Genomic DNA, 71,161 nt, shown 5'->3' with positions numbered 1-71,161 from the left:
CTGTCCCATCACCTGTGTGTCTGTCCCTCTGCCAATATTACACTGTCCTGAATACTGTACCCATATAATAAGGCTTGAAATCAGGCAGATTGATTCATCCTGTTTCATTCTTCTTTCGTGTCAGCTATTCGAGTGCCTTTGCCTTTTCACATAAATTTTAGAGTAATCCTGTCTGTATTTGTAAAATCTTTTGCTAGGACTTTGGTAGGAATTGCATTAACCCTGTATATCAATTTGAGAAGAATAGGAATCATTATTATGTTGAGTCTCCCAATCCATGGACATGGTATGTCTCTATGTTTATTTAGATCTTCTTTCATTTATTTTATCCACATTGTGTAGTTCTCATCATACACATCCTTCAAATGTGGTGTTAGATTTACGTCTCATTATTTCAGTTTTTGGAAATTATAAAATATTTTGTAGTTTTAGTTTTGGTGTCTACAGATTCATTGTTGGCATATAGAAAACAGTTCGATTTTAAATGTTTGTCTTATATCCCATGTCCTTGTGAACCCACTTATTAGTTTTAAGAGGTGTGTTTTTTTTTGTAGATTCCTTGGGAATTCCTATGTAGACAATCATGTCATCTGTAAATAGGGATAGTTTGTGTAGTTATTTTGCTCATCAATCTGTATGCCTTTTATTTCCTTTTCTTGTCTTGTGACACTGGCTAAAATTCCAACACTGTTGATTAAGAGCGTTAATACACCGTTAGTTATAAGGGTAACTGTAGGCTTTTTGTAAGTACTGTTTATCAAGTTCAGGAAACTCCCCTCTGTCCCTATTTATCTGAGAGACTTTAAAAATCATAAATGAGTATTGCATTTTGTGAATTCTTGTCCTGTACTGATTGATTGGTATGGTCATGGGAATTTCCTTCTTTAGCCTGTTAATGTGATGGATACACTGATGGATTTTCAAGTATTGAACCAGCCTTGCATCCCTGGGGTAAACCCCACTTAGTCATGGTAAATAATTATTTTTATATACAGCTGAATTCTATTTGATAATATTTTATTAAGGATTTTTGCATCTATATTCATGAGGAATATTAGTCTATAGGTTTCTTTGTAAAATATTTTCCTATCTGGTTTTGGTGTCAGAGGTAATGCCAGCTTCATAAAATGAAGTTTGGAAATTTCCTGTTTCTTGTTGTCATGAATGGTTTTCTCTTGAAATATGGACATTTTTTTGTTTTATGTTACGAGTCTTTGTATCTTGTTAAACTGTCTGTTTTAACTGTCTTAAAACAAAGCCCACTCTAATGGGGTAAGGGAGGGGGGCCGCCTTGTTACTGGATGTAGAGATGGCTTCCCACACGGCCCCCAATGGCATTTGAGGGGTGACGGCACCTTGTTGCTGTGCAGAGATGGCCTTGTTACTGCTGCGTGGCGGTGGAAGTCATGAGTCTCCGCTGAACCTCCTGTGACGTCCCCTCGGTGGGAGGCACACCTCATCACTGCTCAGTGGGAGCAGAGGTGCAGCCCCCACATGGTCTCCACTGGTCCTTTCCTGCAAGGAGCTCACAGAGAAGAGCATCTGTGGAGTGCGTGGGGTGACAGCTCTGTAGAGTGGGGGTCTGGCAGCTTCTTATTCAGGAGGCACCTCTGGGGCTGAGAGGGGGTAGGAGTTGGCCAAGGGCAGAGTGTGGGGGCCTGGTCCTGTAGGCTGGGCTCTGTGACTTCCAGGCCAGGTGTGTTGGGGGAACTTGATGGCTGCAGATAAGGACACATGGGTGGGGGTGGGAAGGAGGCTGGTGGAGCCATCAGGGGCAGAGCCCAAGGAGGGTCGTTTGCTGCATGGGGCCTTCCTCTGGTGTGGGGACAGGGGTGTGCAAAAGCAGTGCCATCATGTCTCATTGAGAGGGACCACTGTGTGTGGGGGGCAAAGGGGGTTCACTGCTGCTGGCTGGGGCAGGTGTCACATAGCAGCTGTGGGGCATAGAGGGACTAAGGCACACAGCGCAGGCAGGACCTCAGCCTCTGGTCTCCAGGCTGTGAGACGATGCATCTCTGCTGAGGCCCTTTCTGTGGTGTCGGGACAGCAGCCCCGCTGCCCATCATGATACGTGAAGGCTGCGTCTGTGGTCCGAGCACCCAGGTGGAGGGTGGGGGCCTTCACAGAGGTGGGGCGCAGGGAGGAAGAATGAGCTTGGGGGTGATGCTGAGCTCCACTTGGGGCAGCCTCAGTTTGAGAGGGTCACCAAGCAGCGCATTCAAGTTGGCCACACAGGTATGGAGACAGCACTGGACACAGTGGGCCGGCCTTGCTGAGGGATGCCAGGGAGGGTGTGGGCACCAGGCCTGGACGAACTGGGCAGCATTTGCAGGGGAGGGGCAGGCAGCGCCATGATTGGAGAGGCTGAGATTGGAGATGGAAGGGAGAAAATGGAACTTGTTAGAAAGAGTGAGTGGTCAGAGCGGCCACAGGTCTGTGTGAACTGCCTGAAAGCATCCGCTGACCCACATGCAGAGGGACTTATGAGCAGCTAGTGAAGAGTGAGATCCAGGGCAGCCTGCAGGTGGGGACGTGGGACCAGTGTGTGGCACATGGGGCTTTCTCTGAAACACAGGGTGTCAGATGGTTTCCTTAAACACTGGAGGGCAGTCTTGATGGGGGGGCTGTGATCAGAGAGCTTCCGTGCTTGGCATTGCTCCATCAAAGAGGCTCCTCTGCCCTCTGTGCTGCGTTATTTTGAATGATGGGGCCTCTGGTTCACCACGTCTGGTCCCTCAACCGGGACTGTTGGACCTGAGGCCCAGGCCCCTCGGAGCCCAGGCGCCTGGCCCGTCTGGTCCCCTTGAGGTGTGGTCTGGGTCTGCTCGGGGCCTGGGCACTTAGCTTCTCCACGTGAGCTTGTATGTGTAGGCTGAGCTTGTCTCACCAGCTCAATGGACGCTGGGCCTGCTGTAGAAATCTGTGTGTGTGTGGCATGTGCCAGCGAGCGTCCTGGGTGGGGTATCCCTCGTGGAGATGCCCTCGCTATGCCTCTGTAAACCCATAAGCCGTTGGCCTTCTCCCAGCAGCGAAAGGCCATGCCCAGACCCCGCCCCGTCTCAGGGCTGTTTGGTGCCTCTCTGGGCCGGAGGCTGCGTTGTGATGCCCACAGGCCCTTTGGCCCTGGTACAGCCTGGGCACAGCAGAGGCACCGGCGTGAGTCTCACTGCTCTGCCTGTGGCTGTCTTTCCTGCCAGCCCCACCTGGGCCTCATCAGAGGCAGAGACAATGAGCTGGTGCTGCCCTGGGAGTGAACCCCATCGCAGAGATAGTGGTGCCTCAAAGACCGGAGCCTGGCAAGGCCATCTGAGGGGGGACAGTCTTCAGCTGACAGTTCTAATGGGGAGGCAAACGCTGAGTTGGGTGGGAGGGCTGGGCAAAGCGCTCCTGCAGGGAACCCCTTGCCCCGCTCCCCTCCCCTCCCCTCCCCCCAGCCTGGCTGCACACATGCTGCTGGTGGTGGCCCTTCTGGGCTGGAGCAGTGCAGTCGCTTGACCCCTCCCCGCTCTGTGCAGCTTCTGCGCCTGGTCGCGCCTGGGTCCCTTTGGGTTTTCTGTTCTGGGTTTCACCATTTGGGGCTGCCTCTCTCCTCCCAGCTCCCAGTGTTCTGCTTTGGACAGTGGCGCTTGAAAACTCATGTATTTACTTTAATATGATGGCAAAGTTAAAACCAAATATATTTAGGATTAATATTTTTATCTGAAAAATGAAAACATTTTCCTGGAAAATGAATTTCATTATGGCAGCAGAAAAACCTATTTTAAAAGTATTTTGAAAACCCTGTGTCTTGTCTTTTTTTCAACTGAAGATTAGTTCATAATTAAAACATTTTTGGAAAAGATACAGCCTGGGTGGTTTTAATTTATTCAGAAGTGAAGACAGAGTTTAGGTGCAGGTAATTATTGGTTTGGAGCTCTCTGGTCACATTATTCTTTTGATTAAATGACTAATGCCATGAACTTTCAAAACTGATCTGTTGATATTGTACTTTCTTTTGGATTCCACAAATATTTTTACAATCAATAGGTTTACAGAAACCCTGGACACTTAGATTTCATGTTCCGGTGGAAATGGTAGTGAGTGGCCATCGTTTTGTTTCCCAGTGACTCCAGGACTTGAGAGAAACCGTTTTTATGAAGAGTGTGGGTTCCAGTTGATTGAAGGCCCCTGGGCCTATATTTGTTGTAATTAATATTAATGAAAGTTGGTGCTTAATATGTGACGTGGCATACAGTAGAATGTGCATTATTTAGACTAATTGAGTATTTAACAGTCTGTGAAATCAATGACATGGGTAACGAGTGACAATGGGGAACAGAAAACGTGAACAACGAGGGACAGCGTTGGCTCCCTCCAAGCTTCCCCGTGACCTCTCCCCGCCCCCGCACTGCTGAGTCTGCGCACCTCATCCAGGCATGTCGATGGACAGCCAGGAGCTAACAGGTGTCCAGGTGTCCCTCCCTCGGAGGACCTGGGGTGGCTGAGTGGCCGGCCCGAGTGGGGGGCAGGGCTGCAGTGACAGTGAGGTGTGTGCGCCCCTGCGAGGTCCCCTCACTCACCTTCCCTGGCAGTGACTTGTCAGTGTGTGTGGACTGCTCCCCTGGGAAGTCTGACGCCCCTGTGACTGCAGGGGAGGCTCCATCCTGAAAACAGTGTGCTTTCCAGCCCTTAGGCCAGCGCTGAGGATTGTCAGGCATGGCGTGCTCTGGGGTGGGTGACAGAACTAATTAGGTTTAATTAACAGATTTCAGGAATAACTGCTGGAAAACCTCGTGGGCTTGGGAGGAAAGCGTGGATATTTCCCACACGTTGCCCCTCCCCCGGCCGATAGCTCACAGATATATTATGAATGTCTTTTATCACTTTGACAATAGACTCATGTCCCCTTTGCTTTAGTGTCCTTTGATTATTGAAACGAAGCTTTGATCCTGTGTTTCACTGTCACCAGGATGAGTCCTTGGGCCTTCAATGCCAGAAGGCGAATGCCGTCAGAGAATCCTGCTTTTATGGCAGGTTCCAGAAAGAAAGATAGAAGGATGAGACTTGGGCCCTGGAACATGCAGCAGCGTCTGCAAAGGGAGCAGTCGAGAGGTCGGAGCGGAGCGGGGATGGATGCGGTGAATCTGCCCACCGGACGTACCTTTCTGTGTGCGGTTATGCTTCTGTATTGAAGGAGGAAAGTCTCTGTGACGCCCCAAATGATGTAGGGGACTTGGGAGTGAGTGAGTGAGTGCCGGGATCGCGTCTCATGAGACCGAAGAATGGAAACACAGACCCAGGAGAGGCAAAGAGTTTTAAAAAGAGGACAGTTTATTGAAAGCAAAGGGTCAGAGCTCCCGAGCTGGAGGGGTCCTGAATGGGGGTGGCCCTGTGTCTGAGGCAAAAGCTCTTACTTTATACCTTCCCTTGCCTGCTTGGGGAAGGGGAGCTGTTTGAAGAAGGGAATTGGCACCTTCTAATGAAATTTGTCTACCAGGTTGGTTCTGCTTGCCCATCCTGAAGGAATTAGCAAAATAACCCATTCTTATCTAGCAGATCTGCTCCATCTGTCAGGCCAAAAGGAATTTTATGATTAACCTCAAGGCCTTCTTACATTATGTCCTGGAGCAAAGGAGTGATTTCAAAACCTGGTTTTTAGGATATAGCTGTCTTTGTTTATTCCACCAGGGACCTCCCTGTCTACCTAAGGACATGCTAACTCTCCTGTCTCAACGTGACTGGGACACCATTGGGGGTCTTACAGTTCAGGGCTATCCTGACTCCCTGGGGTTAGTGTAGACCCACAAGTTAAAGGTCAGGCTCCCAAAGGATTGCCCTCGCCTCAACACCAGCCCTAGAGGGCCTCCCCAGGCCACCCACACTTTTGTCCAGCTTGGCTACAAATTCTGGGGTTCCCACCCCCCTTTTCCCCCGCCCCCCGGTTCAGTAATTCACTGGCATGACAGAACTCAGGAAAGTGCCATACTTTGATGACTATTTTCTTACGAAGGGACAGTTATCAGCCAGATGAGGGGCACAGAGAGTGAGGTCTGGAACTGTCCCCTGTGCAGGGATGCTGTCATCGGGGAGTTGGGGTGTCCCATTCTCCTGGTAGTGCCCAAGCTGGGGAAGGAGTCAGTGCCTCTCAGCTCAGAGGTGAGCCAGGTGGGGCGTGAGCACCTGGGCTGTTTATGCTGAGGCCCCTGGGACATGACACTGGCAGGCTCGTGCCAGCGCACCCTCAAGCTCCCAGCTCCCTCTCGACCCTTAACTCATGTGCTCCCCACGTGATCTCACTCTGTCTGGCCAAGCGCCTCCCTCCCCTCGCCCCACCTGCTCTCACGGTCACACGACATGCTTTCCCGCATCGTTTCTGTCTCCAAGCCCCTGCCTACCCACTGCCCGACCGGCTCAATGAGGCATGCCCCTTCACACGACCAAGTCATGTGGCCATTTCTGCCTAAACACCAGGACAGACACCCAGCGGGTGTCTATACAGATGCTCCTATAACACGTGTCGCCGTCCGTGTAACATCACCTAATAACACGTCTATTTCAAAAATAATAAATTTGCCTCTGCTCAAAACTAGCCGCTCTTAGAGTTGAAAATCAAACTCACCTTAACCAAACCCAAGACCTCGATTGAACATAGCGCAGTGAGACCGGTGGCCTGGCCGGGCGGTGTCTGCAGTCACGAAGCTCTGGAGTCCTGTGCCCCAGGATTCTGGCTTCGTTTTGGCTTCAGCTGACGATGGGACTAAAAGGTCAGCGAGGTCCCTGAGCAGAGGGAGACTGGTGCCTGCTGGATGCCATGGACGGAGCGAGTGCTGTTTCCCTGGAGCTTCTTTATGAGACGGGGAGGCCCAGGAGAAGCAGGGCCTTATCTGTCCTCACTCTTCGTCTCCGGAGTGTAGACCGCTGAGTGGAAAGAGAAGGGACCTGGGGGAGGCTCGTTGCAGCCCCGACGCCAGGTCTGGGCCATGTTCCAGGCTGCTTTCCTGACAGGTTTGCAGTGACACTGTTGTCCTGCCTGGAGTCAGGTGTCCCTCATTCTCATTGCTCTGGGGCTGCCAGGGGCCCTGTTTCTGGGGAGCAGAGGAGCCTCTGACTATATGGGGTCTGACAAGGAAGGTCATGAACTTGTTGCAACGCTGTTGCTAAACTTTTCTGATATCAGAGGGATTATTCATCATGAATCTGTACTAACTGGACAAACAGTGAACCAAGTTTTCTCTTTGGAGATGCTGAAAAGGCTGCATGAAAAAGTTAGATGACCTGAACTTTTCGCCAACAATTCATGGCTCTTGCATCACGACAATGCACCAGCTCACACAGCACTGTCTGTGAGGGAGTTTTTGGCCAGTAAACAAATGACTGTATTGGAACACCCTCCCTACTCACCTGATCTGGCCCCCAGTGACTTATTTCTTTACCCGAAAATAAAGGAAATATTGAAAGGAAGACATTTTGATGACATTCAGGACATCAAGGGTAATACGACGACAGCTCTGATGGCCATTCCAGAAAAAGAGTTCCAAAATTGCTTTGAAGGGTGGACTAGGCACTGGCATCGGTGCACAGCTTCCCAAGGGGAGGACTTGGAAGGTGACCGTAGTGATATTCAGCAATGAGGGATGAGTTCGTGAACTTAATTGTCTGACCTCGTGTATTACAGGCGAGGCTGTGGGAGGAGGCTGTTTTCTCTCCCTCTCTTTCTTCTCTCTCTTCAAAGGCTTTCCCACAACTTCAGAGGTGCTCCTCACCAGTGAGACATCCTGCTCTGTGAAGGTGGGGAACAGAATTGCACAATCCCGAGGGGAAATGGTCCTCCTGTAACTCATGTGGTGGCCCAGCAGGAGACGTCCGGGGAACTTGTGAGCTGGTCCTCCGATGGCTGCCAGGGGGCTGCCTCAGCTGCGTTGTGGGTGCAGTATCCAGGAAAACCTGTCCCCGCCAGTGTCCCCTGGTGCTCCCAACCTGCGGGGACCACTCCTGGAGGGCAGGACCCCTCATTTGCCTCCCCGCCGCGTGGGTGGTGGGTGTCAGCTTCGTTGTTCTCAGCCGGAGAGCCCAGGGTGCTGGCTCCTCCCGCTTCTGTGGGCAGCCCTGCCAGGCTGCGCTGTCTGCCAGGAGCAGCTGGACGTGTGCTCATGGGGACACGCACCTACAGTGCTGCTCCCTCCTGGGGTACCGCTCACAGTGGGCAAGTGTCCTGCACGGAACAGTGACTCTGCTGACTGTTTGTAATGAGGAGACGAAGCTGTGATGGTCGGGCAGTGCGTCCTGAAGGCCCAGGCAGGTCTAGAGGCCGGTGCAGGTCCTGGAGGACTCTGTGAGGACAGTTTCTTGGGCAGGCCTGGCCTTGGGGACCTGCAGGGCTCCCCCAAGGCAGAGGGTGCCCCAGCAGCTGTGGGGTGTGGGGCGGAGTCCTCCTGAGCCGCCCGCTGTCCCAGGCCCCCGAGCTCTGCAGACAGTCCTGCCACCTGTGGTCCAGCTGCCTGTCTTCCCGTCCCCTTTGAGCTTCCAGCGCTGGGAGTCTTTACCTTCTTCCTTTGGTTTCAGGTCACACACTCATGTCCCAAAGGTGCACTCAGTGAGCCCAGTGGCCAGTGGGGAACCATTTGAGTCTGTTCCAACTTCCCTGGTCCCCAATGTCCCCCCACCAACCAGGAGATCCCTGGAGGGTTCCTTGGTCCTCCCCTCCCTGCTATGTCAGCTGTGGTCGCTCGCTCCATCTGAGATGTCCTGAAACCTACGTGGGTGAGATGGCCCTTGATTTGTGGCAGGTGTTCTTCCTGGACAGGTGTCCCTGTACACTCAGTGTCACAGGATGACACCCTGGGAGGGGAGTGAGGAGAGGTTAGAGGTCAGGAGGCTTATTAATGGGCGCCATTGGTGTGAGCTGCTGTGGGCTACTGTGTGCTGCCGTGAGTGGCCGGCAGCCGGCGAGAGCTGCCGTGAGCTGCTGTGAGCGACCGACGACCGGCAACTGACTGCCTCAGCTGGGGGAGCGCAAGGCTCATAACACCAGCACGGGCCAGGGAGCTGTGTCCTATACAACCAGACTGAGAAACAACGGCTTGAACGGGACTGGCGGGGGGAGGAAGAAGCAGGGAGAGAAAAAGGGGGCGCCCTTGGGATTGGTGCTAAGGAAAGGGGGGAAGGGGCAGGAGGAGGTGGGAAAGGTGGGCCGTCTCTGTGAAGGCCTCGGTGTATCCCACAGGGAGCTGTGATGCTGGAAGGGCCTTCAGTCACCCCGAATGGGGGCACAGGCCTGGGCCGCGCGTCACTGGTGCGGGCTGTCCTGCGGAGGGCGGGGGCCCTGGCCGCGCAGCTCTGGTCGCTAAGAGCTGAGGGTGTTGGGAGGAGCTGTGCCAGCGTTCCACCTGGCATGTGGCCCCCAGGATGGCAGCCGGCAGCCGGCCTTTCCTCGCTCACACTGTTGTTCGCTGGGATGAAAGCTGCCTTCTCAGCCCAGTTGGTGATGTCGCCCACCGGTTTATTGTACAACTGTGCTTGTAATTCCTGCTGCCTTCCGGGCACTCGGCCTGGGATACAGGTGTGCGTGAGTGAGGCTGCTGTCCGCCCTGATGGGCCGCATGTTTGTAGAGAAGCAGAGAAGAAGAACAACAAAGTGGAGGCAGCAGGAAGGAAGGAAGGAGAGAGAGAGAAATCCACACATTGTCTAAACCGGGGGCCTTGGCAACGTGCCAGAAAAGATGGACTTCCATCCAGCCCAGCCATCGCCTGCTGCGGGAAGCGGGTTTTCAGGCGATGCTCTGTGTGCCTCCTGTGCCTCTGATCTGCCCCCAGCTTTCAGTCATGCGCCACGTCTATGAAGACAGGAGCTATGCCACGTGTAGCCACAAGCTTAATAATGCCGCCTTGTTGCTGTCATGGGAAATTCACTCCAAGTGTATGTAGCTCATTGTTTTTAATGCCATCTGGCTGGTCGCCGGCTTCTCAGGCCCCTGCTCTGTCTGGCGGCTCTGCTCACCGAGGCCGGGACTTGGCTGCAGCCACTGCAGGGGACAGGGTGGCCTCTGAATCATTGATCGTGACGAGAGTAAATGAGAACAGACGCGCGTCCTGCTGTGTGTCAAGCAAAGAGACCACACGTGCACCTGCTCAGCATCTGCGGGCTCCCCAGTCTGTGTCACTGCCACTGCAAAGGGGCTTCTTACTTCAAAGGAATGCAGAGCCACCTGGAGTTAGTCTCCGAGGCTGAGCACATAAATCCGCTTTGCAGGTGTTCCTGGGGTGTCCCTGAGGGCGGGTCCTGGCAGGGGGTGGCACTGTCCCCCAGGTCCTGGGAATGCACCGTGGGGATGACAGCATCCCGTGAGGAGTCGGGTGTTCTAGGACTCCGGGAAAAGCTTGTGCCCCAGATGCAAAGGCAGGGGTGGCAGGAGCAGGTCCCAGCAGCCTGGGCTGCCTCCTGCTCCGAGTCTGTTATTGGTCCAGGTGCCTGCGACACGTCACATCTACATGTGAAATCAGGGCTGCACGGAGGTCCTGTGACAGTGCTCAGAAGCAGGGCTCAGGGACACAGGCGTGGGCTTGAACCCTCAGCTGCTGCTGACTTTGAGCAGGTCCCTTTAATCACCGTGTGCCTCAGTTTCCCCATCTGTTAGATAGGGGTGGTAATAGTACCTGCCTTGCAGAGTTGTTGCAAGCGTCCCCTAAGTGTTTGCCATTATCTTGTAGATTAAGAAAAGATAATGACAGATACAACACATGGATATAGTATTGTTCTGAAAACCCACACCATACGGAGAGATGTGCAGAGAAGAGCCAGTCCTGCCTCACCCTCTTGCCCCCGGCATCTGCCCGCCTCCCACCTGCGCTCCAATCCCCCAGCGTAATCACTGTGAACACTTGGGTGTTTTTTTCCGGAACCTTTCCTAGGGTTTCCTTTTACACACGTGGAATCATATGCTGTATGGATGGTTGGGTGGTTTGCTGCTTTCACTTCACGTGCATTAGTTTCTACAGATGCATTGACAGATTACCACAAACCGAGCAGTTTAATGCAACGCTCACTTCTTGTTCCACAATGTCTGTGGGTCAGAAGCTGGCACAGCTTCTGTCTGTGTCTCGCTGGTTTTCTGCTTAGAGTTTCACAGGATGAAGCTTATGTGTGCAGGGTTGGGTCCTTGCTGGAGCCTTTGGGACGAATCCACTTCCAGGTTCATTCGGTGTCAGCAGAATTCAGTCCCATGTGGTTGTAGGATGGAGTGCCCGTTTCCACGCTGGCTGGCAGCTGGGGTGGGCCTCAGGGTCTAGACGCCCCCACCCCTTGGCTCCCGGCCCCCTGCCTCCCTCTTCAGTGAGGTGGGGCCCCTCTCAGCCTTCGACCCTCTCTGCCCCCCCTCCTGCCACATCTCACTCTTCTGATCCTTTTCTCTGACTGCGTTGGACCCGGGATAAGCCAGGACCATCTCCCTGTTTGAAAGTCAGTTATTAGTGACCTTAATTCCATCTGTAAAGTCCCTTCCCAGTTATAGTGGGGCGCCTCCCCAAAATTCATGTCCACCCAGAACTTCAGAATGTGACCGTATTTGGAAACGGGGTCACTGTAGCTATGGTTAGTTAAGGCTCGAGATAAGACTGAATTAGGATGTCTTTATAAGAAGAGGAGGCAGACACAGAGACATGGGGAAGATGGCACTGTGAGGATGGCACTGTGAGGGATGGGAGTCGTGTGTCTACAATCCAAGGGGTGCCAGGAGCCACCAGAAGATGCAAGAGGCAGGGAGGATGGTTCCTCAGAGCCTTCAGAGGGGGTGTGGCCCCAAGGACATCCCAATTTTGACTTCAATCCTCTGGAGCTGTGAGAGAATAAATTTCTTTTGTATTAAGACATTTCTGTTGTATTAAGCATCTGCCCAGTTTGTTATGCACCCTGGGAGGTGAGTCCAGACAGCAGGGCTGGCAATCAGAAGGGGCACCTTTTGAATTCTGCTTCCCACAATACGTTGTGAAGTCCTTTGTAAATGTGGTGGCTTGCGATCCGAATGCGTGCATGCGTGCACGTGCAAGGTGCCAGCATCGTGACAAAGCGATGTGGTGGTGGAGACAGCTCTTCACACTTTCATTCTATAGTTAGCAGTCTGGTGTTAAAGAGCAGAGTTAATTAATAAAGCACATTTGCAGCCTTAGAGTAATGCAACAATGACACACGATTTATTCCTCATCAATCTGGACAGGCAGGGAGAGGCTGAGGCAGGTAAGGAATTAGGAAATCTGCTCATAACTGACACGTGTGAAGCCATAGCACTGCATGCAGAGAAGAAGGAAGGAGATGCCTGGTGGGGAACGGCCCCAGACCGCTGACCCAGAGGGTCTGCTGATTTCCCCGTCTCATTCCATGCAAGGCTTTCTCTGGATTGACCCCTGCCGTGTGGGACAAATCAGTATGGATATCCTGTAGCGAGACTCTGAAGGAGATTTGAACATTTTCCCCAAGTAGGATGTTTGTGGCGAGGGTTTCTGAGTCCGATTGCTTCACGGCATAAAGCTTCACCTGTGTCCCCTTAATTGTATGTGTGGGTGTACAAATATGTGTCTGTTTGTGTTTGGGTCCCAAACACCTGGATGTTGGAAAAATAGGCCTGTTACTTCTTCCAGGGACAACGGAAAGCTAGCCAAGGGCGTCACAGCTCAGGTGCTATCTTGCGGGCATGAGTGAGGGCACGTATCAGCGGGGCAGTGACAGCCCCCAAATTTCAGTGGCTTATAGCCATCCCCCACTCACGGCTTCTCCATCAGACACTGGAGGGCCTCTCCTCCATGTTGTCCTCACTCAGGAACCCACGCTCCACCGTCAGCAGGGGCTACAGCCACAGCAGGTGGGGAACAGCCACAGCACCAACGCTGCTGACTAAATGCTGTGCTGAGAAGTGGCACAGACCATGTCGGCTCGCTTTGCCCTGGCCAAGCTGGGTGCAGGACTGCCCTCGCATCCATCTGAGGACTGGGGCAGCCACTCCTCCCCAGGCCCCTGGGAGAGAAGGGCTGGAGGGGGCGGACATCAGAAAGGCCTGCTCTGGAGGCAAGGGAAGGGCTAGCGCTCACTCTCCGCAGGGGTCCCAGAGCAGGCAGAGGGCCACCGTGGACTTATCAGCAGGTCACTACGTCATTAACCAGCATCTACAACAATTGTGGAGTTTTGAGGGCAGACTGTAATTGATTGAACTGGGCCCCCAGAAGGCATGTCTGCCTGGAACCTCAGAAGCTGACCTGTGGAATGAGCGTCTGCAGATGTAATTGTGTCTCCCTAGCTGTCCTTTCCCTTCCCTGATTTGGGCTGGTAGCCAGGGTCCATGCTCCTCGACCCCTGCGTTCCCTACTTTCATTTCTGCTCAGGAGCTGAAGTCCAACTGCAGAGTCAAAGGTACTTGCCAGCGATTGGGGAGGGGAGAGAGGTCATGGGGTCTGGGAGCAGCGGGGTCACAGACGGACCCCCGACTTGGTGCCTGAGGCTGGCGCACTTGGCTGAGACAGGGATCCAGGAGAAGGCGGTGTTGATGGGGACAGGGGAGCTGCCGCCAGGTTGTTGGTGGGCGGGGCCCCTGGTCTCTGCAGGTTGCGCTGCAGCAGCCAGAGGCTGTGTCTGCAGCGGGGGCCAACCTGCAGGGCCCAGTCGTCAGCACCCACAGCTTGAGGAAGTGCGTCAAGCCTGCCTTTTCAGGTGGGCATTGTGCTTAAAAACCTGCTGAAAGCCAATCTATTTGAACTAGAAATTGACATTGAATGGACTTGTGTTGACTGTGTGTCTAAGGGGCAAATAGTGAGTGAACTCCATTGCCTCTGGTGAGTCCACCTGTGTATTTACGCTAAATGCTGCCTCTGGATTCAGCTTCGCTTGGGAAACTCAGACACCCAAGAGTCAGAGCTTAGATTTCTCCTGTCGTGGCTCAGCAGTCAGCAGGGAGTGATGGAGGGCTGTGGTGGCGGATGGGGACCCTCGGTGAAGGAAGACTGCCTGGCCCCAGGGCGCTCCCAAGCCAGCAGGAGACAGATGTGCATGTAGGAGGGGGAACAGTGCACTTCCCAGAAGGGAAAGAAGGAGCAAAGCCGGCGGGCACATGGGCAGGAGCGTGCTGTGGTCAGCAGGCACACTGAGGAAACGGCATTTGAGCAATGACTGGGCAGGCGATGGAAGCAGCCGCACCTGGGAGGAAAGTGTCTTTGTAGGACCAACCACGCTGCAGAGCCTTGGTTTCTGGCACGTTCTAGGGGCAGTGAGAGGTCAGGGTGGCTGGGGTAATGGGTGCTGGTCTTGTCTGTAGCAAGGATTTTGGATTCCGTTTTGTTGGGGGAGACATGGAGGCTACTGCAGAGGGGGGCTGTCATGACCCAGCAGCTTTCCAAGACCATCCTGGCAGCTGGGTGGACATCGGGCTGTATGGGGTGTGGGTGCAGCGGGGAACCATCTGGGAGGCTGATGCAGTAATGCAGGGGAGGGTGAGCGTGTCCTGGACACGGCTGGGCAGGGATGGAGAGCGTGGGGAGACTGGGCGCAGGGTGGGGGAGAAGGGAGAAGCAAGGCTGGCTCCAAGACGCGCCAGCAACACGCCGGAGCCTGAGTCGGCAGAGAGGACAGTCCCTGAGGGATGGCACTTGCACACATGAGGGCTGAACCCTGGGCCCACGTAAGATTCTGTGCTTCTCCCGTTTTCTGGACAAGCGCTGGGGTTCTGGCTTTGAGCGGCAGCTCCTGGGAAGCCTGGGCCTCTGCAGCTCTCATCCCTCCCTGCCCCTCAGGAAGGTCTGGAGTGTCCACTTGTGTGGCTTCCATGGTGTGGAGGGCAGGACAGGAAGGGCGGCTACTTTTCATCGCTCAGCGCCCCCACCCTTGGGGTAAGATCAGTGGGTTACAGGGGGTGATCTGGCCTTGGAGCCCCAAGTATGGGGCCGTAATGGAGGGGCCGGGCTGTCGGGGAGCAAGGAGGGGTTGGGGGGGCCTGCCAGCCGCACGAGAGGCCTGATGCTGAGATTTCCCAGGCTGTGCTGTGGTCCCGTTGGACAGCAGACAGCTCTGGGAGGGGCGGCAGGCTCTTGCCCGTGGTTGCAGCCTTGGGTGCCCTGTGTTCCATTTGGGAAATCACTTCTCCAAGTCTCTGTTTCCTCACCTGTGAAATGGGGGAGCCCCTCTCCTTGAGGTCAAGTGCCTGGCTGGGAGCCTCCATAGAGGTCTCCAGAGATGGAGAAAGGGGAGGAGAGCCCTCTGGGTGGGTGGGTGTCCCCAGAGAAGCAGAGAGACTGCAAGGCCCAGCCCTAGGCTTGTGGGGGGCGGGCAGGGGGGCCCTCCTGAGGCCAGCTGTGCTGTGTCCAGAGCTGGAGAAGACCACACTTAGGCACAGAGCCACCAACACAGCTGGGAGCGAATCGCCCTGAGCTGCCCTGATAACTTTTACAGACCGTACTGGCCTGTGGCTACCTGAACACGCTACGCTAATTTATGTATTTATGCAAATCACACCAAGCCTGGGTTTCTGCAGCAGAGACCTGCTCTCCCTGCAGCCAGAGAGAGGCTGACAGACGCTCAGGCCTCACGTGGCTGATCCCGGCCTGGCTTACAGACACCCAGAGCAAACCTGCTCACCGGGTCAAATCCCCTTTATTTCAAGGCTCTGCCAGTCTCGTGACAATTAGTTCATTGATCTCAGTTTGTGACACAGAGTCCAGCGAGCTAGCCATTGATTGTACTTCAGTAAACAAAGAGGCTTCCCAAGAGGGGTCTCTGTTTGACTAATCAGGACAGTTCAGGGTCCTTGTGTGGTGCCTTTTGGCAATGGCACCAGCAAGCTGCTCATCAATTGTCAGGATACCCCTGTGACAGGCAGGTGGCAGTCCTGGCTTCTGGTCTGCAGATGGGGACATGAGCACTGAGAAGCTGGTCTGGTCCTGCTAGAGGGGTGGGCGGTGCTGGAGAACCCCTGGCCTCAGCGCTGGGTGTGACCTGAGGGAGGCCCCAGCAGCCTGGCCCTCGGGTGGGGGTGGGGGTGGGGGGACAGGGACACGTAGTGGCCAGATGCTTCCTCTCAGCAGCTCCTGCACTCCCCCCGCCCCTCCTGAAAGTGGGGAGCCAGGTCTGAGAGAGAGAGCAGACTGCCGAGTCACCATTTGTCACTGTCACACACTTGGCTGTCTTCTTGCTACTTGGACACCTGCTGGTCTGCATTTGAATCCGGGTTGGGCTGCTCCTGGGATGCGCTATAATTAGACGTGCCCTGATGATGGAGACACACGGTTCTGTGTCCCTCTCCACACAGCCCAGGTGGTCGCCCTCTCTGTGTGTTCACACTGAGCCCCGGGCCTTGTGCTAGTTGTTAAAGTGTTAATAGGGACGGGAAATAGAAATTGCAAGGGTTTGATGAAATTAAGACTTTCCTGTTAGCTGGCAAAACTCAGAAGGAGGTGAAAATACATCAGCCTACATGTTTGAAGACTGGGAGGCAGAAAAGCATGTGGTCTAGGCTAAGGGGACTCCGAGGCCTCGTGTAATTTAAAATCAGCCGGTTTACTGTGATGTCTCTGCTGCAGTACGCTTCTCCCGGGCTAATGAAATCAGGGCCCCACTCTGAGACGTCTCTCTGCTCTGATTAGAATATTCAACACTCTCCCCAGAAGCAGGTCAGCCATGGCTGCGACAGGGAACCCAAGCTGGGTCCCAGAAAGCAGGTGCTTGGTCTACCCAGATAATTGATACCCGCCGTGCTCAGAGCGCTTGGAATGAAGGTCCTGTTGAGACATGGACTGGGTGGGGCATCCTTCTGTGGGGGGCAGGGACCCTGGCATGGCCGCAGGAGACAGAATGCTCCTGTGTCCCCAGGCTGCAGAGTGACGTGTGCAGGCGGCAGAGTGACGTGTGCAGGCTGCAGAGTGACGTGTGCAGGCGACAGAGTGACGTGTGCAGGCTGCAGCCGGGCCCGAGGCCAGCTCATTACCTGTGCAGTTTATCCCTGGCACAGCGGAAATACGCAAGCCGCCCTGCACACCGCTTCTCACCGACTGCTCCTGGAGGCTTGAGTGATGGGACAGAGTCCATCGCAGGGACTCCAATCCAGGGATGAAGCAATTAGGCAAGAGGCGAGAGAGCTCAAGTTAGGGAATTGTCCTGTCCGTCAGCCAGCTTCACTGGGTGTCACTGTGTGTCACAGGGCGCTCTGCGTGCTGCAGGAAGCCATCAGAGAGCGGGACCTGTCCATGAAGCAGGCACTTTTTGTGGGAGCAGGGCTGGCAGGGGCTCACTGAGCACACACTCAGCTGTTGTGATTCCGTAAACAGGAACCAGGGTGCCCAGGCTGAAGTGCTTGGCTAGGTGCTGGTGACAGAGGGGATATTCTCAGGCCCCCATCAATTGGCCGAGAGGCTGTGTCTCCCTCCATGGCGACTGTGAGGCCATGGTGAGCCATGGGCTGTGTCCACCAAACCCCGACTGAGGGTCACCTGCAGAGCTCAGAGGGGTGGGTCGTGCAGCGCACGGGTCAGCAGCATGGGCTTCCGGACTCTTTTGAGCTGGCTCGGTTGTTCCCTTCCTGTCTGTTCATCAACAAGGACAGCTATACATCCGTGGGTCACACGTGTGAGTACTGGGTGAGGTAACGTGCACCGGTGTGTCACTTAGGCCTGGTCCTGGAGCTCACACTCAGTGACCCAAGTCGTTGGCTTGCCGCTGTCTGTGTGAGTTTTCTGTGGCTTTAGTGACAGATTTAGCCCCGAACGCAACACCGAGTTATTATCCCACAGTGTCTGCTACGTGTCTCACCTGCTGAAATCAAGGCATCAGTCAGCAGGGCTGTGCCCCCTCCCAGCAGCTGCGGGGAGAAGCCACTTCCAGGTCACTCAGGCTGGTGGCTGAATGGGTCGTAGGTCTGAGGTCCCCTTTCCTTGCTGGCGATCAGCTGGGAGTTGCCTTTAACTTCTGGAGGCGTCTCTCGGTCCTTGCACGTGGGTCCCTACATCTCGGAGCCGGAAATGACACAATGGAAGTCACACTTCAGAGCTCGCTCTGTACCTTCTGCCGAATCTCTCCCGCTTTGACCAAAGAAAGTTCTCTGGTGCTAACAGCTTGTGTGATCCAAAAATCCAGGATAGTTAGACACAGTGTTTTATACACATGAAACTAACTAACTAACTAACTAACTAACTAAAAGACAAATGGTAAAACAAAACAAAACAAAAAACCGAAATACTCCTAATTCTTCTCCCTCATTCATTCTATCACTGGTGAGATTCATTGCACTTATATATAAACAATACATAAGCACACACAAAAGCATACATAATCAAATGCATTGTGGCTGTTATTTTAAACAAACTTACGTTAGATCAAATAAAAAAAGAAAAAAGCTTTTATTTTACCTTTAAAAAAAAAAATCCAGGCTAATCTCCCCACTTCCAATCGACAGCATTCATTGCATCTGCACACTCCTGTAACAGAGTCACAGATTCCTGGGCGTGGGGCCCAGGCCTCCCGGGGGCCCTTCTGGGGAACCTGCAGACACTTCTCCGCAGGTGGAGTAGGAAGGATCCAGAAGCCCTGCACAGCCGCCTGAGTGCAGAGCCAGTCTTGGAGGGGATTTCCCAGGTGTTGGGCCTGAGCCCAGAGCAATTCCTGGATCGTCTCATTTGGGTGAAAAGTCTGACATGTCGTCCTGTTGTTACCCAGATTTTAAAAATGTTGAAAGGGACGTTGGGACAGGCCCAGTCACCGCCGAGTGCTCAGCTGGTAGGTCCCAGAGCTGGGATTCAAGCCCACATGCTCGGTCTCCCAAGTCAGAATCACAGGTGGTGTTGGGTTTGAGAAACACATCAGTATGAGGTTGTAATTCTGTCTAAGTAGTGCACCCGAGGTACAGTGCTGGCAGGAACAGCTGGGTGCTGCCAGCGAGGGGACATGGGAGGCAGGGCTGAGCACTGTTCAGCAACCATGTCCCCTCTCCCTCACCGCCATGTTTCCTCGTCACCCTCCGGCCCCACCTTTGGCGTGGGGCTCAGCCGTGGGACTCGCTTTGGCCAGTGAAAAGTGGGAGGAGGCGACAGTGGGCCAGTTCTCAGCCCAGCCCTGAGTGGCAAAGTGCTGCTTCTTCCTCACGGGGAACTTGTTTGCTGGGGGTCACTTCCCACGTGCTGTCCTCCCCCCAGAAGGCGACGTCGGAGTGGCCCCAGCCCCAGGCAGAGCTCCCCGTCGGGCCTCAGGCTTGTCAGTGAGAAGTCAGTGCTGATTGCGGGCTCCTCTGAGATTCGGTGGTTGTTGGTTCCCCAGCAAAACCGGGCTGACGCTCCCGGAAAGAAAAGGCTTGGCAGAGGGCTGGGTGGTGTGGGGCCGTGGGTTAGGGCTCGTCAGGGTTGCTGGAATCATTGGTGGTATCCTGCCTAAGTCCTGGTCTGTCAATGGACCTGGTCATGCTTCTTCCTGGTCCTCTCGAAAGCTCTGAGCTCCGTCCTGCTGTGACCCCACTGCCTGGTGCCTCTGTAGAAACACCAGGCAGTAGGGCCCGTGCTCCCATCCCAGCCCCCTTCTCTGCATCATCATTGCCACCTGGTCTTCATGTGACCGTCCCTGAGGAAGGAGACTGTACAAAGTGTCTGCTCGGGACTCATTCCTCCAACAAAATTTACTGAGCACCTACTATGCTCGGGAGCTTGATGAGGGATCCACAAAGGCACCGCTGGTCTTGTCCTCGCAGTTCTGACAATCTCACAGGGGTTTGCCCAGGCCTGATACCAGGCAGAAAGTGCTGTGTGTGACAGAGAGGCGCCAAAGACGTCCCACAGGCCCCTGCAGGAGACCGGACGCCTTCGGCTGGCAATGCCGGGTAGGCTTCATGCACGTGGTACCCTTTGAACTGGAGGAATTGAACGTCAGTCATGTCCTCATTTATCCAAAAACTGTTTATTTAGCATCTACTACGTACCAGGCACAGGCTACAGCCCAGGAACACAATGGTGGCCAAAGCTGATTCTCTGTCTTCGTGGACAGAGGAGAGGAGGAAGGATGCTTCAGGAAACGGGAACAGCTCAAGAAAAGACGTATTTTAAAGTAGGATTCGGGAAACACTGGGAAACAAAACATGGTTTCTTCTGAATGGCACGTCTTTCCAAAGTAAGAAAGTCTTAGAGCGGTTTATCCTGATCACCTGCCCAGTGCTTGCTAAGAATCCAATAGTAACGCACAGCAGAAAACCCATCACTTTCAGAGAACAGCGTTAGTCAAACTTCACTCCACCCGAGACCCCTGACTGGGAGGGAAAACTATGCTCCTGTGTGTTGCACTGAGATGCCAATGACGCATGTGCCAGCTGGCGGTCTTGCTAACACAACACACCAGTCAGTAGGCACCAGGGTCAAGCACCGCTGTGCGGCCTTGGCCGAGAGGGGTTCTGAGCACACCCTTTTGGGGACATGCACCAGGGTTGGGAAATTCAAGCTTGTGTGCGAGGTCTGGCTGTGAAGTCCACCCAAAGCCCCGAGTGACGCTGGCCTTTGTTGTGTCACTGCTCTGGGGTCAGAGCCTGCCTCACCCCCGGAAGGCACAGGTCCCCCGTCATGGCCAAGATGCAGGCAACCAGTAGCTCAGGACCTGCGGCCTTGGCTACTCGGAGGTACTCTCTCCCTTCGTCCTTTGGGTCCAAACCCCAGGAAGACAGAGATACGTCCTTCTGTAGGATCACTGTAACGCTGACACGTTTCAGACACATATTCTGACATCCTGGAAATCCGTGCTGTTAATACTTAGACTGCGCCTGAGCGAATGCACTAGTAACTGGAATAATCGTTTCATTTATGAATGTTTTGCGGCCGTTTCTGTGCTTGGAAGCTTCAAAGTCATGTCATATATTTGTACGTGTGGTTTAAAGTACTTCATGGACGTGACCAGATTACATTTGTAAACATTGCTCAAGAATAATTACAAAGCTTTGTTTCTTAGGTGCTGAGTTCAATACATTGAGAATTCTGTTTTAAGGAGTGTGGGTGTCCCCGCTAGCCCCCAAAGACCCTAGGGCAGATGGCTTTTCTGCTGTATTATTATGACGACTTTTGTTAAATTTCCTCCTGATGAAATCATTTAGTTATTCATTCAACCAATGACAAGGAGTGTGACTTTCTAGATACAATCCCTGCTTCCATGGGGCTTAGCATTTAGACCGTTCGTTCTCAAAGTGTGGTCCCGGGCCAGTGGCACCATCATCATCTGAGAATTTGTTAGAAATTCAAAATTTTGGAAGCCCACCCCGCCCCCGTGCAACCACAGACCTCTTGAATCAGGAAGCCTGGGGTGGGGCTCAGCGTCCGTGCTCAACTGGCCTTGTCTGGTCAGCGACACACTCACGTTTGAGAACCACTGGTTTCGGTCTTCTGTTTCTTCCTAGGTCAGTTTTACAATTTGTATTTGCCTAGAAAATTGTGCATTAAATCCAGGTTCTCAAGTGTATTGTCATGGAGTTGTGAACATATTTACTAAGAACTAAAACTGTCTGTTTCCGCAGTTGTGTTTTGTTAGACGGTGCAGTAAGTTGTCTGCCCACACGTCTGCTTTCTTCCGAGCGAATTTATCAGAATTTTGGAGGAGATGATTCACGTGACTTCTGCTTGGGGGAATTCCCATACAGGTGTGGATTCCTTTTCGTCAGGTCTATCAGTTTCATGCGTGTAGAAGTTAAAAGTGGCAGCAACATCCTGCTAACAGGTCTTCGTCAGATAAGCTGGAGAGGGCCTCGTTGTGGGCTCTTACTGTGGCCGTGATCTTCTGGCAGAAAGCCCCCTGCAATCCTGGTGAGGGTGTGTGGCCTTCCCACTCCCTCCCCCGCCATCCTTCATTCCAGAGTACCTGGGGACGGTGTGAGCTGGCCAGAGCCACCGCTCGCTGGGACAAGTGATGGGATTGAGTCTGCTCAGCCGTAACTTGCCCACGTGACTTGTCCCAGGAATGATGCTGAGGTCAGAGCTTCTGTAGTGGTTCCTCCAGGAGCCTGTTGTGTGGTTTCCTCCCGGGGCCCCCTCGCCCCGCCCCCCCACCCTGGAGCCACATCTTCCCTGTGTCTCTGTGCTCACACTTAGGAAAATCTCCTCTTGGAGCCTCGATTCATATCAAAGTGGAAAGCTGGTGATTCCGACGGGCTTATGTTAACCAGGGGACACGAGCCCAGGTCACAGCTCTGTGTGTGGCTCTCAGCGAGTGCCGGGTCATCAAAACGTGCCAGCCAAGTCCTTCACTGAGAGCCAAGGCCCCACCAAAGGCACAGATGTCTCAGGGTCAGAGTTCACCGTGGCCCACCTTGTCTTTCCGGCATATTTTTCACAAGTGCGGGTTGTAGTGGGTTGAAAGGTATCCCCGCAAAGGGCATGTCCAAGTCCTAACCCCAGTACCTGTGACTGTCCCTTGGAAACAGTCTTAGATGTCATTAAGCTGACTGAGGATCTCCACATGGGATCACCCTGGATTCAGTGCGAGCCCCAACTCCAGTGGCTGGTGCCATGCTTGTAAGAAGAGAAGAGGACACACACAGGAGAGACGCACGTGAAGGTGGAGGTGGAGATTGGAGTGATGTGGCCACAAGCCCAGGAACACCAAGGACCGCTGGCAGCCCCCAGAGCCGGAAGAAAGGCAGGAAACAGATTCTCCCTCAGAGCTTCCAGAAGGAACCAACCCTGCTGACACCTTGATTTCAGATTTCTGGCTTCCAGGCTGTGACAGGAGTTTCTGTTGTTTTAGGTCCCCCAGTTGATAGTCATTTGTTACGGCAGCCACAGGAAACTACCACGGGGCTGAACACACAACACTGAGTACTTTGCCAAACTTTCTCAGGCCTTTCCCAGGGTCCCGGGAAGGCCGTGCGGGGGATGGCTGGTTGACACCATTCACCAGAATGTCACTGGCCTCCCATGTCATTTGCGCAGCGTGGGCACATTGTGGCACATGGAGGCGGAGCGCCCAGAGTGAGCCCTTGGAATGACGTGTTGGTTTGTACTTGACGCTGCATGACCTCTTTATGTTTGTGTGATCCAAAGTTAAGTTTCACAATTAGAAGCCATCTCGAAACGAGCATTTCTTGGCATTGTCCTCACTCAAGATGCAAGAAAAGTCAACTCTGGGGTATCCTGCGTCCAGGGGCCCCTGGACATTGTTCTACCTGCAGCAGCTCACCTGCCGTTTTCTGATGAGCGTCACCAACCAGACTCACCAGAAACAGCTGCTTGCCCTCCGCCATGCAGGACATCAGGTGTGTGCTAGACCTTTATGAGTCAGGCATTACCGCGTGCTGCTGGCTTCACCTGTGCCTCTCGTGAAGAGTGAGTCAGAGTCGCCGTTTTTACATCCTTCCTGCTGTCGGCAGAGCTCAGGGTCGAGGGCGTGCTGAGGCCCCAGGACGCACGATTTCCTGCGGTTCCCACGGAGAAAACCAGGCTGCTCTTTGCCAGGAGCCCAGGCCTCCAGGCTTGTCGGGCGGCTGAGCTGCTGTGCTTCTGGTCCTCACTCTGTCTAGTTGCTGATTGCTGTGGATTTACAAAAATTGTCACCCCAAGTATTACGTTTTTCTTTCTTTTCTCTGCTGTTAAGACAACGTGTCTTGTCCCTTTCCATTCAACCCTTCAGTAGATGTTTATAAGCAGTTCTCCATATCAGGCGCTGTGCGACATACTCGGTCAATCGTAGGGGTCAAATCAGGTATGGTCTATGAGGGGGAGGGTCCTGGAGGACCCTCTCTGATGTCCCCCAATGTCCACGTGATTGCGTGTGACTTGTGGGGGTAGGTGCTCCCAATTTCCGCCTGCCTCTGGACTCTGCATGAAGGTAAAGCTGCTCAGACACCTCCAGGGGTCCCCACGCACGCCTGGCTGCAGGGGCAGCAGGCCATGGCTCCGCCCCTCCCCATCCCCCAAAGCCTCGGTCCTTCCCAGCGCCTGGGAAGCAAAGACAGCCTCTCATGGGCGACCCCACCAGCTTACTGGTGAGACTGGGGTCTGCTGTACGTTATACTTATTTAAAACCATGCCTTCCTCCCGCTCTGCCCAAGATAGACGTGGTGTCTGGGTTCCAGCCTCTTGATGGTCTTTCTGGAAACTTCAAGAATTTCTAGAATCTGTTTTTCTTTTTCTTTCTTTTTTTTGTTTTCAAACAAAATAGAAGAGGATACATTCACGCGGAGACATGTCCTCATTCGTCACCAGCTCTCTCTGACTAGTTCAGGTCTTGAATCCGCCTCCTCCTGCTGCCTCACTCAGCTTCCGCTGCCTCTGCCTTTAAACAACAGACGTGTGCTCGCTCACAGTTCTGAGGGCGAAGTCCAAAGTCAACGTGCGGGCAGGGCCACGCGCCCTCTGGGGGCTCCCGGGGAGGCTCCCTTTCTCCCCCTGCAGCTCCTGGTGGCCCCAGGAGTTCTTTGGCTGTGGCCACATCACCCCAATCTCTGCCTCTGTGGTCACACGGCCTCCTCGTGTGCACGGTGGAACCTCCCCCACTGCCCGCTCCTAAGGACACTTGTGGTGGCATTTAGGGTCCACCCGCAGAATCCAGGATGACCTCCCAGTCAGCTCAACTCGAAAACCGTATGACAACGGGCACGCAGCTCAGATGTCCCAGGCAAAGCATGGCTACCTTGTGGGGACAGGAGGAGGAGATGGCCCATTCTTACCAGCCTCTTTCAGCTCTGGAGACACACACAGATGAATGTGCCGTGGCTTATCTGCCACCCGGAGAGCCTGGGACAAACCAACGAACCCCAGAGCCCAGCAACTCCCTGGAGTTTGCAACCTGTCCTTGTTTTACGAGGAGGCTGCAGGGAAGTGTTTCCTGGCCACAGACATACAATTCAGGAGCAACCCTGTTTCCCCGAAAATAAGACCTAGCCGGACCATCAGCTCTGATGTGTATTTTGCAGCAAAAATTAATATAAGACCCAATCTTATATAAGACCTGGTATTTTATATTTATATTATATTTTATATTATATTATATTATATTATATTATATTTTATATTATATTATATTATATTATATTATATTATATTATATTATATGAAATACTTATATAATACTATACTATGTTATACCTGGTCTTATATTATAGTAAAATAAGACCGGGTCTTATATTAATTTTTGCTCCAAAAGATGCCTTCGAGCTGATGGTCCGGCTGGGTCTTGCTTTCGGGACAGCATGGACACTCCTGGAAACGCGGACCTGCACGTCTCCATGCTTCCTAGAGAGGACCCTTTATGCAGATGCTTAGATGACTCAGACCTCCGAGTCCTGGCCTCCTGAGCTTAACCGAGACCCCATCTCTCTCTGTTGTGGGAACTCTTCTCTGATATCCATGATGAATAACACAGTTCATAGAAGTCTATTTAAGTGGAAAATGGGGTTTTGTCTTAAGAGGCATGTTTTTATGTGACTCCGTTCCCTCGCAATTAAATACGATTTTCTCTTGAACTGCATCCTGTTTCCACATCTCCATGCTGTTGTTCCTTCTGCTTCAGCAGTGAGGCTCTTTGCAAACGCAGGGTGACCCTCCTGTTCCCATCATCCCAATGTCCTTTAATTTCTGACTGCCCCGGGCGGCAGCTCAGCAAGGCGGGAATCTCCCTGCCAGCTCCCGCCTTCCATGGGATACGTGCGGAAGCTCGCTGTTCCTCGCGCCGGCCTCTGGAGCTCAGTTTTCCATCTTATAGGACTTCTCGCTGGCAAGTTTTAAACCCCGACGAATCTCATAAGTCACTGAAACTCAAAACTCCTTTTCCTCCATTCACTATAGCTTCTACAGAGATCTCAGAAGAAATTGAAAATGGGCAGATGCGTTGTTCTACGGATGCCTTAAGCTTTTCCCTCTAATGAAATGTGTTAGTTATGTTCCGGTTTTTGTTTCATGGCATTCGGTTTCTTGTCAAATGTGATAAACAACGGAATGAATAGGGTTTATATTAGCCTTTCATCACTCAATGGACTATTTCACTCTCTCATAGCCTCTCTGATGGTCTCCTGGTGTTTCATTTAGCTGAAATGTGATAACCTACGGGTCTCTGTGCAGCTGGTCTGTACAACACAGAAATGCAGTAGAGATGTGCTTGCTTCTAAATTATTCACTGGGCTCTGTCAGGTAGTCTGCTCGCTTCCTGGGTGCTGTAGCTAATTGCTACTTTCACTTCATTTGTCTGGTTCCCAAGCTGGTCCCAAGTTCAGCATTACTGTCCCCAGTCTGGCCCTCACTCTCTGCTGGCGGCTAGCTGCTGCTGCGGGCGTTGTCATCGCTTTTCAGTTCCCCAGTCTTGAGCTGCATCTTATTCTGTTTCAGATTTCTGTGGCATCTCTACCTTAGATATTTTTAGTTGTATTTTAAAGCCAAACTATTTGCCTTATGTATACTATTTACGTATTAAATTATTCACTTTGACTTAAAGAGTCTATGAACTATTTTCATATCTAAAAATAACCTTCGCAAGAGTTTTCAGGTTGGCTTTATGAGTTTGTGTTTTGATTTCTCCTGATGTTGATGAGGTGTCTGTGATTCATTCTCCAGAGAGCTGAGGAGTGATGAATGAGCGTGGGGTACATGCACGGTGGGTGCAGCGAGAGCCTTGTGTCCATTCTGATCTAACAAAGACAAGTCCAGATAATACTCACGTCATTGGATCATTTTCTCTATACCACGTCCCTTTTTATTGCGGACTCCTAGATATAATTTATTTTGACACCTGCATATCTCCATCCTCTCCTGGAGATTGGTGTTGACATTTTTCTATAAAGACATTGAACTTTGATGCTCTTTATACGAAACTCAACTGAACTCCTTAGAAAGCTCGTTTATATTCCTTTGGCTTCATAGCCTGCGAACACAGAGGTGAACTTACTGATTTCTCCTTGGAAAGTAGAAATTTGAGAGATTTCAGAAAAGTCAGGATTGAAAGATCCTTAATATATCCCTTTGCTGGACCTCAGTAAGAAGTGACTTATTACTTCCTGGTTTTCTGCATTTGAAATGGCTTCTTAAATACAATTGTGCAGGGGCTAATGAGGGCGGTTTGCAGATGGTGTAACAGCATGATACATTCTGATTATCTGCCTCAGAGAGAGGCTTTTGACAAGGATATTTTTACCAGGGGCATTCTGGAGGAATTCGTATTAATACAAAGGCCATTTTAAAATAAAAATTGCCACAGTGTGTGAAAGGTAATTAAATGCTTTGTCTGAAACTTTAATATGGATTCCTAAGGCTTATAGGCAAACCTTTCTCTCTAAAACCATATCTTAATAGAACATGTCAGAAATAGTGTTCTTTGAAATTGGACTCTTTGGGGGGGGGGGAAGCATCCACTGACTGCAGACTGTCCCTTGAGTGCGGTTGGAGTGTCCTCACAGGAAGGGGTCCAGACAAAAGGACCCCCAGGCATTGGCTCTCCCAATTCCCATTCTTCACATCAGGTGTAGGAGAGTTGCCTGTTACCCTGTGGCCCTCTGGAGTGGGCTAAATCGTGCCCCCACAGGGTACGTTGGAGCCCTAAACCCCAGTGCTTGCAAGTGGGATCTTTGCATAGGAGTATGTAGTTAGCGTGTGTAGTAATGCGAGGCCATGCTGGAGCAGGGGGGGGCTGTAGTCTAATGTCTGGTGTCCTTATAAGAAGAGACGCACACAGAGAGGAGAGTGCCATGAGGAAACACAGAGGGAAGACAGAGGAAGGTGAAGACGGAGGAAGAAGTTGGAGGGACGCAGCCATGGGCCGAGGAATGCTGGCGGCCACAGCAGCTTAGAGGCAGGAATGATCCTCCTTGGGGGCTTCGGAGAGGGCATGGGCTACTGACACCTCAATTTCAGACGTTTAATTTGGTAAAGACATCTGAGGCCACACAACCTAGGAATTGATTCCTTGGGACCACTGAAGCTGATATGGGGTGCAGCGAGCCCAATGAGATCCAAAGCCAGTAGGACAAAACCCCGCAGGTGCCATGAGCCTCCATCACCACGGAGCAGAGGACATTTTCTGTGGGAAGGGCGTGGCAGGGCTCGTCGGGTGGGAGACTGGTGGCTTGGACCAACGTGGGAGCAGTGAGAGTAATGAGAAGGGGATCATTCTTGGTTCATTTTGAAGGTGGAACCTACAGATTTTGCTGTGGGATTGATGTGGGTGTGAGTGAATGAGAGGGGTCAGCAGTGACACTAAGGCTTGGCCTGAACCAACAGAAGAATGGAGCTACCATGAATGGAAAGAAGGTGACTAGAGGAAGGGTATGTGGGGACACATATCAGAGCTCAGGTTTGGACACGTTAGGACATGATAGACACATCTGAGGTGCTGGGGCAAAAGCAATGCCCCCTTAGCCCCATCCATGCCCCACTGCAGTGGGATTTTCCTGCTCCTTCCATCACGGGGTGGAGTCAGTCTCCCCAACATGAGTCTGGCTGGTCTTGAGACTTACTTTGGCCAACAAAATGCAGACGTGACATTGGGTGGCTTCTGAGGCTCAGCCTCAAGCAGCTCTGCAGCTTCTGTTTTCGCTGTTGGGAACCTGCTCTGAGACAGCCACGAGGAGCCAGTGGATCCCGCAGGAGGCTCAGACGCGACGTGGAGCAGAGGAGAGCTGGTCTGGCTGAGGCCCCCAGACCTGTGCCTGAATGTGATTGAGGCCACGTGGGCTGCTGGATGACGACCTCTGCATGAGTGACCCCAGCAGAAGAACCACCCAGCTGAGCCCAGCTCAGATTGCTCATTTTCGAGACCACAGCAAATGGACTTTTTCACTCAGTAAGATCTGGGGTGGGTTGTCACATGGCAGTAGGTAACTGATGGAGGTGCCAACTCAATATTCAGAGCAGGTCATTTTCAAATGTAGGTTTTGTTATTACTCAGGCACAGTGAAGCCAACAATTGGGATGATTGCTGTTGGAAAGCTAGTTGGTGACTCACCATTCCTAAGAGGAGGGGGGCGCCAGGCCATGGGGGCCACGTGGAGAAGTACCAGGGCCGGTCAGGAGGCAGAGGGGGCAGGGGAAAATGTGGCAAGAACATTTACTGTGGTTTCCACAGGAAGAGACGGCTGAAGCAAAGTAAGTAGGCTTAGAATCGGCTCGCCTGAATAATTTCAGTGGGCTCTGGGTCTGGCACCTGGGGTGATGAAGGCAGGGGAAGAGTGGCCCCGAGGAAGCACGGGATAGAGGAGGTGGTTGGTGTGTGTACACGTGGAAAATGCAGTAGAGTCATCTACTCTCTCTAGGAACTGGGTAGCACGGGGAGGGCAGCCCCTCCAGGGTCAGGGAGGCCCCCAAGATGTCAAAGCATAGGATTAAAAAGAAATGCTTAGGGGCAGACAGGTGGCTCAGTTGGTTAGAGTGTGAGCTCTGGACTACGGGGTTGCCAGTTCAATTCCCACATGGGCCAGCAAGCTGCGCCCTCCGCAACTAGAATGAAGTCAATGAGCTGCTGGTGAGCTCCTCGGTGGCCACAGGGCTCAGTTGGTTGGAGCACGTCCTCTCAACCACAAGGTTGCCGGTTTGACTCCCACAAGGGATGGTGGGCTGTGCTCCCTGCAACTATCAATAGCAACTAGACCTGGAGCTGAACTGTGCCCTCCACAACTAAGATTGAAAGGACAACAACTTGACTTGGAAAAGTCCTGGAAGTATACACTGTTCCCCAATAAAGTCCTATTCCCCTTCCCTAATAAAATATTAAAAAAAAAAAAAAAAGAAAGAAAAAAAAAGAAAAGAAAGACAAGTGAATTCTAAAAAAAAAAAAAAAAAGAAAGAAATGCTTAACACAGATAACCCAGAACCCGTCGGCTCTGTGGGTCAGGGGAGGGTCCTGGAGATGTAAATGTGGGAGTGGTCAGAGCCTAGATAAGACCACTCGTGGGTGATTGAAGCTGGAAGGAAACGTGGTCTGTGGCAGAGCCTGAAGGGTCTCCAGCAGGCAGGGGTCACGGTGACAAGGAGGAACCTGCAAAAGAGATTGCAAGGGACCAGCCAGAGGGAGGGAGGGGCCTAGGAGTGCAGCGTCCAGGAAGCCAAGGGGAGGCCTTAACAGGAGGACTGACTGATGGACTGAGGGCTACGATTGGTCAAGGAGAGGAGGGCTGGGAAATGGCCGCTGGATGCGGTGACAGGGAGCAGGGATGGGGCTCCAGAGGGACTTCCCATCTCTCTATGCATCCAGTGCCTCCCTGCCCAGCCCTTTCCTGTCTTCTAGTCAGCTGCCTCCTGCATGCACCTGCCCTAACATGCCACCTGTGTCACGCCCATCTCTGGTGTGTTGTCATTTCCTCATGATTCCTCATGATGTCATTTCCTCAGTGTCCCACAAACCCTGGGAGGAATGAATGAATGAATGTATGAGTAACTGAATGAATGCAAGCTTCTTGGGTGCAGGTGAAATGTGGGCTCAGGGCAAAGGGGCAGATGACCAGAAGTCCTGCGTCCTCCGGCTCCTGCTCTCGTTGTCATCACTTTAAACTCAGGTTCAGATCACATTTTCTCGGTGCCTGGCACATACTATTGTGTTTCCCTGAAAATAAGACCTAGCCGGACAGTCAGCTCTAATGCATCTTTTGGAGCAAAAATTAATATAAGACCTGGTATTATTATATTATATTATATTATATTATATTATATTATATTATATTATATTATATTATATTATATTATATTATACTCAGTCTTATAGTAAAATAAGACTGGGTCTTTTTTTCTCCCCCCACCCTTCTTCTGCCTCCTCCCCTCTCCCCGCCATTCAAGCCGTTGTTTCTCAGTCTAGTTGTGTAGGACACAGCTCCCTGGCCCCTGCTGGTGTTATGAGCCTTGTGCTCCCCCCCGGCTGAGGCAGTTAGTCGCCAGTTGTTGGCTGGCCACTCACAGCAGCTCATTGCAGCTCTCGCCAGCCGCTCATGGAGACACATGGTAGCCCGTGGCAGCACTTAGCAGCCCGCAGCAGCACAGGGCATCTCATGCTGACCTCCGGCTGCTCACGGCAGCCCAGCTCCAGGGAGAGCCGTTATTCACAATCTGAGCTGTAGAGGGCACAGCTCACTGGCCCATGTGGGAATCGAACCAGCGACCTTGGTGTTAGGAGCCCAGCGCTCCAATCATCTGAGCCTCTGGGCCGGCCCAAGACTGGGTCTTATATTAATTTTTGCTCCAAAAGACACATTAGAGCTGATGGTCTGACGAGGTCTTATTTTTGGGGAAACATGGTAGGCAGTCATTGAATGAACAGATAGATGAAAATCCAACCTGGAAACTCAGTGTGTGAAAGAGCTTGTATGCTGTGTTAACTGTTAATTCAAACCTGACGTTTCTCACATCCAGAAACAAAACAAAACAAAACCCAAATGCCCAGTAATGAAAGCACTTAGCACAGTTTTTATCCCCCAGAAAAGTGAGGGGCTTAAAGGAAAGCTTTCAGCAAACACGTCTCAAGGTGGTAAAAATGAAAGTTTCATATTTTGTTGTTTGCAGTTGAATCATGTTGCATCCCTTTGGCAAGAAATGCTTTCGTCCAGGGCAACTGCATGTTTATAAATGTGTTCTCTAGTGATTTTGGAAGGCGACTTGAGGCAGACGGCATACTGATGAGAGACCCATCGTCAGCAAGGAGGAGCCAGGCCCCCAGCACTGCAGGCTGTGTTCATGTCCAGAGGCGGGCAGAGGATGAGTGGGAGGGTCTGTGGACAGCCAGCAGCCACCGGCCCCTGTCGGCCCCTGACGGCCCATGTTGGCCCATGTTGGCCCCTGAAGGCCCCTGTCGGCCCCTGACGGCCCCTGTCGGCCCCTGACGGCCCCTGACGGCCCCTGTTGGCCCCTGTCGGCCCCTGACGGCCCCTGTCGGCCCCTGACGGCCCCTGTCGGCCCCTGTCGGCCCCTGACGGCCCCTGTTGGCCCCTGACGGCCCATGTTGGCCCATGTCGGCCTCTGACGGCCCATGTCGGCCCCTGACGGCCCCTGTCGGCCCCTGACGGCCCATGTTGGCCCATGTTGGCCCATGTCGGCCCCTGACGGCCCCTGTCGGCCCCTGTCGGCCCCTGACGGCCCATGTCGGCCCATGTTGGCCCCTGTCGGCCCCTGACGGCCCCTGACGGCCCCTGTCGGCCCCTGTCGGCCCCTGACGGCCCATGTTGGCCCATGTCGGCCCCTGACGGCCCCTGACGGCCCCTGTCGGCCCATGTTGGCCCATGTCGGCCCCTGATGGCCCCTGACGGCCCCTGACGGCCCCTGTCGGCACTGTCGTCCTGGACCATGATCTTTGCCTGCAGTCAATATGTTTGAAATCAAGCATAATGATGACCCTCGTCAGGCAGGCCTCGCAGAAACGCTGAGGCCATGGGTCCGAGGGGTGCGTGCAAGCCTGTCTGTGCAGCCAGGCCCAGTGCAGCCGGTCAGCACTGGTCAGACTAGGCAGGACAGGTGAGGTAATGCTCAGGAAACAAGCGGCCTCCAGGTCTCTGTGGTCCAGACACCAGCGTGCCTTTAGCTGTTGTCCCTGCTCATGTGTCACGCAGCCTGGGGGGCTCGTTCCTCTGTAGTCATGCAGGGATCCGGATGAGCAGGCCTCGCGCAGTGTAGCCCCACACAGACTTCAGGCTTTGTCACGATGTGGGAGGAGAGCGTGGAGACGCCCACAGCAGCTCACACATTTTCTGTCCAGAATTGGTTCCATCCCCTGTCGTGGTCTCGTCTGAGCTCAGGGGCTGGGGAGGAGGGAACTGGAAATACTGTGACACGAGGCTGGACACCAGGCCTGTGCCTGGCATCGGGGGTGTGGCCCGGGCCGCTGTGGCCATGAGATGCCCAGCTGGCACCGGGTCCCAGAGTCCCTGTGGGTCAGGCAGAGGGGGCTGAGGATGCGCTTAGACAGCTGGCGGTGCCCAGGGGGCCGGGTCCACAGCCACAGGGCGGGACGCTTCCCACGGACAGTGTGGCTTGTACTTCAGTGCATGTCACCTGAGTGGGGAGCCAGTGCAGTGAGAGCCGGCAGAGTCCTTCTCTCGCCTCCCCTCCTTTCGAGCATGGGCGTCTGGTCCTATGCTACTTCCTCAGGGGAGGCAGGGGAGTGGGTGAGACATTCAGGGAGTGTTGTGGGTCAGAGAGGGCTTCGTCCTCCCCGGCCAGGCCAGAGACACAGCTTGCAGAGAACATGGCTGCTCTTGGTCAAGGGCCCCTGAAGAGCCCCAGGACCCCTGCACTGGCCACCCCTGGGAGCCGAGGGCCCTGCCAGCTCTTTTTGCCATCAGCACATGGAAGGGACTCCCTTCGGCAAGGTCGGCATCCCACCCAGTCCCCAAGACACTTTCTGTTCCCCTAATTTAGTCCGCCTGGAACCCCTACGTTGGGACCTGTAGGATGGGTGTGGGCCCAGGAGAAGGGGGGTCCTGGGCACCTGCTGGGATGGGGAGGTGCTTGCACAAAAGGAAGCCCCCGGTGAGGCAGTAGAAAAGGGAAGGGGCGGTTGCCTGGATTCTCCTTGAACTTAACCCGCGGGGGCAGCCAGCCTGGTTAGAGAAGCATTTCCAACGTGACGATGCTGGCAGAGCAGCTCGCACGCCAGGCCCTGATCCCAGAGGAGCTCGCAACAGCAACGCAAGCATGGCTCAGAGCCGGGCTCCCTGCCTCCCCAGCGCCTGGATGCTCTCCCCTGCTAAGGAGAACCATGTTGTCCAGTGTGTTCCTTTCCAACGTGGCTGGTAGGAAGCTCAGGGCCAGATAAGAAGTGTAACTATGGTTACTAACTGCCTTCATGGTTTTGTCTTCTGTCCTCATCTGTGACTCTTTGCTCTGGTTTTTAAAGTTAGTTTTGCATTTCATTGCATGTGTTATTATTAAGAGGTCTCTGACACAGAGCATAATGACATATAACGTGCAGCAGAGAAGACGTGATCCGTGAAGAAGGCTGGCACCAGGGTTTCAGGTGGAAATCTGGCTGAATTAACAAGACTGGGTGTGTTCACCTCCCTGCAGGTGTGAAGCTTCGGCAGCCTCGCGTCCTCATGTGGCTGTGCTCCCGCGGGGTGGCACGGGTCTTCCATGAATGTTGCAGCCTGGTGTAGCTTTCTAAGGGCGGGAATGGAGCTGCAGGGAGCCCTCTCTGGTTGCTGGTGAGGCCCATGCACAAGATGCCTCACCTGCCCAGGTGAGTTGGGCTGGTCAGGCTTGTCCTGCCATGGGCTTCTGTGCAGGGGCTATGCACTGGAATCACAGCAGAGCTTCTAAAATGCCCCGTGTCTGGGCCCGCTCCATCTCCAGTAAATCTGGGGCTGGGACCCGGCACAGGGTCTGAGTCTAAGAACAGCACTGGGCCAGCTGAAGGTGGGGTGGGACAGTGGTGGGTCTGTGTTTCCTGCCACTCCCAGTGGGGTGTCAGAGCATGTCGATGCTGGGTGGACACCAGGTATCTCGTCACTGTGACAACCTTAGGTCTCTGAGGACAAGGACGTTGCATCACCCCTTGTCCCATGGTGGGGGGAGGGGGGATGCGGGGAGGGCAGCACTTCATTCAGACAGACTCAGAGGGTGTCACCATGGTGGTCTGGACTGGGCATGGACCCCACTGCCCTAGGCCTTCCGTCTGCTTCACTGTGTGGCCGGTGGTGCCACCCTGACCCTTCCCAAGAATGGCAGGCCATCTGCCTGTGTGCAGGTGCCCTCTAGTCCTCTTAAAAATTGTGCTAGAGGTCAGCCAAGACTTACACCCTGCAGTCTGGATTTGATGTTGAGAGGCCCGTGTCATCACCAGTGACGAGCAATGGGTGCCCAGCCCCCGGCTTCAGTGACTGTCAGGACCAGTCTGATGGCTGCAGTGCACGCTTTAGCAGATGGCGTTTCAGGGGGGCTCTAGGCCGATGCAAGCGTCTTGCTAAGACAGGGCTTTTTTCTTTCTTTTTAATAAGTGGAGCGTGGCTGAAAGTGTGGGCTCCTTTTGGAGGGGCGGTGTGGTGCAGGGTGCTTATGTGAGGGTCCCCTCTAAGCGGAGGCTCTTGGGTCTGCCGTTGTACTGGGACTCCTGTTCAGGTCATCCCGGGCCCCCAGGGCCAGAGCAGAATGTAAAGCCGGGCCCAGATGCCTGCCAGTACCTGGGGCCACCACAGAGGGACGGCTCCTTTGGCTGGCTTGGGCCTTGAAGAACTTTTGCTCTAAAGAACAAAAAGAACTAAAAAAAGCAAAAACAAAACCCCTAGGAAAGCAAATAAGAAGGTCTCAGGCAATCTCCCTGAAATGCAAACAGCAGAGGTCGATTCCCCCAGGAGCTAATTAAAGCTGCTGTCTAAGTGCCAGGTATGGGTTCTGCAGACCTTCCCCAGCGCTGGGCTGGCCGCTGGCCCAGGGCCTGCCCCTGGCCCTTCCTCTTGGCTTTGTCTCTCTTTCCTGACTAATTGCTCTTTAAGCCAAGTGTTGTCGGATAAATGCTTTCTTATTCAAATAGCCAGCCATCTCCTGGTGCTCTGAGGCCCTCACCTTGGGCTGGGAGCTGCTCATGCTTAGTTTTCCCATCTCTGCTCGGGCAATTTAGCAACTGCTAGTGGAGAGACGCTAAATTAATTAAAGAGGTAATGGTGATTCAGAACAGAGCTGATCATGGAAAATCAGCTTTTAAGTGGAAAATGAAATGCATCTCCCCAACATCGGAGGGTGGATTTGAAATGCTAATGCCTCATTAGCATGGTGTTTGGCTGTTAAGATTGATAGGGAATGTGATGGCGTGGACGCACAGTGGAGGTGGGGTGACCTGCAGCCGGTTTCCACCCGTACAAAGGGGTGAGGGGGTCCTGCTCCTCCTGAGAAGCCTGTGCTGAGCAGCCCTGGGCACCAGCTCTGTGCTAGGGGCCGAAGGTAGCAGAGTGCGCCACCGAAATAGGCCACTTTGGCGTAAAGGTTATTGTGAGCTGAAGGCCTGTGAAAAGAAGCAGACACAAGAACAGTTCTCTGCCCTCCCTCTATTTCCCTAAACGCGGGGCAGCAACTTGTAAGGTGGCCCCTCCTCTGTACCAGGAAGTGAATCACCAGAGACAGCTCTAGACCCTCAAGGGCCGGGAGACTCTCGTACCAAGCTGTCGCGCCAGCCCTGATCTGCCCGTCCTCCGCCCACAGACTTACTGATCCAACCCTGAAAAGCCTGAAGCCTTTTGCCTTCGTGCTGTCTCTTCTCTACAGACTTATCCTCCCGTGACGAGGCTGAAGGAGCTCCGCCACCCACCCACCTGAGTTCTGGTCACCGAGTGCTCCCGTGTGCGTGTGCGCTTACTGCACGTGCTAATACGCTCCTGCGTGTTTGTCTCTGTGGATCTGTCTTGTGCTGCTTTGGCCTGCAGGGCCCTGGGCAGTGAACCGTGGTGGGCAGAGGACACAGTTTTTCCTCCCCTGTGGGACAGGAAGTAGGGTCAGTCCCTGCAGCAAACACACCACATGGGGGTAACTGCAGGCACATCAGTCTTAGGCAGGAGGGGTTCACTTCTCCTGGGGCAGGTGCCCTGGGGTCTCAGGAGAGAACACACAGCATGGCTTCTGAGTCTGTTAAATCTGGAAGGGGCTTTGGAGGCCTCTCGTTCACCTCCCCTCTGTTCAGATGAGCAAACGGGCTCAGGCAGGAAAAGGGCCTGGCCCGGGGTCAGGGCCAGCAGCCAGGGTGGGACCCAGGCTTCCCAATCGTCGCTTTCCCCATGTGCTCTACAGTCTCCCCATGGGATCTGCTCCCAGTGGCCTTCAGGTGACGTTATTCACACGTGACTCTGGGCTCTGCAGCCAAGGGGTCCTTGTTCAGGTGGAAGGAGGGAGGATGTGTGGCTGGCTCTTGTGTGAGACAGCGGGGTCATGAGGTCCCTGCTAAATGCAGGGCCTCGCGTCCTCACCTTCAGGGACCCTCCTTTCAGCAAGCCGCTGAGCGACCCCCAGTGTGTGCAAGGATGGAGTGAGGGGACGCTGGGACACCAGGACTGGCCTCTGCAGAGAGTCAGGGAGCAGGGGCCACGGGTGTGGGGCGTTCAGTGGCCCGAGAGCTAGTGGGTCTGTGGTGCTGAGTGTCTGCGAAGGCAGGGAGGTTACGTGGGATGTGGGCTGGTGAGGGCTCACCCTGCCAACTGCATGCTGAGCGGCATCCAGGGCCCAGATGCCCACGATCTCCTCCGTCCCGTAAGGCTCGTGGGAGGGAGTCTTCCGTGAAACTGGTGTGGGAGGTTCTGGGCTAAGCCACTTTGCTGGCCGCTGACTCCGGGAACAGTGATGCCCACAGCCGGTGTCCTGAGTAGCTCTTCTCCGTATTGGGGCCCCCCTGCTGCTCCCTCTCAGGGGCTGTGGGTGGGGGAGCAGCCCTCAGACGTCCTGTAATCACCCCGTCCTGTGTTCTCAGGCTGCTGGCTGCTAACAGCACAGACACGAAGTAGAATTGCATTAGGGCTGACTTTCTGCCATTGGCTTTTAGTTAATGGGGTAAGTTATAATTTCACACTCTAAAATATCAGCATCCGTCCAAAATGAGTACGTTCAAAGCAATTAGTGCAGATTATGGATTTGAAATGAAGAAGGAAATATGTTAATACATCTAATCACTATGTTCGCATCGGAGCCATAATGTCTCATACCTAAATGCTGAGAGTGTTGATGGAGCTGTAAGTATTGTTGCTTTTTGGGAACGAATCCCTGCTTTTCTGCTCTAAGTGAGTCACTGAGCCCAGCCCTGCCCTCGGGGGTCCCGGTGCTCAGCTGCCCACCACCCGCCTTCCGGGTGCCAAGTGGGACGGATAGCACACGAGCAGGCTGCTGCGTCCTGTCAGGTGCCGCCTGCAAGAGTTGTTGAAATGATTTAAAGGCAGGTGGGAATTTAGGAACGTCAGGGAATTTGCTGGACTCGCGCCTTTAAATGCCATGTGCTTTAAATGTCTTCCATTGTGTTCTGACTAATGTCTGTGGCTTTCAGGGCCACGTCTGCTCCAAAGCGTTGACAATGGGCTGGCAGGAGTGCCCTGGGCCCGTGGGTCACAGAGAGGAAGCTGTGCTCCTGCTGGTGTCAGAGGCCCGGGTCTCTGCTGTTGCCTCAGGTTAGAGAGACCAGGTGGGGCCCTGGGTTTGCCCCAAACTCTCCCAGGTTTCAAACGGACAGTCCTGTGTGCTGGGAACACTTTCAGTCCCAGGAAAATCATGTCCCAGCCCTCCTTGTGGGTTCCAGGCACAACACCTAGAGTGAGTCCCCGCCATGGGCTGCAGGGCTGACCACACTGCCAGCCACTGTGAAGGGACATGCTGCCAGCTGCCAGCTCACGCTTCTTGCACTCAGAGTGGCTGTGGGTTCCACACCAAGAACAGAAGCCCAGTGAAGAGCTGCCTTCCACGGCACTTCCGCACTGTACATGTGTGATCACTTATGTCATTGGTTTAAACATGCCCTGGGCCTCAGGAAGCAGCCTCCGGGGTGAGCTGGACCTTCAGACAGCAGAGGCCAGGACTGAACTTGGGCTGATGCTCTAGATGGTTCCTGCTGAGAGCCGCTGACTCAGGCCCAGGCTTCCAGGTGGGGTAGGGGCACTTTGTGCAGGACTGCTGGGTGTTGACCCGTTGCCTGATGTCCAGTCGCTCTCGTTTGGGAATGTCATCTGATTATTTCCCTCATGGGAAAGCCTGCGGGGACCTGGTAAAGATGCCCGAGCTTCCTCAGCGGGGAGAGGTTGTGCCACCTCCGTGCAGCCAGCAGACTCTCTGCGGACTCGGAACCCTGAGCAAAGTGACAAGAAGGTAAAAGTGGCAGGAGTGGCTTCCCTGGTGTGGCCCCGGGCGTGTCAGCTGTGCACTCCCCAGGATTCCCTGGGGCTTCCAGAGTTTCTGTCTGTGAGGTCAGCTGCGGGCACGGGCAAAGCGGCCAGGAGCCAAAATAGCCCTCTGCCAAGTCAGACCCCTCCTCGCATGACAGAAACTGGGGCCCCTGGCGTTTCCCAGAAAAGGCAGCAGACCCTGGTGCGATAAACAGCTCCGGATGCAGCGGCTCGCGCCCGATCTGCGCTGGGGGTGCCTGCTCATCTGCCACCTCACTCAGCCAACCCCCACCCCAAAAATCGCATATATGCTTCCCTCCCTCTGCCCTGGGCACGACTTCACTGGCCCCCTCGGCAGACCGGTGAACCTCGCCCAGAGGCGCAGAATAAAGCACTCACTTTGCTCAACCCGCCTCACTCTCTGTCTCATTATCTGGCCGCAAGCCTTACACTGTCCTTTGTGAGCTTGGTTCTTTGGCCTTTTCTTGGACCCAACGAACTTCTTTCATAGCCTTCCCATGAATTCCCTAGTGGCTTGGATTTTCCAGGTTGGTTTATGTTGCTAGCAATCAAAGAAGCTGCATGTATACAGAAGCTGGTACCCAGGTTGGCAGCGTGTCCGGGTGGCTGGGGGCTCCCACCCCCTCGGAACCTCACCGCTTGTCCTGACTCACTCTGCCTTTGACCTAAGGAGAAGCTGCTGGAATTCTACATCACACACTCTAAGTCTAGTTTCAGGCTGACCGCAGCCCCTCGCAGGGGATGACAGCTTCTCTAATGTGGGGTCTCCCTCCCATGGTTTCACACCGTGGTGAGAACTGAGGGATTCAAGCTGGCCGGTGCCCTCAGAAGCAGCCAGCTCCCTGTCACCGTCATGGTTTCCCTTCGCAGCAGGGATGTCTGTCCCCAGTGGGCACTGGCCAGGGGGCACACAGCACAGCTTGATGAGTGGTTCGGAGCTCGGGCACCACGCGCTCCAACGTCCTCGTCCCAGAGAGGAATGAGCTTTCCTGCTCTCTGCCCGCTCAGTTAGATCCCCAGGAGACAACGTCCCTCATTTCTGAAGGTCTGCTCCCTGCCACCTACTGTCAGGTAGCAGCTGCTGCTTTATAAGAAACAGGAACTGACCAGCAGAACATACGCAGAAGTAGAATTTGTTGGCAGAACAACGCAGCTGACAGACAGGAATCCAAACTGAAAAATCAGGTTTGGAGAGGACAGGAGTTGGGCAGCAGGGAGAACCCAGTGGCAGGATCTGGGACCCTGGGCTTTGCCACTGGATTCAGAGTTACCCTGCGAGAGCGCCTGTCTGTGCCCAGCGCCTGGTCATGTGGAGCGATCCCTGCACCTGTCACCAGTGAGGGCTCTCTCACTTTAATGTGGGCGCTCAGAGCTTCCGCTGGTTCACGGCTTCTGAGGAGCAGGGAGGGTCCGGAGACCCACTTGGAAGCAGGTCTGGGCGTGCCCTGGAGGGTTGGGATCAGGGACTGCTAATGGCGTGTTGCTGGGCCGTCAGTCTTGGGCTTGGGGTTTTATCGGGATGCTGGCACAAGGAGACTGTGCAGTGACGAAGGGCAGCGTCTGAGACGTCGGTGACAGACTCTGTGTCAGGGGGTTATGGGGGCTCCACACCCTACATTTACGTCTCTGTGATTGCTCACTGGTCCTGGAAACAAGGCAGAGAGAACCTGACTGCGTTGCTGACTAGTTAGAAGCTGGTGGATTATCCTTTTCCTGGTCTGTGAGAATTTCATCCACCTTTTGAAGACTCAGCTCTCAGACCGTTGTGAGTGTCCTTGTGCAGGTGCGAGCTCAGCTAAATGACATGTGGGAATAGACAGAACTGTCCTGCTTCCTCCTGACAGAGCCGGTGTGCCATGAAGCAGAACCTACGGCTCTTCCTGGGCGAGCGGTGAGGGGTGCCCAGCTGCCTGCGGGTGCAGTGCACCGGTTAGGTGCTTCCGGCATGGTCACAGGTGGACACATCGAGCAGTAGCAGAGCGAAAGGGTGGGAAGGAGACCTGGCTTGGCCTGGTTCTTGCTTCTGGGTCCAGTCCAGCCTGCGGCGTGGAGCGCCCAGGAGGGGCTGGTGAGCAGGGCCAGGCTGTGGCCGCCCTGGAAGCCTGGCTCTGTCGCTGCCCCATTTGTTGGTACTGACATGCACCTGTCATTGTGGAAGCCTGGTTGACAACTTTATGTGCAAATTGAACCCTGCCAAACGTACTGGTGGAGATGATAAGAGCTTGGCACCTCTAGTGGATCCCTTCTCCAGGGCAGAGGATTGTGTTGCAATTAAACAGCGACTTTCCACATTCTCTTTCAGCAAACCTGGATTCCTACTCACAGAATCTTTTTAAAGCCAAGCAACCCTCAGAGCAATTTAGAAAGGGAGGCAACTAATAAGCCAACAGGGCAGGCAAAATGAAATATAAAGAATACTCAAATAATCCAGAAACAGAAAAAGGGAACACAGAACAAAGAATCATTAGGACAAAAAGAAAGTAACAAAATGAGAGATTTAATCCAATCATACCAAATGCTTGTATTTTACAGCAAACGTGTGTCACTCTGACACGGGGGCATTTCGGGGCCTTGGTGTCTGCTCTGTCCCTCGCCCCCGCCTCTCAAACCCTGGGGACGGTGTCCTGATGGTGACGCTAACGGCTGGAGGAGGACACCCAGCCCTCGCCCAGTGTGACCGAGAAATGAGCCTTGTTTATTGAAGCGTCAAGATTCAGATTTGCTGTTGTGACAACACTTATTACCACAACACTCATTTGTGATGTTACCGTCCTAGAGGCTGGAAGTCTGACCTGGCTCTCACCAGGTGGGAATCCAGGTGTGGGCAGGGCTGGCTCCTTCTGAAAGCTCCAGGGGACAATCTGTCACTTGCCGTTCCAGCTTCTAGAAGTGCCCGCACTCCTTGGCTCGTGACCCTGCCACGTCATGCAGTAGCGCTGGACTGAGTCTCGCTCTGCCATCTCTTCAGTTCACGCTCTTCTGTCTCCCTTTTCCACTGTGTCCTCCACCCTGTCCCCTTTGCCACGTAAAGGTAACCCATTCACAGATTCTGGGATTGGGTTGTGGGCCTTTTCTGGAGGAGCGTCAGCTGCTGACCACAGTGAGCTCCTGTGCCAGCACTGTCAGATCTACAGACCCAGTGACAAGTACCCAGGGCCCCTGAATTCAAGATGCTTCCATGCAGAGACATGAGGGGCAGTTGCAGTGTCCCAGGCGCGGGGCTGAGTGCTCCGAGCACCTCACCGGCCCAGGATGCCAGTGTGTGTGCAGTGTGCAGCCAGGAGGTGCAGGGGACAGGGCCTTCTTGTAGGACTGCGAATGCCAGGCTCAGGAGGGTGGACGTATTGTGGAAGCACGTGATGGCCACTGAATGTGGCTTTTTGTCTGAATGCCGGGCAGCACCCTACTTTCAATTTTAGGAAGCAACATGGAAAGTCAGCCGAAGAGGAGTGAAAGGTGACGGGCTTATCCAAAGATGGTAAAGTGTGGATGGAGAACCGGGCCTCTCATCAGAAGCACTGCCCCCTGGGGCACCAGCAGCAGTGTCGGGACCGCGCGTGCCCACTCGCAGGGCCCTGCATCACAGGCCGCTTCCTACAGGCGTGAAGGGTGAGCCGTGTGCACCCGGCATCTCCTGCCCTCCCGACAGTCATGGACTAAACAGACCTGCTCATCCCTCTTACAAACGAGCAAGCAGGCAGCGGGATGGGTCAGTGTGCTGTGTTCACGCTGTGACCCCCCTGGACAGCGTGTCTCGGAGGACCCTGGGGTGGAGACGGCGCCGGCCTGGATGCCAGTGGGCAGAGCGAGCCTGCCGTCTGGGTGAGCGTCCTTCTGTGCGGGTTTGCCTTTCCAAGGTGGAGCAGAGCGATTTTTTCACCTGGGGTGAATTTACTCCACTACTGAGCTGAACGTCTTGTGCCTGTCACCTAAGTTTGCGAGTCGGCTGGGCGGGAACAGGTGTCATTCCTGGGTGTGAGTTCTGTTGCTGGTGCCCTCTCATCCTGGTGGGGTCTGGGTCCTGGCCTCAGGGGCTCATGCACACCCCACGCTGACTATTGGGGGAGCGCTCGCAGCCTCTGGGAGTCTCCCTGGGTGCTCCCCTCTCCTGGGCACCTTGTGACCTCAGCTGGCTCTCATGGACGCAGCTCCGTCTGCTCATCCCAAGGGGACCACGGGGCCCTGCCAGGGGTGCCATTCAGTGACACGCTGATTCTCAGGCACATGCAGGGACACCACGGGCTACGTCTTCTCTCGCTGGCTGCCCATCGCCGTCGGAATGAGAGCTACAAGTCGGTGACTTGTTAGAATGACTCACTCCTGTCTGAGCAGCCGCGAGTGTGACAGCGGCTCCTGGCTTGTCGTTTAACTGTTCAGTCCTAGTTCCACTGCGGGGACATGCGTGCAGACCCTGTGGCCAGCCTTCCACCAGGGCCTGACTTCAGTCCTCGCCGTCCAGGACCTTCTTTCTTGGCTCTTTCTTTCCGAGACAGGGGCTCAGGTTTAAATATGACGCTCAGGCCAGGCCCCGTCCCGGGCTCCGGCCGTTCTGTTCTGCTTCCTAGACACGTGGCCCTGCTAATGCAGCTCAAGGTTGCCTCGGCCTGTTTGAGGTCTGTGTTATCTGTTGCCTGACAGTGAACTTACAGTTGACCAGACCCCCCAAATCTTATTTACACGTGTGATTAGTGAGCTACCACAAGCGTGGCATTTCTTTGCTTCAATATTGGCTTTCGAGGGACAAGTTTGGGCAAATATGTGTTAAACCTTTATGAGGACAGTGCAGGGGCGGGTTTGCACTTGGCCGAGTCCTACCATACGTACTCTACCTTGTGTTTCCAGTGAAACCACGTGACGTGGGCTCCTTAGCGGAGGGTGCTGTTCAAAACACAGCTGAACATTTGGTTACCCGAAGAGTGTGATGTTTTCTAGAAGTCTTAAGTTTGGCAGGTTTTGGTATTTCAAGCCAGACTGTCTTTTAAATTGGTTCTGATTCATTAAACCACGCTTTAGAGAACATATATTTAACCGATAACACTTAGCGTATTGAAGTTTATGAAGTAGCAGCTGCCTGTGCTATTGACTTAATGCCGAAATAAAGACGGGCTATTGATACTTGATTAAGATAACAGCTGTTACGTGAGTGCTCTGCCCTAACGTGGAGAACGCTGGTGTTATTCAGTGGGAAAAGGGAGTTACTGCAAAGCACCATCATTTAGACACTGAAAGGTACCTGAGAGCATGAGAGAACTAAGTTCATTCTGCACTCTCCTCTTGGAGCTGATTAGCGTAAAGGGCCACGAACGGTAAGTTTGCTAAACAGCTGAGCCAGGAGGGTAGCCCGGAAGCCTGCAGTTAACACTGATTGGGACCCAGCCTTTTGTGTGGCAGACAGCTGCCCGCCTTACCAAGCACGTGGTCGACTACGTGTAGCCCCTGTCTGGCCAGCCTGTTTCTGGGGAGTGGGCTCACATCAGGCTATGTTCTTTCTGTGACTGTCTTTGGGGGCCATGGGGACACAACAGTCAGTCACTTCCCATTTCGCTGGGGTGGCAAGAGGGTGGCAAGGGAGGTCTTGCAGAAGTCCTCGTGTGTCTGTGTAGGGGACGGGCTGTTTCTGGTCCCCTGGAGTGAGTGCAGGAATAGTGTGTCACTCGGCTGCTGTCCCCTGCCCCCTCTCGGGCTGACGATACAGTCATAACGATGACCTTTGGCAAACAACCTCACCATTTGAGCATGAAAGATGTTGTCCCTCCCCTGAGTCTCAGAAGGGAGCTATGCCCTTATGTCCAGGTGCGGCGCGTGGCTTCTGACCCAGCTGCCTGGCACCTTAGGCTGCCCCAGGAAAATGTGTGTGTGTGTGTGTGTGTGTGTGTGTAAATGAAGAGAGCTGTCCCTAAAGGGCTGGGCATTGGCCTAAGCCTCTAGTGGGGTAAGTGATAAGAGCTGAGCCTGACATTGGAGGGAGATGTGTGCATCCTCCAACACAGAGAAACCAGTGCTGGGACAGTGGTGACAGCTGGCCTGCTGGCACTGTGTGGCACAGAGTCTCCACTGGAGAACACAGCCGATGGCTACATCATGTGGCTGTGTCACCAATGAGCCACGAGCAGAGCGAGCTTACTGCCTGGGCGTCTTACCTGCTTTGCAGTGGGGTGGGCGAGCCCCGTGGGGGGACCAGAGTTTCGTGAAAGAGCGGCCCCACGCTGCAGGATGAGAAGCGTTCTCACTAGAGTAGCGGACACACATTGGGTTATTAATTTGAAGATTAAAAGCATGTGCGCTCAGTATGTCTGAGCTGGTGGAGGGGCCATATCAGTCACACACGTGTGAAGTCAAGTGTGGGTTGGCCGCCTGTGTCCTTGAAGATGTGAAGGCAGCCTGCACGGGCCTTCCCTTTCTCTCTCATTTCTCATATCCTGTGAAGTCAGTGAAATGGGAGGCAGTAGGAGAAAATCAGAATAGCGACCAGTGGGGAGTGACAGTCAGCTGGTGTGCAGACAACACGTGCTGCAGGATAAACAGGTGTAACATAGCTCCCACTGTTTCTCAGCTGAGCACAGGGGGTGAGTTAGGTCCAGTGGTCGCTGGGCACCGTTTTCCTTATCCAGATCCCGGGTGCTCTTCCTGGCAGCAGGTCTTGTTCTCCTCAGCACGTCCTCCATCCGGGCTGGTGAGGGAGCCTGTGTCCCTGACGAACCTGCTGTGACTGGGAGCCGCCACGTGGCACCACACGGCTTCCTGTTCTGGAAGGGACGGCTGTTCTGTGGCGTCTCAGATGTACGTGCGTGTGGTACAGGGAGGAAGGGCCATTCGCTTTTGTCTGAATTTAGCCCCATTAAGCCCAATAGAGTTAGTCTCATTGCTCAGCTCCCAGTGAAGGCTTTCTGGGTACCTGGCACAAAAGTGGAGTCTCTTGGGGTGCAGGTGGCAGACACCTCTCCTTCAGTGGCAAAGAGAAAATTCAGCTGCACCTAGAATTGAAAAGTGCGGGAGAGTCAGGGCCTGTGCTGAGCTCGTCTTGCTCAGTCTTGGCTTCTGTTTGTGCTGCCTCGGCTCTTGGGGAGACCCCACGTGCAGCCCCAGCAGCTCCCGCGCAGGCCGTGTTTTCACATGAAACTCCAGTCGGGAGAGAGTCTCCTCCTGATGGTTCCAAAATTGGGGTATCGGGATTGTTTGAAACTGGGTGACTTTGGGTCACATGCCCAGGCCTAAACCAATCCCTGTGGCCACAGGATGGGGGGTTTGGATTTGCCAGGCCTGGGTCACGTGCTTTCCCCTAATCGTGGGGTGTAAGGGAGGTGAGGTCTGTCCCAGACTGAGAGTGAGGAGTAGGTGTCCCCCAGACAAAATCGGTTGCCGTTTTGCAAGAACGCATAATCAATTCAAACTGTAAAAACAACAGTCTTCATGGTGCCCAAAAATAAGTGTTAAGCCACTGAGGAAGAGTGGTGTGGAGACGGTGTATTGGTCCGGGTTCTCCAGAGAAACAGGACCTACAGGAGGCAGATATACATACAGACTCGGTTCAGGTGACAGTGGAGGCCGACAAGTCCCAGATGGCTACCTGGGAGCTGGAGACCCAGGAGAGCTGATGGTGTAAATTCTAGTCCACAGACAGCAGGCTCAGACCCAGCAGAGCTGATGGTCAGTGTGAGCCCCAAGACAAGACGGCACCAGGGTCCCAGCCCCAGGCAGGGAGGCAGCAGAAAGTTCTCTCGCTTGTGGGTGGATCAGGCTTTTCCTCTAGTCAGGCCTCAACTGATTGGGCGAGGCCCACCACGTCGGGCAGGGCCACCTGCCTGACTCAGCCGACTGCTTCACGTGTGACTGTCACCCGGAAAGACCCTCACACACCCAGAGTCACGTCTGACGCGATGTCCGGCACCCTGGGGCCCAGTCAGGGTGTCACAAAACTACCATCACAGACAGTATGGCGTTTTCTGTTAGGTGACCTGGCCAAACCTCTGTTTGACTTCTAATCCACCCCATCTTACTGGGAAATGGTTTAGTCTGACCAGGGTCTTTGTTGTTTTCTGCTGACCAATGGTAACAGCCAACTTATAACTTGCCTCCAAGAGATGAGAAATTGGTGACAGTAAGGTACCGTAGTCCCATCTGGGGGTGTGACTGGGAGAATGTTAAGATGAATGAGACGTAAACATCTCCTCTCACCCAAAGATATCTGTCTGGTGAGCTTGTTTCTCCCCCAACGCCCAAGCTAATTGCATTTTTAGTGTTGTATTCTATACCCGTCAAGAGTTAAGTAAAGCCAATAAGCTCAGGTTAGTTTCTAATGACATTTACGCCATTTCTAAAGATGAAAATCGTTTGTTAGCTGTGCATTTCTTTAACTAAGGGAAGCACAGGTGTGACCCGGACACGTGTACATCGGAGCAGAGCCTGACTCCGGCCATGTGGGGAGATGGGGTCTGGCAGTGTTTTTACACATTAACGTTAATGGCACCTGCGGACTGTTCTCTGCTTCCCCTTCTCCCGATGTTTGCTCCGATGGCTCCCAAAGCAGGTGGCAATAAGCAGTACCTGGGGGCTGCTCGTGGCCAAATACTGTTATTTGTACTTGAAGTGCTTGGAACCACTGCAGCTCTGGGCAGGGCTGCGTCAGGAGACGTAGTGTGGGGGGTGGTGTCCAGGTGCAAGGGCTTCAACTAGCTGGGGGTGGGGGTCGTAGACCCGCCGGGTGGGCAGTAGCTCCCCTAAGACATCACTGGCCCCACCTGCCAGCCTGTCTAACAAGTGGGGCCTGAACTGGAGAAGCAAAAGTGAAGTGCGTGCCTGTCACTGTCATCTCCTTCCCACGCCCCACCCAGGAGGTGGCCTCGTAGTTCATCTGCCTGAAGCTGCCCATTCTCTGACTTTTCTCACATCTTCTTTGCCTTCACGCCCTGTTGTGGGCTGAACCGTGTCCCCCCAAATTCGTGCATTGAAATCCTAACTACCTGTACTTCAGAATGTGACTTTATGGGGAGATAGGCTCTTTACAGAGGGAAGCAAGTTAAAATGAGGTCACGAGGGTGGACCCTGATGTGACATGGCTGGCACTCTTATAAAAAGGGGGACCTTCGACACAGAGACAGACACACAGGGAGGGGTGCCCCGTCTCCAGGTGTGTGGCTTTCCTTGTCATAGGGGCTGGTCAGGTCCTTCCGGTCACATCAGCGACCACTGCAGGCTGCGCCCGATGAAGGCAGGGCCACAGGACATGGCTCACCGTGCCGCCCACCAGCGTGTTCGGGGGTGACAGCCATTGTCAGGGATGACACTCACCACCAGGAAGCCGGTCATGCAGGAGGACCCAGTAGCTGTCAGCGATCTTGGGGGTGGGGACACTCAGACACACGACCTCAGCTCTTCTGAGAAGGGAGTCCAGGGACGCCGTGAAGATCCATAGCCTGAGCGGGAGGGTCCCAATGCCCGCTGTCCTGGGCTGCCCTGGAGCCTGCGGGCGCCCGGCCAGACAGCTCGCTGGGCACACGGCTGTCGCATGGGGCTCATCTCCTCACAGTCCTTCGAGCGGAGATCACTATGGCTCTGACCCCTTTGCCTGGACCTGCAGGCTCTTGCTGCCTCACTGGGTTGAATAGCGTCCCCTCCCCATTCATGTCCCCCAGAACCTCAGAATGTGACCTTAGTTGGAAATAGCATCCTTGCAGGTGGAACTAGTTAAATACAGATGAAGTCATGCTAGATGACGGTGTCCCCTAGGGTGTGCCCTAAATCCCAGGACTGGTATCCTTGTGAGAAGATGCGAGGACACAGAACAGCACGTGACGACCGAGGCAGGGAGTGCGGTGATGCTGCCACAAGCCAAGGGGTGAAGGAGAGCCTGGAGTCACCGCAAGTTCGGGAGAGGCACAGGGCGGGTTCTCCCTCGGAGCCCCCAGAGGAGCCAGCCCTGGCATCCCCTTGAGTTTGGACGTTCAGACCTGCACGAGGACAAATGTCTCTGGTTTTAAGCCACCAAGTTCCTGGTTATCATGGCAGCTGCAGGAAGCCCGTGCACGGCGGAGCTCACCTGCCGCCGCATGAGGGTTTGCTCCCGGCCCGTCTCTGCAACACCCCATGCTCACTGCAGCGAATCGAACAGGACGAACTTGTGCAGAATCTTTGTGTCAGCCTGGCTGGATTGAGTACAACCTGCAATTTGAAGTTATTTAAGTGGCAGTGTTTCAGGTTGCATGCTTTTTAAATTTTTAATTAACTGTTTGGCACATAGCATGCTTTCTAATGTTTTCAATTACCACATACAATTATTTAGATATAAATTTTAGACATGTCAAGTGACGAGTCTCTTGGCAGAAGTAGCTTGAAAATTACAAGCCTGCCCCATTTGCTGGTCTGTTCTACAATCCCGAGCCTCTCAGACCACAGTGGGCTGCTGGACAGGCGATGGGGCCACAGGACCAACACCCAGGACCGACTTTACTGAGGAGCAGTAATGGAAATTGTGCCCACGTTAAGCCCCACCCCTGAGCACAGTATGGGGGGTGCAGAATCCCCACGGATGTGAACACAATTCAGCGCTTGCACCAGTAACCTCTGGGGATATAGTTTAGGGAAAACATTTAAGAAAGGTATCTTTTCTGTCTGAGGTAGGGCCATACATTCATTTTCTGGCATTTTCTTCGGCATCTTCCACATGCCAGGCGGGGACAGGAACTGGAGATACAGGGTGATTAGTCACATCTCTGGCCCTTGGGTTCCCGCCTGGCTGGGCGGTTGGCGAGATGGCGCTTCTCCACTCATCAGTGTGACGATCGGGAAAGGTTCTGAGCGCCATACAGATGCTCGCCTCTGTTCTTCTGAGACTGTCTTGAAAATGAGTGATTTATAAGACAACTGAAATGTGATGAAACAATTTAAATCCTTCCTTTTGAGAAATAAAGAGAATGTGGATCTTTAATCAAGTTATAGATATTGTGTGTGTGTGTGTGTGCGTGTGCGTGCGCGTGTGCGTGTGTGAAAGCACTCACAGGGAAGTCCTTTCAGATCAGAGCAGGTGGCTTGCTGTGGAGACAAGTGTCCCCTCCGTCCCCTCCGTGGGAGAGGGAAGAAACCTGGAGGTCAGCACTGAGCTGTCCGTGGTCCTGAGCGACCTTGTGGTCACTCGCCTGGAGGCCTCGGCAGTGCCGTCTGGAAGTGCATGTGGATGAGCCTCGGGGACCTGGGGTTCTGTAGCCTTAGCTGAGTGCGGGGCTCACTGGTGTTCTTTCAGGACTTTGTCCCAAGTAAGGACCAAAAGCTTCCTGATAATGCCTCTTATGATTTGCCTTTGACCCTGGAGAAGCCATCTCTGGAGAAGGGGGTGACAGCCCACATGGTCACGTCTGGGGCCCTGAGCCAGGAAGGTGAAGGCCAAGCCTGTGCTCAGGGAGGGCTGTCCTGAGGCCCGAAGCTCAGCTCTCCAGCCCAGCGGGGAACCCTGGACATGTTGGGGACCCTGGCCTCACACCGCTCCAGCGGTCCCTCTGGCAGACATGTCCAGGAGCAAGTGTGGTTCCCTGAGATCTGAATCACAAGCTGACGTGCAAGTTTCTTCTAAACACCCACAGTTTTTAAGGTACAATTCTTGAAAAATAGTTTTCTAAATCAGATGTCACATTTTTAGGGCTCTTAGGCTGTATGGAACGTGAAAGGCCCTTGTTTGGTGACTCAGCATGGAATGGCCATGTCACCGTGCCACCCTGGGACAGCAGTGCTCTCAAGCTGTTAGGATGTGCAGAGCCGCTTACCTCCGTATCGGGTGGCCCCAGGTCATGAGGGGTTCTGGTTGATGGTGCTTTTGTAGTGGAAACTGCAGACCCGTGAGAAAGGACATAGAGAGGTTTGTCTGCTCCATGTGGCAGCTTCTCCACAGGGAAAAAAGTCCCCTCGAGCAGGGACCGTGTCTGCAGTTCCTCAGCAAGTCCCAGCCTGACATAGGCCCGGTGCTTGGCTGGTATTCAGTACATCTCGGGAATGAATGAATGGGTGAATGAGTGAAACTCGGCCGTTAGAGAAATAGCTGTGTGTATACTTTTTCCCAAGGGGATGCCATATATGAGGTCTGACAAGTTCGCAATCTTGTTGCAACTATATTGCTAACCTTTTTTGATATCAGAGGGATTGTCCACTTGTACCAACTGGACAGACAGTTAACCAAGTTTACCATTTGGAAGTGCTGAAAAGGCTTCCTGAAAAAGTTAGACGACCTGAACTTTTCGCCAACAATTCATGGTTCTTGCATCACGACAATGCACCAGCTTACATGTCACTGTCTGTGAGGGAGTTTTCAGCCAATAAACAAATAATGTATCGGAACACCCTCCCTACTCACCTGATCTGGCCCCCAATGACTTCTTTCTTTACCCAAAAAGAAAGGAAATATTGAAAGGAAGACATTTTGATGACATTCAGGACATCAAGGGTAATACAACAGCTCTGATGGCCATTCCAGAAAAAGAGTCCCAAATTGCTTTGAAGGGTGGACTAGGCGCTGGCATCGGTGCATAGCTTCCCAAGGGGAGGACTTCGAAGGTGACCGTAGTGATATTCAGCAGTGAGGTGTGTAGCACTTTTTCTAGAGTGAGTTCACAAACTTAATTGTCAGACTTCGTATCTTTTTTTTTGCCTGTTTTTCTATCAATTAAGGAATTCTGTAGTAAGTGCTAATCCTTTATAAAACAAAAATGGAGCAATGTCTTATATTTTCTACCTGTTGTTTACTTGTTTTCAGAACTGGTGAAACTACACCCTCCCCTTCGTGCCGGGTTGGATTTAATCCCTGCAGCAGTAATTATGCAGTAATCCCTGCAGTAATTTGTGTGGAAGGCCTGCTTAGTCCGAGGGCCTGTGCTGTGTGCTGGTGGGGGGGGGGACATCTGCGTATAAATCAGAGCCTGGCTGTCTCACGCCAATCAGTCCCTGCCATCCACGTTCCACGTTTTGCAGCACATGGTGCCAAATCTGGAAATCAGCTGGGAGACCTGTGATTGGCTCATCTCATGGCCACTCAGCTCCACCGCCAGATCATGTGAAAGCAGTGGATTGTTCTAGAAAAGGCCACTGCGGCTCGCGACCTCAGTGAGAGCTGGGCCCTAGGCACCCAGGATGCAGGGCAACCCGGCCTGATTGCTCCTCCCCGTCTGAGCCCCAGGCCCTTGCCTTTCTCTGTCCCGTGTCACCTCTGCGTTCTCGAGGAGGCATCTCTGCTCTCAGCCTTCCTGTCGTCACTGCACGGAAACAAGCGTGGGTGCTCCTTGCTCAACCTACTACCCGCCGAAGGCACTCGCCGTGCTTCTGACTGGCTGTGTCCTCCTCTCACGTTGGGCTTCTCCAAGGCTCCCTCTGTCCTGCTGACTTGAACCTGTGCTCCGTGCATCCCAGCTCTGCACCAACAGCAACAACACCGGCTCCCGGTTGAGGACTCAAAATCTTTCATCCAGAAGCCCTCCCTAGATCCCCTCTGGGGTGGGGTGCCCATTGCACTTGGGGCCTGGTACCCCCCACCGGCCTGGGCAGGGAAGTGCCACACTCACCTACAGCCACTGGGCACCCCGCCCCATGCTCGTAGGAGGGGAGGGGCTGGGAGGTGTCTGAACAGTGTCTGCAGAGAACCAGGCGTTGTGTTATTTGGATGCCCGAAGGATGTTGTGTAAATAGTTCCTTTCCTCGTTGATCCCTAGGTGTTAGATGGGTGGAGATATGAAGCTCAACACAAATAAAGCCAGAAGCGTCTTTCTTAATTAAATTTGAAATGCTAGCAATTATCCACATTATTAAAGCAAATTGAATCCACCTTATGTTGCTGACAGCATGGGTGTTTGGAGGCTGGCACTTCCTCACTCACAGTGGTTTCAGGCACATAAAAATTCAGCTCAAGTGATAACATCAGCTGACTTCCCATGTCCCCTGCCCAGAGGTGCCTACTTCACAGGAGGGACTGAGAGACTTTTTACCAGTTTGACACACGAATGGTCGGACCTCGGGCGTTCTCACATGAGCTCATGCAAAGGGGGAGCTGTGGTTCTGGTCGAGGGTGGGTGGACTCCTGTGGGGTCTGAGTCACAGTGGTGGCATTGTCGTCGCTGCGTGTGGAACCTTCCGCTTTTTGTCAGGCTGCAGCAGCCATCGGCCTGGAAAGCAGGGGGTCAGGGCTGAGGAACCACAGCTGGATGCCGCTGTTGCCAGTGGAAGGTCCAGGCGCCTGCTCCTGGTCTGTCCCAGGGCGGCAGGTGTGAAGGATGCAAAGCCTTGAACTTTAGAGGCCGAACCCATAGGGCAGCAGGTGGTGGGTATTTGCAAATGTCAATGTTTGCTCCTTCAAGCCTTGCCAGCTCCAGAGGGAATTTTTATTATTCTTTAATGAATAATAATTTTTATTATTCCCTTTTATTCCAAAGGCAATTAGAAAGCTGAGATTATTCTGATGGTACTTGCTTGTTTGTTTTTTTAACTCACGAAACCTGAATTCCCTGCATCATCTCTTCATTTTTTCAGTTGTGTGCGTGTGCGTGTGCGTGCGCGTGTGTGCGTGTGCGTGAACATGCATGTATGTGTACAGTTATCTCAGGGGCCTATAAAAACCAAGGTATTTCTGGTAAAATATTTCTAAAATCCTTTTGTTGTCAGTAAATTGTATGTTTTCTTTATATATGAAGAGTTGACAAATTCTAATTTAAATTAAAGCACCAAATTGATATATTTTTAGATTTCAGGAATCTTCTCAAGGTTAAGTGACATTCGAATGTGGGAACTCGCTGTTTGACAAAAAACTTGAAGGTTTTGGACTCATAGATTGAAATAACACCTTTAAGGTCTGTAAATTAATTTTGGTGTGTTACACCCAAGTGTGACTCTTTCCCGCTAATGGATGAGGTTCAGTTCTCAGTGTGGGACAGAGCCCTCTAAGGACCCACGGACACTGCAAGTCAGTGCTAATGGAGGGGAAGCACGTCATAAATTCCTCTATCTCCTGGGACAGGCTGTCTCCTGTCCCTCCCTCTCTCTGTCTGCATTGATCTGGAGAAGGGGACCCCGCCAGGGGGAAATGTACAGATCGAGGGTGTTCCAAGTGGTGTGTCCCTTCTGCTCGCTCCTGCATCCCCGGACTTTTCTCTGGGCACAGGTCTGGCGCCACACTTGGCCCCCTGTGGGGAGGAGAGAGGGTGGGAGGTAAAGCCCAGGAGACATGGCAGCTTCCCTGTCTCTCGTGTGGCTGCAGCTCAGTGGAGGGGCGGGTCTGTGGGTGGAGGGGAGACTGAGGGCTCCTGGGAAGGGACCCAGCTGTGGCCCCCTGGAGACCCTGCGTGGAAGTGCAGGGTGGGGAGAGGGACGGCGTCAGGGCTTCTCTGGAGCTGATGGACAGGCCTGGTGGCCGTGGCTTTGCAGGTGCCCGTGTGCCTACGAGACACGGGGCAACAGGAGCCAGCAGTCTTTACAACAGGAAGCGAGCTGTCCTGGTGGGCAGACACCAGAGCTGCTGCCCCATCCTGTGGGGGGTTGAAAGGTGTCCCCAAATTGCATTCATGTCCCAAACCCTGGGAGTCAGAATGTGACCTTATTTGGAAAGAGGGTCTCTGTAGACATAATTAGTTAGGATGAGGTCACCGGGGTGAGGTGGACCGAATCCAGTAACTGTTGATTCTGAGGAGAACGGAAGAGGCCACACACACAGAAACAGGTCACCCAGGGAAGCCCTGGATTTTGGACTTCTGGCTCCAGAGCCGTGAGAGGACGCATTTCTGTTGTTTTCAGCCCCCCAGTCTGTGGTACTTCGTAATAGCAGCCCTGGGAAACGGATACACCTGCCGTGTCAGGTGTGCATGAGGTTCCTGGAACCCTAGCAACAGGCGTTTGGTAGAATTAGCAAGGCCTCAGTAATTGGCTGACGTGGAATTTCCAACCAGTCTGGTTGGTAAGTGGTGCCGGGAGGGGCCTCAGATTTTGCTGGCTACTTCTCACGGCTTCTGTGTGTATGCAGCCTGATCTGATTGGCTGGACATTCTGCGCCCTTTTTTGGTGTCCTTCCTCTTTCAAACGAGTGTTTAGTTTTTTTCTACATGCTTCTCCCGCCCCCCATGTCCCCGGGGCTGTCCTCTGCTGCGTCTGCTCACTGCCCCTTCTGCTGTGCACCTGGGAGCGATGCTGGATAGGAGGCCCTGCTGCGCAGACACTGCCCTCTCTGCACTGCCCGCCCATCATCTCTGCAGGGACCCCCAGAAAGCTAAGTCTGCCCCCATCCCAGCTTGAAAAGCTGAGTGCACCCAAAGGAGGTGGGTTTAAAATAAGATTCTCTTTTTTTTTTTTAAAAAAGATTTTATTGGGGGAGGGGAACAGGACTTTATTGGGAAACAATGTGTACTTCCAGGCCTTTTTTCCAAGTCAAGTTGTTGTCCTTTCAATCTTAGTTGTGGAGGGCGCAGCTCAGCTCCAGGTCCAGTTGCTGTTTCTAGTTGCAGGGGGTGCAGCCCACCATCCCTTGCGGGACTTGAATTGGCAACCTTGTGGTTGAGAGGACTCGCTCCAACCAACTGAGCCATCCGGGAGCTCAGCGGCAGCTCAGCTCAAGGTGCCGTGTTCAATCTTAGTTGCAGGGGGCACTGCCCACCATCCCTTGCGGGACTCTAGGAGTTGAACTGGCAACCTTGTGGTTGAGAGCCCACTGGCCCATGTGGGAATCGAACCGGCAGCCTTCGGAGTTAGGAGCCCGGAGCTCTAACCGCCTGAGCCACGGCCCCTTAAATAAGATTCTTTATCACCATCCATAAGAGGGTTAGGGTTAAGAGGCAAGGCCTGTTTCCTGCCAGTTCATGCATAATGAGTCACCTCCCCCTCCTGCCCCTCCCTGACTTCAGGTATGCACCTGCTGTGGCTCACCTGGATCCCTGGGTCCCCACCAGAATTCCCCAAGACACTGCTGCCTGCCCCCTAACCCCAGGGAGCCTGCTGGGGACCAGAGTCTTGGGTCCCCCCCGGAACTGTCCAGATAAGAGAGGTCAAAACAACAAAACAGAACCCACAGCGATCCTTTGGTTTTGGCCTGCAAGACTTGCATTTGTGTGAGGCAATTAGGCTTCATGGGACCGCCCCTTGCAGAGGACAAGTGGCTGACTGGATTTCTGGAGGTGCAGGTGACATCTGCCCTGCTTTGCTCCGACGTGCTGCAAAGCCACTGTTAGGGACGGCCTCCCGGCCGCCCTGGGCCTCTATCAGCAGTTGCTTTATTGTAGAGCCCAGGAGGATGACCTGTGTGGGGGAGCACTTGTGATGCACATAGTGTGGGGAATTGGAGCTGAGAACTTTCTCCCAGTGCTTCATCCCACTGCCTGTTAGATCCCAGACCCCAAAGGTTGATGAGGGCATTGGGCTTGGCAGTCGGCAGTGTGTATCAGAGCCAAGGGGACCCATGGAAAATGGAGTAAAGACTGCGTCTCCCTCCTCCTTTTGATGGTCATTGGGCCATCTTAGATTGTTGTGGGGTCACGAATGAGACTTGTGGGTAAAGGCAACCCCCCAACGGGAAACATGCTTTGAGGGGCCAGAGAGCCTGGCTGCTGGCCAGGACAGAATCTTGTACAAAGTCTGGTTCGGGCACTTCTAGCCCAGCCTCGGGCAGGGCTTCAAATAAATGAGCATGTGAGACTGGGGTAAGTTTAGGATGCCAGCTGGGGGGGCTCCACTGCTCCCACACCAGCTAAAGCTGACAGTAACTGGCGGGGGTGAGAGATCTGCTGCCCTCCTACCCCTTGCACCCTCTTCTCTTTGTGAGCTTCTGCAGTTCCCCTGGGATTTCTGGAGACGAGGGTGCATCAACTGGGAATGAGGCCATGACTAGCATTCTGGAAAGGGGATCAACCTCTGGGGTGAGACCCAGAGCACGATACTTGAGTGTCTGCTAACTTGGCCAAATGGGCTACAGCTTTGTAACTGGGACAGGCTTGGGGTAGACAGTGCAATGTGGGTCCCTTGTGCACAACAGCATGGGTCCAAATGACCCTTACAGACCCCCTCTGGTGCTTCCTGCTTTCTCACAGTGACCATGATGTTGGGGCGTGTGATGGCCCAGGGAGAAAGAGCTGGGCTTGAGAGCTGCCGCACCCGGCTGTGGGGCCTGGGGACCGCATCTCCCTTCTCCAGCTCACACTTCCTTCGCTGGGTGGTGGGCAGATGCCTCACGAGGGGAGAGCGCCCTGTGAGAGTGCTTGTTTGAAGCTGGAAATGCTGTGAGGTGGTGCCTTAGTACTGTTACTCCTGCTGCCTGTTTGGTGGTGTTGACACAGTGACGCTTTCTGCCTCCCGTGGTCTGCATTTGGCCTATTCAGGAACCCTGTGTGAGTTTATTTCCCCTGAGGATGGGGGCAGGTGGTGCCTGGTGGACCCCAGGACCACATGCCCTGGCCTGCGGGGAGTTTCTGTGCACCCGCAGCAGTGCCCGCCCCCCCCATGCCCCCATTCACGCCTCACGAGCTCAGTTTCGGGCACAGATAAATCTGTCTTTTCCGTGCCTCTCTTGGTGACAGTATTTAATGAAGACATTTCAGGGCATCTTCTGAAGTTGGGAATTGTGAGACAAGAATCACAGTCTTACAAAATCACTTAAGAAACAAATTCTGAACTGCAATTTACTTGCTTAATGAAAGGAAACCAGAAAGCATGGCCTTGCTGCTTAGCTGGCTGCTTTCCTCAGCCGAGTCCCAGCCTGCACACGTCAGTGAAGCCCCGTCGCTAAGCTGAGCTTCCAAGCTTCAGTAGCTGACAACCAGGTATGGAAAGCAATCAGGTGGCTTGCGTTGGAACTCCACGGTCAGGAGTCCCACCTTTGCATGGAGGGCTCCCTACGCCCAGTTAAGAAGCGCAGTGCCTGTCGGTCCCTGGAGACTCATCACAACAGGTGCTTCTGATCACTTGTGAGCTGCGTTAGAATTTTCCAGCAGCCCCACCAGTGGTGCATGACGGAAAGTCCAGAGTATGCCTGGAACAGCCTGGTTTCTGGGACAATACGTTTAGAAGACTGCTGGGCTGGCGTCCACCACTGTCTGGTGAGCAGTTCAGAGGTGTGCAATTGAGGGATGGTTCAGTTTTAGCAAGGCAGCATCTCCTTGGAAGTGTGTGTGTCGCCCTGGGGGGGAGAGGGGCGGCAGGAAGGGCCTGCCCAGTCCTTGATGTGCTGCTGACGGGCGGAGGTTCAGCCCTGCATCTGCTCAGTGCTGCTTCCTTGGAATCCAGTCACTCCCGAGGACGAAGGCTTTGCCTCGTAAGCTGAGGGTTTGGGTTGTTACGTTGGCCAACGGCGCATTTCAGCATTGACTTCATTTTTTCAAGCCTCCGTCCTAGTTTTCCTCCGACACTGTTGTGTCGTTGCCTGCGGCCTGGGTAATTAATTGTTAGCTCTGGTTGCGTCAGTCTGGTCCTCATGAGCCTGAGGCCCCAGAGCCGGGAAGCTGTCTGAAGTGGATTTTCATGTGTTCAGCACCGTCACTGTTAATTCCCAGAGCTGGAGCGAGGCCATTTTGGAAATGAAAACACGTTACGCCGACCGCCAGGCACACTGAACCCCAGCACGTTTCCTTTCAGCTGCCTTCCAGGTGCCTGCAAATAATGGCTGCACAGTCCTCCTTCAGGCTGCGTGGAGACTGTGCCCTTGGAGGCCTCTTCTACCCTCATGACGAGGGTCCCCGTGAGGCCCCATTTCTTGCTTTTGCTGTGCTCTACTCAATCCGGCCCTTGTACCCTTTGCTGAAGAGAAGCAGCCCAGGAGGGGACAGAGCTGGGCTCTCCATCAGCTGCTGGTGGTCTTGGCTGCGCGCCCCTCACAAGAGGGTCTGTTTGAGACTCAGTGTGTGTCTCCCCTGGGCCCGCACTTCAGGGGGCCTCCCTCCTTCCGGGTTCCTTCACTCATGGCCATGTGCGTGAAGGAACTCATGGTTTCTGGCGCGTGTCACTTGGCAGCATGCAGCACTGCACAGATGGGTCACGGCTCCCAAACATGTTCACACCCACTCTCCGAAACCTGTGAGCATGTCACCTTACATGGTGACAGGGTCTCTGCAGACAGGGTTAAAGTGTCCTGAGATGGGAGATCATCCTACATCACCCGGGCTGGCTCAGTGTAATCACAAAGGTCCCCTAAGACGGTGGCAAGACGACCAAAGGCAGACAGAGCTGTGTGACGAGCCTGAGCCACTTCCGGCTGCAGGGCCGCGCTTTGAACTCGGGCGGAGGGGCCACGAGCGGAGGGGCCACGAGGGGAGGCGCTGGCACCTCCGGGAGCTGGAAAAGGCGGGAGATGGTCTCCCGGACGGAGCCAGGGCTACGGACGCCCGGGTTATCGTTCTGACCTCCGGACTGGAGGAGAATAAATTGGTGCATTTCCTTTAAGCCACTGAGTTTGTGGTCATTTGTTACAACAGGGAAGGGACACTATCGTGGCACCTGACCCTGACCAGGCGGGCGTGTCTGCAGAGTGGAAGGTGTCGCGGGAGGAGACGGAGCCCAGGGCTGAGGTTTCCCGTGGAATCCGCCGCAGGACGCGTGGGAGCCCGCCCCTCGCTGCCCCTCACCCCGCGCAGGTGCGGGCGCCTCCCCGGTGGTTGGAGGCTGAATATTCACGCGCACGGAGCAATTTGGGTGACAGCGACCTGCCACCGACAATTACAGCTCCAACCGCCGCACTGGTTTCAAATATCTATTAAATGGGAGCTTAACGGTTTCCATTTAACTTCCCTTCATGAAGTTTTCATGACGTGTTTAAAGTAAAAATGGTGAGTATGTCACCCTGTCATCTTTTTGAAAGGTGCAGCACCAAGGTAAGAAAAAAGAGCAGCCAAGCAGTATTCCTTTTGAACTTTTAAAGGCGTCCTTTTCCAGAGCCTCAAACTCCCCCTGGGAGACAGAACACATACCTTTGGCTTAAAAGGACGCTTTGTAGTTTTGTGTTTCTTTTGTCCTTTTTATTTTATATCTCAGCACGTCCCTTATTTGTGGTCAGTGTGTTGCCTTCATTTCAATGAACTAGATGTGAACACGTCTCCAGGGCGGGTTGAGAGGGAGTCGGGTAGCAAGTCACAGGGGCTGAGTGGGCGCTGGGCCTGGCCACTGAACAGCCTGGGGCCTGCGTGGGTCACTGGCCTGTCTGGGTCCTGGCTTCCTGTTCTGTAACATGAGGGGTCAGGTGCGGTGATTGCCAGGCACACTGTCCTCTGAATCCCGGGTCTTCCCAGGCCATTTCAAGAGTTCATTTAATGGGGCGTATCAGTACCGCTCAGCTAGAGATTGCTAAACAAAGGTCTTTAGAGGTGTGCCGACCTTCCAGGTTTTTTCTCTTGAGAAAAACAAAAAAACAGAGACATAACTCTCTAAACATGTTAATAAGCTCCCCAAAGATCACCATTCATCAGTCCGATTGAAACCTTTTAAATTGCGTAATTGTGCTCTGTTTTTCTCAGGTACCTTAATGAAGCAGCTTTTGGGGCAACAATGATTCACTGCCAGTGTGATGCGTTTGTCTTCAGGTGTCTGCTTCTCAGGTTTTAAATTCACCTTCACTCTCTATGGAGTGAGTTGGGGGCCGGTAGCTGCCACAGGAATGACAGTGGCGGTATGTCCTTCACTTCCTCCCAAGTTAGTGAATGGCGGTGAAGCTCCTGTTCTGATGTAAGTGGTGATTTCCCCCTTTGCATCTTTTGTAAAGCTCCTGGCAGTGTTGCTCTTCACAGAGCTGGCTTCCAAAGGAAACCTACAACCCTATAAACACATCTTTTAGAAAAAGACTTAATATATGGCTTCTTTAAAGATTTACGAGGTCTTGCACTAGGTTTCATATAAAGAAAGTACGGACCCTACGTTTTAATATGATCAGAGGGAGTGATTCGTTGGCTTTTTGGTACTTTATAGAAAGTTGATAATACGGTTCTAGGTGACTTTCAGCATCGTGGGCTTCCGTTCAGGCTCAAGTGTATCACAGGGTAAGATTTCCTACTGAGATGATTCAGAAATGCGTAAGTCAGTAACGTGAGCTGGATGTCCTTGGGATAATTCCCCCTCTCGGATGTGAACAACGTGTAACCCCTGTTTGAATTCCCAGCCTGAAAATATTGTTTCTAATGTTATGGGTCAAAGAATTGTTTCGAGTCCCTTAACAGTGAATCGTAAAGGGAAAGATGTTGACATAATTGCTTGTGGCTTTGAGAAGTCTATGAAACTGTGCTGATCCAAATGAAATAAATAGGCTATGAGATATAAGAATTATCTGCTCTAGTAAACAGGAAGTGGCCACGACTCAACAGTGTGATGGAATCCATCCCTAAGTGGGGAATAAACAGTGAGTCACGCAGAAAGAGAGTAGACAGGCCGCCCACATGGGTGGCAATAAAAAGGGCTTTCTTTGTTCTTTGCCATAAAACTGACATCGTGCTTAGATGTGACCTCCAGTCCCCCTGGTTCTTTCTGCCTTGCTCAGAAGGATGTGTGTTCAAAGGAAAGATGGAGGAAGTGTGGGGTGGGGGCCAGACTGCAGGAGACAGGGAGCGTCTCTGCTGAGCACCGCTGAGGTCTGGACCTAAGGTCACACACACACAGTGTGTCCCGTGGTCCCACAGCAGGGCCAGCCACACTAGAGATGTGAAACGAGCTCTGGTTTCAAGCAGCATTCCAGCACTAGCTGTGGTGTCACTTGTCACACTGACAGTGGAACGGGGTAGCTGGCTGGACCTGGAGCCAGATTCTTACAGTGTGATGAAATGGAGGGTGTTACAGAAGATGCACTTACAGATCTTTTTAAGCCTTCTTTTTAAATTTTCATGAAAATCACACAAGTCATTCAAATGCTTCTTAGAATTCAGGAAAACAAGAATACACAGATTTTTAAAAAATGAGTAAAGATCACCCAAATATCTGTACCTAGTCAACCAAACATTAATGTTTTCATGTATATTTCCCCAGACTTTATGTATGCATCTTCTCTACTTTGCTGATAATAAATTGCACTTTATACCTCTTTCCTTTTAATTGAACTATGATATACATGAAGCACACTAATCTTAGTGTGCAGCTGGGTGCATTTTTACACAGGTACACACTCACGTAACCACCACCTAGATCAAGGCAATAGCACCACATCACTTGGAAGGCTCTACTGAAACCCTTTTCGGGAGGCACCGGCTCATAAACATAGGATGCGCTGTGCTTACTTCACTCATTCCCTAGACATCAGTTGTGCATGTTGTAGAGACTCGTGCTTCTGGAACCACCCCTTATGCGCTCGTCTGTGAAATATGCTTTTGTGTATAAACGTAGTTACTTGTTACTGTGCTGTCTAGTCACTTGTATACAAAGGCCACAGCTTATTATTTATTCTGGTTTGGGACAGTGGGTCTCTTGCAGCTCTTGGTCACTATGCATAGCGGTGCTAGGACCATGCTTGTACACGCCTTTTGGGAGCCCCACTCATTCATCTCTCCTGAGTAGGCACTCGAGGAGAAACACTGCTTGGTTGTAAAATGCACCTGTGATTAGCTTTAACAGACATTGCTCATTTTTTTGAGTGTTCTAACTGTTCCATATCCCCACCAATTCCTATCTTTGTAATTTTAGTCATTCTGGTATTTAATTATGACCGTGATATGCATCTTTGCTGCTGGAAACCGATATTGGGCTCATTTTCAGATGCTTACTGGTTATTTGGGCATCCTTTTTTGTGATTTTTCTGTTCAAGTCTTTGACCATTTAAATCAATCAGGTAGGTTTTTATTATTCATTCATGAGGATTCTTGATATATTCTGGATGTGAGTTCATTTTTGGATATGTGTTTTGCAGATTTTCACTCAATGGTGACATTTTTATGAACTGGAGTTCAAAATGTTAATATGTCCAATTTATCAAGATTGTTTTTTTCTTTTCTGTTAGTGCTTTTTGTCATGTTGAGAAATACTTTCCTACTCAAGGTGATGAAAATATGTGTCCATGTTTTCTTGTTGAAACTTTATTGTTTTACCATTGGCATTTAGATTAATAATAAATATTAAAATAATTTTTGGATATGGTTTGAGTGGGATAAAGTTTAGTTTTTCTTCCCTGTGTGGATATTTAGTTACCTTATTATTGTGTATTGAAGAGCTTGTCCCATCACCACTGAATTTGTGTGTCTTTTTTCATAAAATGACTGTATATGCATGTCTGTTTCTGTATTTTCTATTATGCATCATTGGTCCATTTATCCAGCATTTCAGAAATATCAAACTGCCCTGATTATTACAAGGCAGGCTTATAGTAAGTACTGACATCTGATAGCTTAAAGCTCCCATCTTTGTTGTTCTTTCTTGACAGTCTAGACTATTTTAGATTCTTTGTATTTCAATCATTTGGCTTGTCAATTTACACAAAAATACCTTCTGGGGTTTTCATTGGGCTTGCATTGAATCAGGAGATCAATTTGAGAAGAACGGACAGTTTTTAGATAATGATTTTTCTAATCCATTAAATAAGGAATATATCTTTCTTTATGTATGTCTTCCTTAATTTATTTCAGTGACAATTTATAGTTTTTCATGTAGATGTCTTACACTGAAAAAATTAATTTATTCACAGATGTTTGATGGCTTTTGATGCTATATTAAACAGCACTTGAAAATTTGTTCTAATTATTAGAAACAAAACAAACTCTTTATTGATCATGTTTCCTGTGATTCTCTTTTCTTAAAATTGAATTTATTGGGATGACAATGGTTGGTAAAACTACATAGGTTTCAAGTGTACATTTCTGTAATACATCATCTATGTAGGTATCTCCAGTGATTGTCTAAATTCACCTATTAATTCTTTTATTTTTACTTTTAAAAATACTATTTTATTTATACTCATGTACAAAAAAATGGCTGTACTATCAAGTTTACATACATACCAATATTGGAGGCAGAGTTAAATAATGAATGGCATCTAACTTTTAGAAAAAACATGTAAACATTAAAACACTGATTGGTCATAGAAAGCAGAGTGGGGAAGACACCATTAGCTGTCATTTTCATGGAAAAGCAGCACCCTCTGAGGAGAATCAAATCCATTAGTAATAGTCATCCGTACTGCAAAATCCTACACATAGGAAAGTTAGTGATCATACTGATTTCATTACTTTTACTAAGTGATTTATCTTCCTCACACTCAACGCAAGAGCTGAAACAGTATGAAGACATATGTCTTCATTCACAATAAAAAGGGTCTGCTCCATTCTGCAGGCCCGGGCATTTGTGCCATGGGGACACGTCTTGGCTCCAGTGGATCAAGGCACCACTTTGATTCTCACCCACTGAATAGACTGTCATGCAGATTTGGTGCCTGACTAACCCCATGGGAGCTGTGACAGATGGAACCATTTCTGTGGTGTCCCTAGATCTCAGTAAACAAGAAAAGACCCTGGAAAGGAAAAGATAACGATCTATCCATAAATTATATCTATAGGCTCTTCGTTTAGTGTCAGGTAGAGGAAGGGGCCGTCTCTTGAGTACATGGATTCAGTTATTGGTGTGGTCTAAAGATTGCTGGACTGATACTGTGTCTGTTATAATGAAGCTAAAGTTGACATAAAAGCCACTGTGAGATTAAGAAACTTCCACACCTTGTCTCAATTCTTCAAAGAATGGAGCCAGTTCCTTTTCTAGGCTGACAATGGGTCCTGTATTGGCTTTCTTAGGGTGCTCGCTGCGCAGGCCAGCTCTCACTGCCTTGGAGACACATGCAGGGAGCTGTGTGTGTGTGTGTGTGTGTGTGTGTGGCACACGGAGCTTTGGCTGTGCCCGTGGGCCAGCAGGGGGAATCCACAGGTGAGGCCTCCCCAGCACCTAGTGGGCTGGCTTCCTGATGGAGTCCAGGAATTGGTGGTATCCCTCTGATGCCCTGTGAGAGCTCCGGCTACTGTTGTCTCAGCCGCCGCTTGCTCCCTGGTCATTCGGGAGCATCCCGTCCCCCAGCGTTCTGGATGAGGCGGAACGAAGTGCGTCTTTTTGGCAGCATCCCGTACAGCTGGGGAAGCTGGGTGCTTGCCCACACGCGCTCACTTTGTCCCGAGGGAGAAATCACGGGACCATGAGGGGTGTCTTAGCACTGAGCTGTGCTGCTCTGGGGGAGAGGGATGCGGGTGCAGTGAAACTACTCCCCTTACTCTCCAGAGCAGCCAGCCTTAGAGGATTGTTCTGCTCCAGTGTGTGGTGGAATGTCTCTGCGAGACGCCCGGACTTCCACAGAGCTCTGTCACCCAAGGGTGATTGCCAAAATCGGTGTGCTTTTGGGGGAAAGATGAGAGAAAACTGCTATTTCACCATTTTGATGTCACTCAAAGCTTATTTATGCAGTCACTGAAAAACGTGTGCCAAAAGCTCTGATTGTGACTGTGGGTTTATCTATTTATCCTTTTAGTTCTGTCAGTTTTTGTTTTGTTTATTTTGAAGCTACATTAATACACACATTTAAATTTAAGTTGTTAAATCATTTTGTTGAAGCCCGTTATCACCAGGAAGCATTCCCAGTTTCCTGTGCTAATGCAGAAAGTGTTGCACAGTCTGGCGTAAGCATGGGCAAATCAGCTTTCTTTTGGTTTGCATAGTACGTATTTTCCAACATTTTTACTTTCACCCTGTGTGCTTTTATTTAGTGTGTCTCTTGTAAAAAGCACCTAACTCAGTTTAATCTTCTTATGTAATCTGACAATCTTTGTCTTTTAGTTGAGGTGTACTTATTCTATTTATATTTAATGTAAGTACTGATTTATTTATTTTTTTTGGTTTCTTCTTTCTTGCCTTGTTTGGGGCTAATGAGGTATTTTTTATTACTCCATGTGGTCTTCTGCATTATCATTTTTCTTGGTATTGTTTTAGCGGTTACTCTAGAGATTATAATGTACATAATTTATTTATAGCTGCCTGACTTGGTACTTTCACCACTTCCCTACTAATGCATGAGCCTCACAACACTTTAACTCCATTCACCTTTTCCCCACCTTTGCCCTCTTATTGTCACACATTTCAGTTTACAGATGTTGTAAACCCTGATGTTATTATTAGTGTTGCGTGAAGTTCTTGTGTAGGCGCTCACATAGTCACACTTTGTGGGGCTCTTCAGTGCCTAAGGAATTCCCATGCTTGCGTCTGGGGCAGTTTTCCTTCTGCCATGAAACACTTCTCATAGTGTGGATCTTGTAATAAAAAATGCATCTTTGTTTTCCCTTCGTTTTGTGAAGGCATTTCCCCTGGGTATAACATTTTTAGCTGGGATTGGATTTCAATCCCTCATGCCAGCTTGTGAGACTGTCAACAGCTCTGCTGGTGTTTCTTTCTCCCACTGGGATCGTTCTCCGTACACCCAGCCACATCCTCACACCGCACCCCAAGGCTGCAGAAGTCTCTGGCAATCACTAGCTCTAGCAGAGACTCTCCCCTGCCCAGGACATTTGCTCACCTACACTATTGCTACCACAGCTCTCTGATGTTGTAAACTGTTACTGTTTTATGTAATTTATCTATTTGTAGTCTAGTTGTTGCAGTGGAATCATTGGCTGGCTATAATCTATTACATCCTACTTGGAACAGAAGTTCTAAATCTTGCTTCTAATCTGTTTTTCCCCATTAATATATTATGAGCTAATTTCCCTTTAATAAATGTATGTCAGTAAGTATACCTCTATAACTTTATTTAAAAATCTATATAGGTTTCAACTTATCCCCTGTGATTGAATATTTAGATTGTTTCTTAAGCACATTTAGCTAATCTTTTTTTTTTTTTTAATTTTTTTGGGGAAAGGGAACAGGACTTTATTGGGGAACAGTGTGTATTTCCGGGACTTTTTATTGAGGAACAGTAGTGTGTTTTTCCCAAGACTCATCGGCTTCCATACAAGTCAAGTTGTTGTCCTTTCAATCTTAGTTATGGAGGGCACAGCTCAGCTCCAGGTCCAGTTGCTATTGCTAGTTGCAGGGGGTATAGTCCACCATCCCTTGTGGGAGTCGAACCGGCAACCTTGTGGTTGAGAGGACGCACTCCAACCAACTGAGCCATCTGGCCACTTGCGAGCTCAGCAGCGGTTCATTGACTTCATTCTAGTTGCAGAGGGCGCAGCTCACTGACCCATGTGGGAATCAAACTGGCAGCCCTATTGCCCAGAGCTTGTGTTCTAACCAACTGAGCCACCCATCTGCCCCACATTTAGCCAATCTTACATCCTTTTGATAAATCCTTAGAGATGGAATAAGAAAATACTATGAAATGCTTTTCATAATCTCTCCTTAGACAGTATTTAGGTTAGCTTGTACCATCCTTCTAAAGCCCTTTGCCTTAAAATATCAGGCAAGGCTTAGACATTTCCCTTCTTTACAGCAAGTTTGTTCTCCTATCTTACAAAATGTTGATGCCACTTATAATTGATAACAGTGCCTGTGTAGATAAGTACTGTAAATATAGCCACTGATATTCAACAATTCTTCCATTTTCTACCAAGGCTGCTATGGGAATTGCGTTTGCGTAGCGAAAGATGCATTCTGTTTCCTGTTGGTTGGTGGCTGCTTTCATTGCCTGCCGAGCAATGCTTGAGCTGTCCTTAAATATTCTGTCCTTTCTTATTCTTACTCTTGTCTCCCCCAGTTTCACTGATAAATAAGACTTAGGTGGCTTATGATTGAGGAAGGGAGGGAAGAAAAGGTGGGAGCGGGGGGGGGAGAGAGAGAGGGAGACTAGAGCAATTAATCTTTACATCTAGCTGATTGTTTGATTACCCTAGACAGCTTATTTCAACTAAAGATTTCCTCAGTCTCTTCATCTGTAAAATGATACGTGTAAATGATTTAGAATAGTACCTGGTACGTATGAAATTACCAAGCAATGCTGGCTGCTCTCATTGTTGTAGTTGTTTTCATTGTCACTATTATCATTACCATCACCCTCACCATCATTACCATCATCATCATCATCTTCATTATCATCACCATCACCATCATTGCCATCATATCACCATCACCACCAGCACCACCATCACCACGATCATCAACATCACCCTCACCATCACCATCACCATCATCACGATCACCATCATCACCATCACCATCACCATCACCACCATCACCACCATCACCATCATCACCATCACTATCATCACCATCATCATCACCATCAACATTATCACCATCGTCACCATCACCATCATCACCATCACCATCACCATCACCATCACCATCACCACCATAACCATTATCACCATCACCACGCATGCAAAGAATTGTTCTCACTGCTGGAGGCTAAGGGAGGTATTCTCAAGCAGATATGCACCCATGTAGATAACAAGGTTTCATTGTCATTTCAGTGCCTGGGAAACTCAGAGTTCAATGTCAGGCTCCAACCTGTTCTGTTAGTTGATACAACCCTCTCTATCCTCCTCACATGCCTCACCTTCATATTCTTGTTGTAAATTTGGACTATATGTGTCCCTCTTATCACAAATTGTTTCAAATTTTTTTATGGCAGTTGTTGGTGAGGTAAATAATAAATTCATTATAAATTCATGATTTCTAACTGCAACTGGGCCATCAGCACTGCCTAATAATGCCATTAGAATGCTTGAGCCAGTTTACTCCTATCGCCTGTAATGGCTTCCTGAAATCTTCACCTTGCATCTCTGACCCCTTCAGCTGTCATGCTCACTCTTAGCTGAATTATCCCCTCTACTTAGCCCAGAAAATCGAAGCTGCCATCTGGATGTCCTTATTTTTCCTATGACTTTTCTGCACCCACAGGCATCTATTCTCTTTCTTTCTTGTCAAATGCAGGAGGCACCCTCCTGCCGCTGGAGGCCAGGCCCCCCAGGAGGGGTCTGTGTTCTGTCCCACCTGCCTCTGTTCTCTCTTCCACACTCCGACCCCTCCCCGTCTTCCCAGTCCTGGCTCTCAGCATTTAACATGCTCAGTTACATTCCATTAAAGTGGAAAATTCTCCTTCACCCCACTTCCACCCAATCTCATGCTTTTTCCTCGCTGTCAAATTTCTTGGACAAGTTTCTGTCCTTCTTTCCCCCGAGGAAAGAAAGCTGCTCAGTGCATCTCCATCTGCCCTGTCCTCCCACTACAGTCACCAGAGCATGGGGGTCGTCAGCCCTTAGCTTTCATGGAGGCTGCAGCAGCAGCGACCAAGGGCACAGTGAGCTCTGGAGCTGGGCCACATGGTGCAAATTACCGTATTCCGGGATCACGCTGGCTGACATGCGGCCAGTTAACCTCCCTGAGCCTCGGGCTCCTTAAGTGTACAGCCTGACTGCTAATAATTCTCACAGGGGCTGCTGAGTGCCTTCACGGACGGCTGTGGCCACTCCTCCCTGTATCATCTGTGCTGCAGTGCTGCCATCGGTTGGCCTCTAACAGCCCTGAGGCTGCTCAGCACGGCACCCTCCCAGACACCCTCTCTGATCTCTGCCATTGGCGGTCTCAGTACTGTGCCAGGCTGGAGGCGAGCCTTGGCTCCTGGTGGCGCACCCAGTACTCCTTGTCTGCACTGTCAGGTTGCTCCACGAGCTGCTGTGTGCTTTGGTCCGTGCACCTTCCTGGTTGGACGGCGGGCTGTGAGGGTGGACGGTGGGCTGTGAGGGTGGACGGTGGGCTGTGAGGGTGGACGGTGGGCTGTGAGGGTGGACGGTGGGCTGTGAGGCTGTGAGGATGGTCTCCTGTGTTGGTGACCTGCCACATGCACTGCAGACAGCAGCTCACTGGGTGTTTGTGCCACAGTGCTCTGCTACTCAGAGTGCCACTGTGACCGGGGGTACCTGAGCCACTCTGCCCGTCACAGGCCGGACAGCGTGACGACAGCACAGTGACCCACTGCTTTGCCAGCCCTCTCCAGATTCCAGTCTCCGTCTGCTCTGATTTTATTCAGATATTCATATATTCCAGATGGGACACATTTCAATGAATTATGTTTGCAAGCTGACTCTACAATCTGCAGTGCCAGGCTGCCTCAGGGGCCAGGCATGGGGGATCCTGTCATTTTCTAGGGGACCCCTTCCCTTCCTCCCCATATTCTCCTGGCCACTCTCAGACCTGCCTGCCCTCTCCTGGGAGCTGTGCGTCTACTACGTCTGCCCTTCATCATCAGAGCCGGTGTACCAAAGGAAGGTGCCTGGAAGCTCAGTGCTGGCCCCAGGATGGGGGTGCCCCCTTGGAAAGCGTTCTGCATCAGCCCGAGGCTGTGGGAGACTTCCCTGAGCACAGGCCCCTGGGTACCCGAGTGTTGGCTCTAGCTCTGTAGTGAGGCAACAGCCAAACCTGCACAGAATTTTAAGTTCCATTTTATTTTTCTCTTGCTTAGAAGTTGCAGCGTTGGGCACTCTCCCAGAGGATGTTCTTAAGTGTATGGTTTGGGGCGCTTGTGTCTGATGGGTGAGGTGGGGTGAGGGCCAGTGGGGTTGGGGTCCTTCAGGCTGTCAGCCTTTGTTCTGTCCCCATCAGGAGCCAGGCTGTGCAGAGTGTAACAACCAGGGGCTGAGTCACCCAGCCCAGTGGGCTGGCCTTTGCAACACTTTCACTTCAGAAAGCAGTTTGGTGGGTGGGAATTGACATAAAATGTGCAGAAAGTGGGGGCCTTCTTCTCTGAGGGCGACGCGTCCCTTTCAGTCGGGAGAGGCAGGGTGTGCCTGCCCATGGGGTCAGCCCACGAAAGCTGCCCTCGCCCATAGGCCTGCAGGGTGCCCTGGGTGTTATCACCGTGCGTTTGCGCGTTTGCTCAGCCGCGTGGTGCCTGCATCCCAGCCTGGACCTGGCTGCTGAGGCCACTGCCCTCCAGAGGGCCCATGGGTACACAGTAGCGTCTTTGAAGTTGCTTCCTTAGCAGGTCTGCCAGGCCTGAAGGGCCCATGTGGGGGCGACAGGCTCTGTGCAGTGTGTCAGCTGCAGGGCAAGGGGCCCCGGACTCCTCAGGACCCCTTTCCCTCTTTACCAGGACACAGGTTGGGACTGGGCCTGCTTTTTGTGACTGGAGAGCCAGGCGGTGCTGTTTAGAGCTACTCAAAGGGACAGTATGGTCCCCACATGCTGGGCCGTGGTCTCCTTTGCGCTGTGCACCTGGGCACACTTGGTTGGCGGCGAATAGGGAGCACAGGCCGACAGAGCCATAATCAACACCTCAGCGCACTGTTGCCATGGAGGGCAACTGATTTTAGTCCCAGCTGCCGCAGGCTGTCCCGGGCCAGTTGAGCCCCGCTGGTGCTGCTCCTGGGGCCCAGCTGCAGCCGGGAACTGGGGGGCAGGTGACATCCAGGGGGGCGGCGAGGCTGGCAGACACATGCTGCAGGTTTGCAGTCCCAGGAGGATGTGGGGACTCCCTGCTAGCTGGTCCCCGTCCCTGTCCTATTCCCACTGCCCTCTCCTGCCTAGGATCAATTTCCGAGGACCTGTCTGCTTTTGACTTTCAGGGA

Source organism: Rhinolophus sinicus, linkage group LG07, assembly GCF_036562045.2.
Source record: "Rhinolophus sinicus isolate RSC01 linkage group LG07, ASM3656204v1, whole genome shotgun sequence".
In the NCBI taxonomy this organism is placed as follows: Eukaryota; Metazoa; Chordata; class Mammalia; order Chiroptera; family Rhinolophidae; genus Rhinolophus; species Rhinolophus sinicus.
The sequence above is the reverse complement of the archived record's forward strand: the minus strand, read 5'-3'. Positions refer to the sequence as shown.